General features: G+C 36.2%; 2 protein-coding genes across 5 annotated transcripts; one reads left to right on the forward strand and one right to left on the reverse strand.

The window, feature by feature from the left end:
• The first annotated feature begins 2,620 nt into the window (after positions 1–2,620).
• Positions 2,621–3,371, forward strand: LOC125498589 (uncharacterized). The gene is made up of 2 exons (XM_048646822.1): positions 2,621–2,733; positions 2,792–3,371. The coding sequence occupies exons 1-2, from the start codon at positions 2,621–2,623 to the stop codon at positions 3,369–3,371; spliced, it is 693 nt and encodes a 230-aa protein (XP_048502779.1).
• Positions 3,372–7,482: 4,111 nt separating this feature from the next.
• On the reverse strand, positions 7,483–42,199 carry LOC104896952 (hypothetical protein). Of its 4 annotated transcripts, none has more exons than XM_048646631.2 (7): positions 41,321–42,199; positions 39,948–40,028; positions 39,635–39,672; positions 38,098–38,177; positions 34,789–34,869; positions 15,674–15,782; positions 7,483–7,852 (listed from the first exon to the last, which is right to left on the reverse strand). In XM_048646631.2, the coding sequence occupies exons 1-7, from the start codon at positions 41,630–41,632 to the stop codon at positions 7,813–7,815; spliced, it is 741 nt and encodes a 246-aa protein (XP_048502588.1). In that variant the 5' UTR covers positions 41,633–42,199; the 3' UTR covers positions 7,483–7,812. The 4 variants fall into 4 exon arrangements, with proteins under 4 accessions (XP_048502588.1, XP_048502590.1, XP_010682046.2 ...); XM_048646633.2 differs by lacking the exon at positions 7,483–7,852 and adding an exon at positions 8,086–8,541 and having other exon boundaries at positions 39,948–40,038; positions 41,321–41,802; XM_010683744.4 differs by lacking the exon at positions 7,483–7,852 and adding an exon at positions 8,086–8,541 and having other exon boundaries at positions 41,321–41,784.
• Positions 42,200–50,862: the final 8,663 nt, after the last annotated feature.

A 50,862-nucleotide genomic window follows, 5' to 3' on the forward strand; every position in this document is an offset into this window, starting at 1 on the left:
TCATCTGCATAGCCATGATAAGGACAACTAGCACATAACTTCCTGAATCTAGCCCAGTACTCATAAAAGGTTTCATCACTCTTTTGCTCGATGTTGCTTATCTCCTTTTTCAACACCGAAGACATTGAAGTCGGAAAATATTGCTCGAGAAAAGCCTTTTTCAAATCAGCCCACGTAGAAATGCTACCCGGTGGAAGGTAGTATAGCCAATCATTTGCCGCACCTTTTAATGAGAATGGAAATGCCTTGAGTTTCACCTTTTCTTCCGACACGCCACTTGGTTTCATGCTGCTACACACCACATGGAACTCCGAAAGATGCTTATTCGGATCCTCACCATTTAGCCCATAGAATGTCGGAAGTAGAATGTATTAATCCGATTTCAGCTCAAAATTTTCCCCTTCATCTTCTTGTGGGAATGTAATGCATAAAGGTTGCTGATCAAGGTTAGGAGCTGTGAGCTCCTTCAATGTGCGTGGCTCGACTCTCGGAGGCATCTCTTTTCTATTTCGATAGCAAAAGGAAGCTCCTTAAAGTTTTCACGCCGTTCTCTTCTCAACCTGAAAAAGTTAATTCCAAATCTCGATCGTACTGCAAAGGATGTTGGTTAGTAGCACGAGTATTAACCATAAACTACAAAGCAATACAACCTAAGGAATAAAAATTCACTAATTACAAACAAGTAATGCGTTGCTCCCGGCAACGGCGCCAAAATTTGGTAGGCGTTTGTCGTGTACTCCTAACCAAATATAATTAACCTACTTTCATGCACACTAAGTAAGTATAATGGAAGCAGGGATCGTATCCACAGGGAGCAAATGAACTTGATTGGAAATTAGCAAATCAAGAACCCTAGTATGTACTAAGGCCAAAGCAACCGAATAGGGGGAATTTGGAACAATGTAAGTGATCTAAACTACTCACAATACTAAACACGAAGAGATTACAATATAAAAAGCCTTGGACTCGGTTAGCATCCACCCTAACCTACTTTGTGATCACGAAACCTTAACCCTCAACCTTTCCTATGGTCACCTATTGAGAAGTCGATACTTCTATCCTCCTAGATTCGTGGTCTAACACACGATCTGCGTGGTTTGAACCGCTCTTACTATGAATTAACTCAAATGAATCGCACTTAAGTTCAAACCAAAGTAGCATTAAAAACGAGGAACACAATAGGATCACTAATGTTATTAAAGCAACAACATTCAAGTAATAAGCTATGCTTCTCTAAGTGCACAAGATTAATGTTCAGCATTTAATCAAACACCTAGTATGCTACATGGAGCTAGGAACACAACAATCCGATTATGCACCTAAAACTAGCATTAGATGATTCACACAACATTACTAGTAACGTTCCTAGCAAGGATTATGCAAATATCATGGAAATACATACAAGAAGCATCACAATGACCATAAGAAGATAGAGAGTAAGAAGTTCTCACAAGTAGATTAGAGCTTCAATAACCAAATCCAAGATGGGAGTTTAAGCTAGCAAATCCATGAAATTCATTACAAATCTAATAAGGAAGAGTAGAAGAAACATATGGAACTCTCTTTCTCTCTCTACCTTTTTTTCCTAGTAAAGCTAAACTAAAACTGGCCTAACCCCCTTTCCCTCCAAGGGAGGAAAAGAAAGTAAAAAAGTGCAGCGGCAGGGGTCGCGACTCGCGACATATCTCGCGACTCGCGACAATAGGAAGGTCGCGACTCGCGACACTGATCGCGGGTCGCGACGAGCCGTCTGCCCCAAAACTAACCAAAACACCAAAAATTAAAAGGAGAGAATAAATAACTTGGCTTTTGAGGAAGCCATGAAGCTGTAGAACTGAAGTGATCAATCCTCGGGCGACGAATAACAATGAAGCTCGAACCACGGACCTCGAAACTCGGAAGATGCATCATAAAGGACAACGAGCAAGGGCTCCGGGATACAAAAAGTGATCGGAGGGCTAAGATCGGCCCTCGAGTGTGCCATCATGTAAACTACTTCCTAAACTCCTCAAATCACAACATCCTCCGGCAAAACCTCCTAACGTCAAATATCTCCTAAATCCCGACACTAAGCTCGTACCGACACCAAAAACGCCTCGAAATCCGCCTAAGATTGGCGGATAACTTGGACACATCATCTCTGCTACACGCAGAGACCAGGTATTCCTCATTGGAAAAACTCATCCTAGGTATAGTAATTGCTGTTTAAAAGCATAGACACTATTTTGAGACACATACTGTTATTGTTATGACTAACTACCCTGTTAAATCTGTCTTGCGACGTCCTAAGTTGACAGGACGCATGAGTAAGTAGGCGATAGCGCTCAGTGGATACGATATTCAGTTTCGCCCCAGAACAACCATTAAGTCACAGGCGTTGGAGGATTTTGTGGCGGACATCAGCCCAGAGCCAGAGAAGGTCGCAAATGACGAAGTCGCACAAATTAACCATGTAGACTGTGAACCTTGGATACTATTTGTTGACGGATCTTCTAATTTTTGTGGTGCAGGTGTAGGTGTTGTGCTAAAGTCGCCACAAGGGGGCAAGATAGTACGAGCCATTTGCTGTGAATTTAGAGCAACGAATAATGAGGCTGAGTATGAAGTACTTATAGCAGGAATGACGTTAGTAGAAGACATGGGAGCAAAGGCGTTAAAAGTCTTCAGTGACTCATTGCTAATAGTTAGCCAAATCAAAGGAGAATTCGCAGCGAAAGATTCTAAAATGGTTATGTACTTAGATATAGCTCAGCGAAAGAGTAAAATATTTAACCCGTTTGACATTTTACAGATACCAAGGGACCAGAATATGCAGGGCAGACGCACTGGCCAACCTTGGATCCTCCTCAAGGGACATTTCGTTCACTTCCGTCCCTATAGTCCATCTAGCAAATCCAGCAGTCGCTATGAATGGTGGAGAAACCGTCGCGACAACGATCGAATGCCTTCAAGACGACGGCGACAACGACCCCAATGCTGATCATGATGTCGCAAAGGACAAAGGCGAAGCCACGACAACGAATGACCTCGATGGTGAGGAGGTAATTGTCAGTTGGGCAAAACCGTTTGTTGACTATCTTACTAACGACATACTTCTAGCAGATAAGGCAGAGGCACGCAGAATCCGATTTAAAGCGTCGCGATACGTGCTCATTCAAGGAGTGTTGTTCAAAAAGTCTGCCGCAGGCCCCTACCTGCGTTGTTTGGAAAAAGATCAGTGGAAGCAAGTCTTAGAGGACCTGCATGAAGGGACGTGTGGGAACCACTCAGGAGGACGTAGCTTATCCAACAGAGCGTTGCGTATGGGTTACTATTGGCCTACAATGAAAAACGACGCAGTAAGGTACGTCACCAAGTGCGATAGCAGTTAACGACACGCATGAATGACGCATAAACCCTGTGAGATTTTACATCCTTCCTTAACACCTTGGCCTTTCATGAAATGGGGCATGGATACAGTTGGCAAATTACCTCCAGCCCCAGGTCAAAAAGTCTTTATGTTGGCACTAACTGATTACTTTTCAAAATGGATAGAAGCAGATTCTTTTCAACAGGTTCGCGACAAGGAAGTGATCTCTTTTATATATACTAACATAATTTGCAGGTTTGGTGTCCCATCCGAAATAATATGCGACAATGGGTCGCAATTTATTAGCAATAAAACGAAGCATTTTTGTGACAAATGGAACATAACATTGCTAACGTCAACGCTAAGGTATCCGCAAGTCAACGGACAGGCTGAGTCTAGAAACAAGACAATCATTAATACCCTGAAAAAAAGACTTACAGCCAAGAAGGTTAAGTGGGCAGAGGCACTGCCTTCCATCTTATGGGCTAATCGCCGTTCTCGTTAGTGTATGGGTGTGAAGTTGTTCTGCCATCAGAAGTGAACGTCCCGACTGCTAGATATGGTTTAATGAAGGAGCAGCAGAACTGCAACGAGCTTGTCAACGACTTAGATACCATTGAGGAGCTGCGCGACGCAGCGTTAGTACGTATGGCGGCTCAGCAACAAATAGTCGCAAGGAGTTTCAACAAAAACGTTCAAGCAAAATCCTTTGTTGAAGGCGATAGGGTCTTAAGGAAAGTGTTTCAAAACACACAAGAGGTTAACGCCGGCCAGTTAGGACCCAAATGGGAAGGACCATACCAAATTAGTAAAGTAGTAGGCAATGGAGCCTACCAATTGGTCCGACGTGACGGAAGCTTCGTACCACGTAGTTGGAACATTACTCATCTTAAGCAGTATTTCTTCTAGCTAAGTTATTTATTACGTTATCTATACAATATGTAAGAAATATATGACACTGCTATCATGTCAACATCGCTAGTTGTTAGCGACCTTAGTGTTATCTCATGTGTTTTGTTGTCTTTCAGGAAAGTCACTCCCATCTGTGTCAATAGCGTCGCAACGGTCTCAGGACACGACAAGTAGACGTTTCCTTTATTACGCAGTAAAATAAAAGTGACGTCGTCACTACCTACAGCCTTTCAGTTTTTCCTTGCTTCAATAAATGTATCACGACGGATGTCTTGCCATTAAGTGCCATGATTGTCTGCAATGTTCCACCTACTTTCCTAGCAGTCACATGTAAGTGTTTATATGTTTTTCACGTATGTTCTAAGTTGTTAAGTCCAAACGTTTCGTCTAAACGGCCTATGAAGGCTGACTACGTGCCTAGCCATGTCCTTACGACATCAGAATAACGACAGAAAATGCACGCATGTCACACGAATGAAAATCATAAAATTAACTCAAAAACATACAGTTGTCAAAAGTTATGGCCACTCCCATGAGTGACCCAAAGTAAAGTTTGATAATATTCTAAAAAGACTAAAGCAAAGGGGTATGATGAAAAGCAAATAAAGACTAAGCGTCCAGATTCTTGTTAGTCTCCTTCTCTGGTGACACCGCAGGCGGAGGAACGGTAGCTGAGGCTTCCTTCTCGGTCTTTGGGTCGGGCGGCAGGTCTGACCCAATGAAGTCAGTGCAGTAAGGAGCGTTCTCATCCATCTTTGGCGGAGAATCTGCCGTCGCAGACAAGTCATCCTCATCCATCAAATCCTTTATTGCTCCCATATATTGAAGGTAGAGGTCTATGTCTTTTTGCGGCATCCACGATGCCGTCTTCTTCATTAAGAACTGGTACATGAGCTTAGCCCTGATCCTAGTGGTCACCTCAGCCTCGAGCAAGTCCAACTCGTTATTTTGTGCGTCAACGCTCGCTTGGAGAGCATGGATCTCTCGACGCGACGATTTTTCTAACTTAGTTGCTTTCTCCCTTATTTGCTCGAGTTCCTCTCCATTATTTTTCAAAGTCTCCTCCATGTTTTTTATGGTCGACTTGTAAGACTCCACCTCAAATTCTTTGGACTTTATGTCCGATTCAGCTTTGTCAAACCTCTACTTCATGGTCTGATGACCTTTCAGTAGTGTCGACATCTCCCTCTTAGCCATAAGGAGATGCTGTGATGATTGTGCAAAAGAGAAAAGATACGTGTCAGTTCGTAATTATAAAATTGTTGTTAAATGACGTAACGACCATAGTTAGACCAAGCGACCTTACCTGGAAGAGAAGCTCTAAGCCATCCGACATCATGCGAGGGAGGGTGTGCTCCCTTATCCTCTCCTCAGCGTTAGGAAAGAGGAACCTGGCGGCCTCTGGCCAAATTGACCTTTCCAACGTCATAAAGTCGTTGGGGACAGTCACAGTGTATTATGGCCCACCCTTGTCAGGAGGGGCCAGGAACTCAGTTTTGCGCGTCTTTGGCGCAATCTCTTGTTCGTCGTCCAGATGGACGACGACTGTGGTGTCTTTCTTCGTCGACGTCGTCGACGCAGACACAGTGTTGGTAGAATATTCCCTCTTGTGTTTGCGCAACAACTCTGCTAACGCCTGGCTGTCCATACTTCCTCTAGGACGTGACTGCGATGAACCTGTCAGCAAACGTTAGTCGTTAAGATATTATGGTGTCGTTAGAACCTAAATTAGAGGGAAAAGGCAAATTTACCAAATGCCATAGATGAGCAGCTGTCTTGGTTAGCAAATAGGATTCGTCTGAATTGTCTGTCTTCTTCTGGCGTCTCTAAAAATTTATCACAGAGACTCTGAAACTCGTCGCGATGCGTTAGTAATTTTGGGTTCAGACTTGCAGAAGAAACGATGTAAGAGTGGTGTTAAGACACGATGCAAAGGAAAAAACGATTGAAATTAAACAAACCTTCTGTATTCCAGCCACCAATTAGGGATTTTCCAGCTTCCCCTAGAGACGAATTCTTCACGAAAACGTATATGTTCTTCCATCCTCTGTCGTTCGATTGAACTCCCCCGACCAAAGGCTCTAATCTTGCTTTGGCATGAAGGGCTATCCTATTCTTGGCCCTTACCCTAATTTCATAGTACATTAAGAGGTCGTGAAGAGTAAAGGCTTCTTCCCAAGACGTCGTCACTCTGTTGATGACGCTCAGAATTCTCCAAACTTGGGGCATTATCTGCCCTGGGCTGATCTGATAGATCTTCATCAAGTCTCTGGCTAAGGGGGAGAAAGGGAGCCTCAAACCTATCTTAAAAGGGTATTCGTAAAGCACCACTCAGGTGGTGGGGCATGTCTTCGGTAACTCAGAAGACTCTGCGTTTCTAACGACTGTGTCGACAGGCAAGTTTCCTAACTCTAGGAACCTCATCATATCTTCCTCAGTCATGGTCGACTGTTCGTCCTCATTTTCACTCCTTTTTTCTACGACCTTTTCCTTTCCTCTCGACTTTTCATGGTTTTTCACAAAAGTCCTAATGCTACGCCTACTAGGGGCCATGGACGCGATTGAAGAAGAAAGGAAAGTGCGAAACAACAAAAATTAACAAGCAAATAGGAAATTACCTAGCACTAGGGATCGGTTTTCCGGTGGAGAAACTTATGAAAGCTGTGGAAATACTTTTGCTTTAGAGAGAGAAAGATTAGGTGGAGTAAATTTTAATCGCACGCGGTATTTATACCCCCAAGAGTAATCACTACTCTAGGTTAATGGGTAGAACTTAACAGCTCTTTAAAGTTATCTTTTTGTGTTGTGACCTTTGGGTTGCCTTGTGGGTATTTTTTTATCTAGGTTTCATCGCAGTATTTTTTCCTTATCCGTCGCGAAAGATTTTTTAGCTAAGTATTTTAGTTATATTACAGGCATTTCATTTGATATGATTTTTTAACAATTGTCTCATGGTCTTTGTGTTACCCCGTTTCGGCAATTGGGGGCAAACTGTTAAGGCTGATTTTTGCAGGATGACATTGACGTGATGACATAGCGACTTTGTCGCTAAGATACGACGGGAAGTTGCGAAGATTAAGTCAATTAAAATCAGTAACCGATTGTCCAAGAAAGGAAGGTGTTTTACCCGGCGATAATTCAGCTAATGAAGCCGTTGGAGAAAATCAATTACATGAAGAAAGGAAGTAGATTTCGTCAGTTGAGCTTTGATGAGGAGAATCTTCTACAATCAAGGATCGGTTACCATTGTAATTGCTTAGGAAATTAATAGTGCATTTAATCAGAAAAAGCCAAAGAGAAAGATACGGCATATGATGTACAAAAGAGAAGGAAAAAGGATCATTATTCAACTAGACGACATTGGAAACTTGTACTTAGAAGAAAAAACTTAAGCTGTAACGACGGTCACTCATCTGAAACGACCATCCCTGATAGTAGATTGGTGAAGCCATCTCCACCCGCGGTTTTTACCCACCTTCATTGGGGTTTTCCGCGTCACAGTTTCTGTGTGTTCATCCTTTTATTCCCCTTTGCATTCATTCCTTGCATTATCATATTGATAATCTGGTTAAATCATCCCTAACTTTAATTCTGTCGGAAGAGGCAAATTTTAGCATAACACCAACCAAGTTAGAATTTATGCTTAAGATAAAATGCTAACCCCAAATAATATGTTATTTTTCTCTTATTAAATAACTGAAGTATCTTCTGAACTTAACAATTAGTTGGTAAGTGAAAATTTGAGAAACTAATAACAATGACCATTTCCAAACTATTAATCATTAATTTAAATAACTTAATATATCACCTAGTCAAACTGTACATTGAAATTATGGAAAAGCAATCATGATCTATGAAGTGAACAAAAGGAATACAATTTGATACAAGGGGGGCCTTTATCAATTATTTCTACATAAGACTCGTAGAATATTAAGATGTGTTCAAGTATCACATATGAGTACCCAAATTTGAGTGTATACCGCTACAATAGAGTGGAATCATTGCATTTCAAGGATCAGGCATACTAGAATTTTAATCATGCAAGCTAAGTCTTGAAGCTGCATATGCATGGCAAAATCTTTAGCCTTAAGGATATCATTTCCTTGTTCTACCTTGTCCTTGTTTCTATGATATGATTTCATAACCAATCTACATGTTTAGTAGATGCTTTAGGTTGCTCCTTTGGTTTTTGGTATCGGTTGTTTTCGTACTTGGCTTTGATAATGAGAGAGTAAAGCAAGTCAGCTTCAGCTGAGGTATCATATGGAGTATCCATTATACTGGAAACAAGCAAAATGAGTGAATATCAAAATCAGACATCAAAATGGCCAAAGATAACTAGAGCAAATTGCCTAATAAACATAACTAATGAAACAAATTATGGGATCTATATATACAAGCAAATTATGCACGTGATGCATGAGTGATTTTTTATATAAAAAAAAAAACATAAATTCTAACCTTTTCAGTATAAACAGAGGTTAAATTTAAAAAACGTAGAAAAATTATCTTATGGGTCAACCATATGTTTGCTTTCGTCATTTGGCAGACAGGAACAACCATTCTCTTAGTGTTGCCTCGTGTCTGTTAAAAAGTTAATCTAGAAAAATTTAACTTAAGATTACACAAATTAGGTAGCTAGAAAAATTTAGAATACAAAGTATATACGTACCTTACATCAACTTTGAATGTCCTAGAAAAATCTAACCAAGGATAAGCCTAGAAAAAACTAGAACAATATAGTAAGTGAAAGCAAGTTGGTAGAAACCAACATTATATTATAAATACTAGTTGTAAGTAATACTTGCAATATATATGAAAAAACCAATTGTAAGTCAACTACTCATTACTAAATTTCTTCTCCAGTAACATCATAAATGAAGCATCTCACATAAAATAAAATCATCCCCTACAACTTCCATAAAACAATTTTACATCAGTGGTTTTAGAGCCAAAAATTCCCATAACCTCACTATTTTAACCAAAATACATTTGACCCAAACATAACATAAATCATAATGGCACTCAACAATCCAAACTTTCCGAATTCCATTTTTCGGGGGTGAAAATTATGATTTTAAGAAAATTAAGATGAATACAATGTTAAGGTCATATGGTTTATGCAAATATGCCATCAATGGATATACGAAGTATGAGGATGAGACTAATTTAACCGCAACACAAAAGAAGCAACTCGATAAAGATCAAACCAAGTATGCTAATTAAGGTGTTCTATCTTATACAACATGCGGTTAATCATACAAGTCGGAATATTGAGAGCCAACATGACAAAGAAGACTTGGATGATCCTACAAGAAGAATTTCAAGGAGATAGCAAGGTGCATGAGAATTATAAATCTCTGGTCTTTAAGAAGAGAATTTGAAATTTTAAAAATTAAAGAAGGGGAATTAATGAAAGATTATTTTTCAAAGGTAACAAAAATTGTGATTAAATGAAATCAGATGAAGAAGAAAGTTTAGATGAATTTTTTTTGAAAAAAGATTTACTAAGGTTAATGGATAAATATGATGATATTGTTGCTATTATTGAAAAAACAAAAGATATATCAAAAATTACGATGGAGCAACTTATGTGATCTTTGGCGGGCCACGAATAAAGGAAAAATCGACGTAGCAATGAATAGGTAGTTGAAATTGCACTGGCAGCAAAATTTAAGAAGATGGCAAGAAGAATGATGAGGATGGAGAAAAAAGAAATCAGGCAAAGGTATGAATCAAAAACTTTCGTACAATATTTGCAAAAAGACAAACCATGATATTGCATACTGTCGTCATAAAAGGAAGCCACAATGTTGTCACTGCAAGATGTTTGGTCATGTAAGAAAGAATTGCAGGAAAAAAAATGAGATTGCCAATTTTGGCGAAGAAAATCAAAAACAAAAAACTTTATTATGAAATATACTCATAAAAAGAGCATTAGCAAGGAAGGTTGGTGACATGAGCACCAACAACAAAATAAAATTTGAAGAAATTTTTTTTTTAACAATGGTTGGTGACACGAGCATAAGTAAGATAGTTGGTAACATGCACTAGTGGAAAAAAGCCCATTCGATGCGGTCAAAATCGGACTTAGTAATTCGGTTTTGGTCCGCATCGAATGGGCTCGCAGCAGATCCAAAATATTTATAGATCTGGTTTCGCACACAACCGCAGCAGTAAACTCTGATTTTAATTTTTTTTAAAATAGGCACCACACCCGGCAGGTTACAGCACATTTTTGTGAACAAATTCAAAATCATGGTATCCCAATGTAAAAAAAACAAAAAAACACCACAACTTAATCTCATTATGAATAATAATACGAATGGCAACTAGCGAAATTTTGAATAAAAATACGAAATAAACAAAATTATAAACACAAAGAATATACAAAATTATAAATAATGTTTTCCACCGCTGGTGTTTTACCTCAAATTCTAATTGTCACAATGGTGGGAGAATTGTGGTTGCTTGGAATCCACTATCCTTTTCAGTTGATTTTGGCAGAATGACTAGTCAACTTGTGCATTGTGTTGTGATTCCTGTTAATAAAAGGAATTATGGATTCAAAAGCAGTTTTTTTTATGCTTTTAATGATGCCATTAGTAGGGAGAGCCTTTGGTTGGATCTGGTGGAGATTGCTAGTATGAACACTAATCCCTGGATGGTGGTTGGTGATTTCAATTGTGTTCTACATTCAAATGCAAGGATTGGTTCCTTGGTCTCTAGTAGAGAAAGTGAAGCTTTCAGAAAGGGTGTTTTTGATTGTGGATTGAGTGATCTCAAAGGAGTGGGGTAGTTCTTCACTTGGAGTAATAAGCAGCAGGGTGTGGATAGGGTGTTCTGTAAATAGGGTCCTTATAGGTGGATCTTGGTGTGACACCTTTCCTGATGCTGAAGTAAGATTTATCCCTGAAGGGAATTTTTTACCACACTCCTATGTCTATTAGGTTTCTTCAAGATGTACAAACTAGGAGGAGGCCTTTTAGATATTTCAGAGAATGGAAAGACTTGGAAGGTTATGACCAAGCTATTAATGGAATATGGAATGGTCATGTTGTTGGCTCCAAGATGTATTATGTTGTGTCTAAGTTGAAAGTAACAAAACAGGCTATTAAAAGGCTTGTTTATGGCTCTATGGACATTCAGTCTCAAGACGCAATGGCTTTGAAGGAATTGATGGATTGTCAGCAGCATCTTCAGGTATATATTCTCAATACTGGTATGAGGAATCAGGAACAGATTGCCGCAGATAATTACAAGAGAGTGCATAAGAAATATATTGAGTTTTTAAGACAAAGAGCTAGAGCAGCTTGGATTAAAGATGGAGATGATAATACTAGACTATTTCTTCAAGCTATCAAGCAGAGAAGGTTACAGAATAATGTGTATAGTATATGTGACAAAGAGGGGAAATGGGTTGATAATCCTGATCAGATTCATCAAGCTTTTCTGAATTATTACTTGCAATTGTTGGGCTCTGCCATGGTGAATAGAAAGTCTGTTGTCCAGGAAGTTGGATCTTGGCCCATGTGTAGATGTTGCTGATCATGATTGATCATGATGGTCTAACTGCTCCTGTTTCACCTAAAAAAGTGAAGAAAGCTTATTTCTCCATCCCAGGAGATAAATCACCTCGGAGTGAGATAACTGGGAGATGATTAGTGTTCACGTAACCCAAGCTATTACTTCTTTTTTTCATAGTGGAAAAAATATTGAGAGAGATTAATGCTAATGTTCTAGCCCTTATTCCTAAATGTAAGGTGCCTAATTCATTCATTGATTTTCGACCAATAGCCTGTTGTAATGTGATTTATAAAGTTATATCTAAAATTATGTGTATGAGATTGAATTGTATTCTGCCTAAGCTCATTTCTGACAATCAAGGGGCTTTCATTAAGGGTAGGATTGTTGTAAGTAATATAATGATATGCCAGGATTTACTAAGAGGTTATGGGAGGAAGTGCTGCAGGCCTAGTTGTATGATCAAGATGGATATGAGAAAAGCATATGACACTATTGACTGGTCCTTTGTGAGAGAGATGCTGGTATGTTTGAAGTTTCCTCTGAAATTCATTGATCTGGTGATGACTTGTGTTACTAACATAAGATGCTCTTTAATGATTAATGGTAATCTCTTTGGTTTCTTTGAGCCTAAGAGGGGGCTAAGACAAGGTGACCTTATCTCACCTCTGTTGTTTGTGATTTGTATGGAGTACATGTCCAGGATTATGAAGCTTGTGGGGATGAAGAGTGGTTTCAACTTCCATCATAGGTGCAAGTCCATTCAGCTTAATCATCTTGTTTTTGCTGATGATGTGTTGTTGTTCTGTAAAGGAGAGTTTGTGTCCACTTATCTGCTCCTGCAAGGTTTTAAACTTTTTTCAGACTCTTCTAGTTTGTGTGTGAATAAAAATAAAACTGCTGTTTATACAACTGGTATGATGGATGATGAGATCCAAAGAATCCTGGATGTGTCTGGATTCACTCTAGGCTCTCTTCCTTTCACATACTTAGGGATGCATATTTGCTCTACAAGGATTAGTAATGGAGAATGTCAAGTTATATATAATAAAATGGTTAGTAGGATTAGAATTTCGAGCTCTAGAAACCTTTCATATGCAGCTAGAGTCCAATTGGTTAATTCTGTCCTGATGAGTCTTCACATCTATTGGGGCCAGATTATTGTTATTCCTAAAGGTGTGATTAAGAAGATTGTGGGAGGTATGCAGATCTTTTTTGTGGAGTGGTGAATACTTTAGTTCAAAGCCAGGCAATGTTGATTGGAAGCAAACTTGTTTGCCTAAGAAGGTTGGAGGCCTTGGTTTCAGAAGAATTGACTGCTGGAATAAAGCAGCTCTGGTAAGCTTGTTTGGGCAATTGCAAAGAAAGAATACTCTCTTTGGATAGGGTGGATAAATGCAGTGTATATTCAGAATGATGACTGGTGGGAGTACAAGCTTCCTAGCAGTGCTAGTTGGTATTGGAAGTGTATTTGTGATATAAAGGAGCAAATGAAAACTAATATTTCTATCTCTGTTCTGATGGAGCTTCACACATACTAGATCAGGAATATCTATAATCTTATTGTGGGTGAAAATCCAAGAAGTTTATGGGATAAGTTTGTGTGGTGTAGACTAGCTATTCCAAAGCATAACTTTGTGTGTTGGATGGCTGTCCAGAATAGATTATACGCTAGAGACAGATTACTCAAATGGGGTGTACTTGATGATGCTCAATGCCCTATATGCCAGAGCTGTGATGAATCACACTATCATCTATTGTTTCAGTGTGTCTTCAGTGTTAGATTGATTCAGCTAGTGCTGAGCTGGCTCAAGATCCGATGGATTGATAAACCTTTGGTACACTGGTACAAATGGCTTGGGAGAAGAAGATGCTCACTGTTTCAAAGGACCGCATCAGACTGTCCTCCCAACTTTCCTTCCATTTTTATTGATGATTTTCGGATACGGTTTTACAAAAATCGAATCCATTACTCAGTGCCATATAAGGTTTTTTCCACTAGTGGTGTGTATCAACGGCTAGATCAAAAAAATTGGAAAGTTATATTAACAAGATAGAGGTTGATAACATGAGTGCCAACATGAGAACTCAAAAGCACATATCCTTTTATGGTTGGTGACAGTGCATCAACAAGATTTTCCTTTAAAGAATTTTGGAGTACAAAATTTTTCATATTAGGAGTGTTGAAAAGTTAATATAGAAAAATCTAGCTTAAGATTACATAAATTAGGTAACTAGAAAAATCTAGAATACAAAAGTATATATCTATCTAAAAATCTAACTTAAGTCAACTTTGAATGTCCTAGAAAAATCTACCTAAGGATAAGCCTAGAAAAAACTAGAGCAATATAGTAAGTGAAAGCAAGTCAGTAGAAATCGACATTCACATGCTATAAATACTAATTGTAAGTGATGCTTGCAATATATAGGAAGAAACCGAGCTTGTATTTAGAAGAAAGATAAAATACTATTGAGAGTAGTATATATAGAATACAGTAAAGAAATACTTAATATAATTTTTAATATATAAAAATAATTTTATAATATATAAACAAATTTTTCATATAAAATATTTTTTAATATAAAATATATTTTTTAGTATAAAATAATAATCGAGCTGTTCACGAGCTTTACGAGCCGAGCTTCAACGAGTCGAGCTTAAATTTGACCGAGCCGAGCCTGCTCGCGAGCTTGTCAGACTCATTAATACCCCTCATAGTAACTCACATTTTATGTTTAATAATAATACTAGCAATAATGTGGAGTAGTAATTTCATGGAAACTACGCAGGAATACAAATGCAATATTTTTTCCAAAAGAAAGTGAGTCAGGTACCCTATAAGGCTATAACCCGACCCGAAAAACCAAATACCCGATAATGGGTATCCGACTTTTCCTAATACCCTCATATTCGTGCACTCGAAAAATCAGGTATCCGAATATGAACACCCCTCGATGTTATAGAAGTGGTAGGCACTCGTTTATTCTATATATACTACTCTCAATAGTAGAAGCTTCTAGTTTACATTTTCAAAAATAATGTTTTAAACACGATGTGGATGAAGTTCGAGAATTCTCAGAGTGGATACTTAATATTCAAGATGACAAAGTGAGAAAGGCTAATGATGTAGATGGTGATGTATATCTTCTCACCCTCACCCATCTAGAGTTTCATGAAACTCAATCTTTGGTTCATTGATCAAGTATGAAGTTATGACGTGAAAATCTACTTTGGTAAGTCCTAAAAATGTTCCATAGTTTCCGAATATCCAATTAATTTTATGAATCTTCCTCTAAATACATGTTGACGACTCCTTTTTTTAAAACAATTTCAAAACTTAAACTTGTATAATGAGATAGTCAAATCCGTGCTCATCTCCGCGTGGGCAATAAAACTATTTCTATAATAATACTTCTTTATGTGTGTAATTAAATAATCTTTGTCGGTTATACCACTTGGATCCGTAAAATTCTACATAAACAACTCTCATTTCAATCATACTAACAAGTAACAAGAGTAACAACCATCATCTACAATTACTGATATGCTTTCTCTATCTGAAACACACACTCTCTACAAGGTACCTTCAGTTCTGATTCAACAATATGATTACAAATTATTAACGCTTTATAATCTTTACTAATAAATAATCAAACTGTTGGTGGGTAAAGGTTGGCAAGCGTGAATGTTGAGTTTTGCATCTTGAAAGAATGGAAGTCTTTACAATAGGATTTTCCAAAGAATTGGCAAAACAGCATTATTATATATTTCTGGAATTGGTAAATAATAACCACAAGTCACAACAAGTGAACATGTGCAGGTGAATGTTTGAAAGAAAAAAAAAAAAATTGTAAACATTGTCCAAATGCATGTCAATCGTTGCGTACCTATCAAGGAGCTCCTCCAGTATGATTCTCTGAGAAGACGTTACATAGTGAATGCAACTTCTTGGGCACTGCCCCACAGCTAACTGCACTTGGTAATCTTCGTCATGTCCTGCACTTGTACAACATCAATTATATAATTCTTTCACTAAAAGTGAAGAGCATCTCTTCAAGAAAGATGAATTTTAACCTTTGCCCTTCTTCAAACAAAACCTATTTCCCTCTTTCAAAATTTTTTTTGCTACTACCTCAAAAGTAAGTATGAATCCTATCAAAAACCTAACTAGAAGGCGAGATGGCCTTCGAAGGATATGGGACAAAAAGTAAGAGCCAAAAATGGAAGATAATTTGCTTTACATTGGTCAATGGAAAGTTTAAATACAACAGAGAGCTCAGCAAGGATATGATTAAGTCACTACTACATAATTGATCTATAACACTATATGGTAACACTTTTTGAGATTCAACTTTCAATAACAAATAGGTAGCACCGTATTAACACTTTATTGATACTAGTCGTATATGCACGCGATGCGTGCATCGACATATATTTTTTTAATCTAAAATTATTTTGGTAGTGATTTAAATTATTGAGTTTTTTTTGTAAATGTTATTATCTTTTTGAACTAAAGGTGACCGATTTTTACTTGTTAGAAAATTTTGGTCGAGATTTAATAATTCTTTGTCAACGGCTTTAGTATAGTTCTTTAAAGATTATAAATGTTAATAAATGATGCATATTGTTTGAAGTTTGTAAATACAAAGTATTATGTTGTCATGATATATCACAAACTTTTTTTAAAATTGAAGATTTTAATTAATTTCGTGAATTGACTGTGTCAATCTAGTCAAATTGTTAATGGTGATTTCATATTCCATTTTTGACTTATTTCATATGGCAAGTTACATTGATTCTCATTTTTAAATTTGATATAAAAACATATTTTAATTTATTAGAGGGTATTCTAGTCATTTCAAATGAGGACACCACACTTCCTCCCTTGCCTTCTATAATAGAGATATAACACTTATATGTAACACTTTTTGATAGGTAATACTTTGACGGTAACACTTTTTCATAGGTAACACTTTGACGCTAACACTTTTTGATATGTAACACTTCAAGGTAACACTTTTTGATAGGTAGCATTTTAGTTTTAGAGGGTAACACTTTTTTTATAAGAAATACATCTGGCATTTTACTTAAAGTACGTTTTAGGGTATTACATGGTTATTTAATATTTATACTAGCACTTATAGTCTTTTGAGGTACCTCTACAAAATATTAATTGTCCAAAACCATTTTTTTACAATTGCAATTGGGTTCGAAAATAATTTTACCCTCACTAATTAATTTACTTTAAAGGTTTTTAATTGTCTGTAAAAAATACAAATCCCAAAATCTCTTACATCGCCAATTGGAGTTTGGAGACAAGAGCTGCACAAGTTGCATAATAAGAGGTATGAGAGATGATGGTGTTAAATGAGAATTGAGAAAAATGGTTAGAACACTCGTTCTCTATCTCTCTTGTATCACCGAATTTATAATTATAGCTGCCTCGTTTAAGAAGTCTAAAGTACCTAAACAAAAACCCTTATCTCTATTATATAAGCTAACTCTTGAGGAATTTGATGTCCACCTAAAATATTTAACGTATTTTTATTTCGTATTTTAAAATCTAATGTTGATATACTACAACTATTATATTTTTTTTTAAATACTTGAAATACGCATTGTGTGCATTTGAATCTAGTTGATGAAAACACTAGCCCAAATACTTCTAACTATCCAAAATTCGGTCATTTGGGTTGGGGTGTCATACAATAAATTCGTTGCATTGAAAATAAATTACTTCCTCCGTAACAAAATAAATGAAACAATTCACTTCATTTCCTTTTGAGGTAAGTTTTTTAACCCATAATTTTAATTATACACTGAATTAGTAAAATTAAAACCTATTAACAATTAGGAAAATGATATACATAGCCCTTAGGGCTATGTATAAGGTGATTAAAATGAAAATAAAATATTAAATCAAGCATTTATTACTTCAATTGATGTGAAAATGTGTATTGAATTCTTAAATTGTTTCCATTTAAAGAAATGTATTTAATGCTTATATATAGCCCTAAGGGCTACATAAGTATATCATTACCCAAACAATTAAACTTAAAATCTATCAAAATTAATTACCAAGTACTAACACCACCAACCACCACCATACATTCTCTGTCTTCTCACTATCTATTTGTTTCTCTCTCCTCTTTCTAGTTCCTTCCACCGTCGGTAGTTTCCCCTCACTATCGTCGTCACTTTCACTGTCGGTCCACCTACTCTCTCACACCGCCACTCTTAACTCCAAGCTCGAAATTCGACAGCGAAGTGAGAGAAATCAACGAGGCTACTAGTATATCAGGTTCGACTTCAATTTTCAATTTCATGGGTTTGGGGTTCGATTTTCTAGGTTTGGACTTCGATACGTGGAATTGGGGTCCAAATTTTTAGGTTTGGGGTTCGAATTCATGGGTTTGGGTTGAAACTTTAGGATTTGGGGTTTGCAAATCTGGGTTAGGAGTTCGAATTTTCATGGCTTTGAGGTTCAAAAATCTGGGTTTGTATTTTGATTTCGTGTATTTGGTGTTTGATATTGTGGGTTTGGCTTTGATTTCGTGGCGGGTTGTTCGTTTTTGGAGAAGTTGTACGATTTCTAGGTGGTGGTTGTTCGATTTTTTGGGTTGTTGATGTTCAAATTTCTGGGTTGTTGTTTGGTTTCATGGAATGTTGTTCAATTTCATGGATTATTTGATTTTTTAGGTTTATTATGAAGGTGGTGGTCAATGTGGTAGTGGTGGAGGTGGTGGTGCCACGGTGGTCGCAGCGGTGAATCTGGCGGAAAATAAACTAAAAATGCAAGAAACGGGGGTTGATTCTATGGCTTATGAAATCATTCAATCAATGAAGGGCACAAAACAAACATGAGTAAGAATAGTTTCAGAAATCGGTTAACAATGAATGAATAGTTGAAGATTGTGAACAACTGGTCCACTATTGGCAATGACAAAGGAAAAATGCATAACATTGAGGTGTAATTCTCGAAAGGTTGATATTCAATTTGTGAATTAGTGTCTAATTAACTTGGTAAATTCTTTGTAGTTTGTTGTAGTTTTAGTTTTATACATTTCAGCACAAAATTCCTGCCATTTTTAAAGATAGTGCAAGTATTTTTCAAACACCAATAGTAAGTCTAGTGAAGATACATCATCCAAGCTCGAAAATGGAATATGTAGAGCAGGATTTGCAAGGAAAACTCAAATTGAGGCCGCTAGGAAAATACATGCATATGGCGAGATGATGGAAGATGGAGAAGAGATATACGACAATTAGATCTAGTTTTAGATTATCATGACTATGTTGCTTGTTGGATGATTTAGATTTTATATTGAGCATAATATTATTTTTCATTAGTTTATCTAAGAAAATAGCATGAATAAGTGTATAAAGTCATATCATTATTATACTTCCTCCGTTTCAAAATAGATGGGACATTGTCTATTTATGGGTGTTTCAAAATAGATGATACATTGTTTTTTTTTTCCTTATTTAGTAACTTTTGCCTTACAATTTTACCATTTTACCCTTACTAACTTGTGTTATGTACATTAATCTACATCTAATAATCTGATTAATCCTAACCTAAAACTAATGATTCCCACCATTTTTTATGACCCACCAACTACCCCAATTGAATTCCCACCCCACCTCTTCATCTAACCTAGGGTTCTTCATCATCATTCATCTCCCTCATAACTGCTCATCTCCCTCATAACTGCTCATCTCCCTCTCCCTCATAACTGCTCATCTCTCTATAAGTTTTTCAGATCTACTCTCTCTCCTGAAACACCAACTCTTCAAATCTTCTTTCTCTCTCTCTCCTCATCTTCGTTTTTCTTTCTGTTCTTCGCAATTTTGCTTGAAAATCATTTTCTCTCTCCTTAAAAATGGTTTGTGATATCAATTTGGAACCTTTGATTGATGCACATTTTGAAACTACGGATGAGGGAGAGGCGATGTTCATAATTGACGTCATTCGATCAATTGAAAATGGTTCTCCTTGGCCCCGTAGACTTTACGATTCAGGGGCTGCTTCAAAGTGTATGGGTCCAACTGCTTGCAAAGCTTTGGGTGTTGTTCTTGAGGAAATCAAGGACATGAAGGAACCTTGGTTTCCTGATGATTTACCAAGTGAGTCCTCTGAAGAAGAAGAAATTATAGATCTGGTGAGTTCCGAGGAAGATGTGAAAGAAAAAGTGGTTTTCAAAACTCCCACTTTACCCCCACTCTCTGTCTCAAAAAAACCTAATTCTGAACGCGTTACTGTTTGTGCTCTTCCTTGTATGGGTTCTGAGATGAATTACTATTCATACAACCGAAAAGGAAAGGCTAAGGTGGGTTCTTTTAAAGAAAGTGGTGGTAGTGGGAGTAAATCGGTCATGAAATCTGGTTCAAAGAGGGAGGGGATAGTGATTGGTGGTACAGATTTGAACAAAAATTACAGTAAGGGAGGTTTGACTACTGTCCCGTTGTTATCCTTATTTACTTGCGTTTTTTTGCATGTTAATATTTGCTGTTGTTGGTTTGTGTTCTTCTGTTTTAATGGTTATGTATATTTGGCTTGTGTTGGTGATCTTGAATCTGATTGGTGATGTTGAATGTTTCTGTTGGTGATGTTCAATGTTTGGCTTGCTGTTGGATAAGCTTGGATTGTGTTTGATGCTTGTGTTCTTGGGAGCTGTTGGTTGTGTTGGCTGATTATTGGTTATGTTGAGCTTGACCTAGAGTTTAAGGGTGATGTCAAATTGATGAATGATGACTTTTGAATATAGAAAGCACTTTTGTTGTGGGATTGGTTTGTTGTTGTATATTGAGTCCCCCTGTTTTTAAAATCACTCCCTAATCCATATGATGAAGGACTCACCAAAAACTGGAAGTGAGTCAATGATTTGCTCGGCATTGTGCCTTGAGCTGTTAATGATTTGAACTCCTTCATAAGTTAAAAGTCTCCCTGATGGATTGTAGAAGGTCAAATGATGTCTTTATATGAGTAATTGTGATTGTGGTTATTTGCTAATTCATAAGTATGCCTCGGTCCCTAAAATTAAAAAAAACAATAATGGTGTAAATAAGAAACATAACTGTAAATAGAATAAGCATAATCATTGATATAAACTGCATTTACAAACCCACATTCCTCCACTACATGTACATAATTTATGTTTGGTGTGCAGTTTAACAAAAGTTCCTACTTCAATGGCATTGTTATGTATTTACCAAATAAAACATGTTCTTTGCAAAAACTATTTTCTTCCCGAAATTCACCCACTTTTAATGTACTTCCAAAAAACTGTTATCTTCACAAAAAAATGCACACATACCATTCATTTTAGTCTTCATCAATGACCCCCTCATTGTCAAAGTACTCAAGTTGTTCACTTTCATTTGGTAACTTCTCATTCAAATAGTGCACAGCTTCATCCACAATAACTTGATCACATTTGACAGTTTTTGGGAGAAGACCCAACCTTTCTAATCTTGCCTTCCCATGATGAGGGTTCTTGTAATTATTACCTCCTCTAACCTGTAGAATCTCAACCATAATCCACTGTAATTGTAACCATGTGTATTTCATAACACTAGGATCAAATCTGTCATATGCATCTTGCACATTTGTTATGAGCTCATCTATGTTCTTAGGAAATGTTTGATACATTAAAGCTTGTATGGCTCTAAAAAAACCTAAATCAAGAACATTTAAATCTGGGGACTGAGGTGGCTGTTGAATGAGCATGATGTTGAACCCATTTTGAGTTGCTGCTGCCTTGAATGCCTCATCATTTCCTTGTATGTGAGGCCTAGCATTGTCCTGTTGGATGAATATATCCTTGGACATACCAGCAGGCCACTTACTCATTATAGATGGCAGTACATTCTGTATAATCATGTCTCTGATGACCTTCTGAGTGATCCTCTCAACAGCCTTTGTTTCAATAGTGCCCTTATCTCTGTTTTTGGTAGTGTATTTTGCTGCCACCTCTCTTACAAAAGGAAAGATGCCAAACTTGCCATCATGAATGAGATTACCTTGAGCATCATACATTGGTTTTGATACTACCCCCATAAACTTAGCTTTAATTTTGAATCTCTTTGATTGGCAACATCTATATGGATCATCTTCTCTTGGCAATAAATAAAATCTCCTTGTATCCGGGTTCAAATAGAACCATTTCTCATCAATGTGTATGATGTTCTCCATGTGTATAAACTCTGCTTGTACAGTGGGTGTGCCAGGTAGAATGTGGGATAGCACCCACTTCATCCTCTCCAATTTGTGAGTCTCTGTCAAACTTGGATGGTTACTACTTGTATGGCTTCTGAGCTTCCCCTTCTTCAGCAGTCTATAAATTGTTGAAGGAGACACTTTAAGTGCCCCAGCAAAGCATCTAACTGAAGTGCGTAAATTCAGTGGCACTGATTGGAGAAACTCCTCACTATATTCCATTGATTTCCTCCCCACAGTTCCCTTTTTCCTTGACCTGACATCAATGACATCACCCGTAACTCTTTGATTGCATGCTCTGTTCCATAATCTCTCTATTGTGTGTCTTGAAACACCATACTTCTCTGCTGTCTTCTTCAATGCACCATATGGTAATATTCCGTTCTCTTCCATAATTAACAATTCATCTACAGCTTTCCTTCTCTTTTCATGCTTCATCTCAGGTTTAATTTTTCTGTTTTGGTCTTGTGCAGCAGATTCTGGTTCAGAGGAGATTTGACTGTTGAAGTTGGGGCACAATCTCATCAAGTAGTTGTAGATAGTACTCATCCAAGTCCTCTTCATCAACAACAGCATTGTACATTTCTTGTGCTGCATCTATTTTGTCCAGATGCAGCAAATGATGAAGAGATTAACAAACTGAATTTTTTTGCCTTAGATTTTGGTTGCTTAATATAGTGCTGCGTGTGTGCAATGAATGTGTAGGAGAGAATGTTCTCCTTAATTATGTAAGCAGTTTGGTTGGTAGGAACACTAATTTTTTTGGGGAATGTTTGTAACCCTTAAATAGGGAAAACAAAAATCTGGTGGTAAACTTAACTTAAATTTTAAGTGGTTTCAAATTTGAGAGGGAACCCAAAATTTTCTGTTTTGGTTGTAAAGGTTTAATGTGTAAAAGGTTAATGTACTTCCAAAAATATGGAGGGAAAAAAAAAAAGTGGTCCCCTTTGTTCCAAAAAGCTGGCGGCAAAACACATGTGGTCCCCAACCTTTTATTTTCTCCCTCCTTTTCACATGGGACCACTAGATTTAATCTACCTCCCTTAAACATACTTATGAAATTTTGCCTAGGAGTCCGTTTTAATCACAATATCCCATCTATTTTGAAACGGAGGAAGTAATATAATTGCCGATTTATATATCAATTTTGTATTTTCATATTAGTATTTTTATTTTCAATATAGATATATATCTTGATGATGAAAAGTGTTACTTAATTACCCACAAGGTGCTACAAGAGATGTCAAAAAGTGTTACCTAATACGCAGGACATGCTACATTAGGTGATAAAAAGTGATACGCAATGTTGATTAAAGTGTTACTACATATTAATGGTAACACTATAAAATGTTACTAATGTTATAAAAAGTGTTACATAAAAGTTTTTTGTAACACTTTAAAAGTGTACATATGTATTAATAGTGTTATATAAATCAATTTAAGGTAACATTGTTTGAAGTGTTATTATAGGTTTTCAAAAGTGTTACCTAAAAGCATAGGTAACACGGGCCGTTGTAACACCTAAAAAAGTGTTACCTATTATCTAATGTAATACTTCTAGCACTTAAAGTAACAATTTTTCGGTGTTACTTAATGTCAATTATGTAGTAGTGAGTATTGAGTTTTCCTAAAATTATATCTCATGACCCAATTACTGTTAAAGAAAGTGGGTCAAGTGTTTTTCTTCTTTTGTCAACACATAAGAGACACGGAGAATCTCATTTCAATAGAAACCGCTTCATATGTATAAATAAGTACATGTACCCAAGTGCATGTAGAATATGGTGCACCTTCTTCTAAACTACGTTGTTTTATTATTTTTGAAGTCTACGGCCACGTTTGACAAATAGATCGAATATAGAGTTTAGTTTTTAGAATTTAGAGTTTGCTGTTAGAGTTTTAACTTTTAATTAATCAGATTTGACTGCTGATTTGACAACTTTTGTTTATAAATGTGTTTGGTAAGAATTAAGTGAATGCTAAAAGCTTCTTGTCATTTGTTTGTTTAAAATGACATTTATAGACATTTTAATACACATGGGTAGTGTTATTACTAGAGGCATAAAAGTCATTGAACATATTTTTACCTAATCCTCTAAAGAAAAAGCTCATATTATGTCCTTTTTTATTTTTAGAGTTTTTATCCCAAAACTCTTTCTAAAACTCTCTTTTAGTAAATACCTCTTTTAGAGCTTTTGATTAGTCAAAACTCTAAAAGTGGTCCAAAACTCTCTTTTTACTCCAAAACTCTAATTGTCAAACACCCCTTATAATTTTGAAAAAATTGTTATTATTAGTTTCCTTAAAATTTGAAACTAAAGATTCCTTTTTCAAACATAAATTTAAAAGGTATATGCTTCTTTTACCTTCGCCATGTTTGGTAGTTGGTTATAAATGGTGGTAATGAGTACAAATTTGTGTGTATATTTGTGAAAAATATCATTGTTCATTCCCATAGTAATATTAATTTATCCAAAAGTGTCTACTTTTCTTCTAGAATTTTCATTCCCATCCAATACCACCTTGTAGGTGGTAATTAGTGGTAATGAAAATTGTTTCCCCTTGGAGACAAAAACACAAGTTCAGGGGTGAGATTGCTCAATAGAGAAAAAATGCATCCCCATGGAGATTTTAAGGGTGCTTCCCTAATAAAATTACACTTAGATTTCATTCTCATTACCGCAATTTACTAACGACTATCAAACGAGCCGTAAGTGTAGATGTTCATTTACTATATGTTCTTTTCATTATAACCTATGTTTTATTATAAATATATATTTACACGTTCTTTAATTTTAAGTACTCTGTTCTTTCTTAAAGTAGAAAAGTTGGTGAGACAAGTTCGTGTTCTTTTATATAAGTGGTATGTTCTTTTTAAGTGCAAAATGAGCATTGTATATCCTAGCACATAATCCACGCTTTGCTTTGTATGAGGGTGCAATGATCATCTTCAAACCTTGTAATCCTAAAGCATCTATAAGAAGACAAAAACTTCACCGAGAGCTAACATTTGGGTCAAGTAGAAAACCTCCCTCCGCATAGCAAGCCTCATATTACAAGAAGAGTGCTTGAGAGAGTAGGTAGAATTCAAATATTTGATCATGAATACACTACAAAGTGGATTTAAAGACTTTTTACAAGAAAAACTGGAAATTCTAATCAACAATCCACTAATCCAAGGATTCCTTTTCGAATTCGATGATGGTGAGACATAATGGGTTAACCTAAGATATGAAGGAGCACGGAAGAATCGATCCAAAATAGGACTCAAACCAGGGGCCTCATATTTAGGAGCCCCCAATTATTTTTTCAAAAGTAAGTAATATACTTTAAAACAAAAAAGTCACGCACCTTCTTGAATTCTTATTCCTTACTTTCCTGATATTCCGCCTAAAAGATCTCTAACTTGCTCTCTTTCTCTTTATGTCCTTACCTTCTTTCTCTCTAACTCTCTCCACTTCCTCTTTCTCCCTCCGTCCTTATTAGGTTATTATTCTAATTTTATTTTGCTTAGTTTCTCAAGGATTTGTGAAATATTTGAAACAAAAAACGCACTAGGAATTCGAGCCCAAAATAACTCATAGAACTTGCTTCTAAAATGTTTTTTGGTTTCCTCCAAAGTCCAAAGTCCAAAGTCGAGGATTTAGCCTTTGTAAATAGGAAGAGTTGAGGGCTTAAAGTTCTGATTCCTTCTAGGGAACCCACGTGTTGAAGCCTAGTTTTGATGATGACAAAGGAACAAAGATGCAAACTAAGTACTGGACTAACGAGTTATTTAAGTGAGTGAATTTCAAGGTATCATTGAAAGGAACAAAGAGAATACTAAGTCGAGGAAGAAATCAAGTTTGGATTTTGAAGACTAAGTGAAGATGTTTCTCTATTTTATACTGGCGCAGCATTGGAGCAAGAAGAATAAAGCGAGGCTTTTAATTTCTAGTTCCATTGTAAAGAAACGAGTAAAGATGGTAAGGAATTGTGGCAATTTTTGTTTGAGAATGATAGTTTGTTCCTTGGTAAGTAACAGACGAATTGACACTAAACTTATGAGTTAAAGGAACTAAAAATTAAAAGGAACTAGACTTAGGTTGAAGCATTACAACGGTACATTGATGGCAGTTGAGAAAATTATGCCTAGAATGTAGGTAACCGTTTTATTTAAGGAAAAATCTGATTTTATGGAAAATCTTTTTAAGGAAAAGATTTTATTTTTCAAAAGATAATAAAAATATTATTCGGTTTTTACGGAAATAATTTAAAGATAATATTTTTATTAAAATGATTTAATTTCAGATTTAATAATTAATATGTTTTTAATTAACCTGATTTTCGAGTAATGCTTAAAGTGGTTGCTATAATTGAGGAGCAGTAACTAAAAACACTCCCACGTCTAACAGTAATCATGGGAACATGGGGTGTGTGAGGAACGTGTTCCTTGGGGTAAGGAATATCATGGGATAATAGTTTTTCACACATACATGTTTTAATTCCCACGTTTGAAATTACTACCACTATAAATATTAATGTCTAATTAAAGTTCCAAATTGTGTCTGACTAAGTTATTTAGTGCGTTTAACTAATTAAAGTGTCTGTGCCTTCATCCTCTCATAATAGCCATTTGTTCTTTGCTTTCTTACTCTAATTCCACTAAGCTTATTTCGATCAATTGTATTTTGGTTTTTGGGGTAAGGGACTTTGAGTGAAGTTCTGTAAGAGAGAAGCTTTGAGTAAAGCTAGAGTGAGAAAACTTCGAGTGAAGTTGAGAGGAACTGCTGTTAAGGGAACAGTGGCTCAGGAACTTGAGTTTAGGAACTCAAGGTGTGGCTCGAGTTAGAATTAGGTTGTAACAAAGTTGTTTGGCCTAATTAGTGAAAGAGTTGAGTTTAAAATCCCTAGTGGTCGAGGTTGTTTCTTCTTGTTGGGCCCAAGAAGTTTTTCCTCGTAAAAATCCCTTGTGTTCCTTTAGCTTGTTTATTCGTTTAAGTTTTAATTTCCGCAAAAAGTTACGTTTATTTCTACACCTACAATTCACCCCCCTCTTGTAGTGTTCCTAGGGAAATAACAATTGGTATCAGAGCAGCAACTCACGTAAGATAGGAAACCCTATTGAGAAAAAGATCCAAGGAACAATGAATACCACCGAGAAACTTGAAGAAGGTTCTCACTCAAAGGCCTCCTATGTTCAATGGGAAGTACTACAACTATTGGAAGAACCGCATGGAGATATTCATAAGGCTGAAAACTATCAGGTATGGAGAGTCATTGAAGTTGGTGATTTCGAAGTCACAACTACAAATGACAAAAATGAGGTAACTCTAAACCCTCTCTGATTATGACAAACTGATTTTAAAAAATGGAAGTAAATGCCATGGCTATTAAATATTGCATTGTGGACTTGGACCCCATGAACATAATAGGATCATGGATGCAAATCCGCAAAGCAAATATGGGATTTACTAGAAGTAACCCACGAAGGAACTAATGAAGTTAAAAGATCAAAATTGATTTACTTATGAATCAATATGAACTGTTCTGCATGAAACTAAGAAAGCATCCGAGACATGTTTACTCGTTTTACTAACATTATTAATGAGTTGGCTTCTCTTGGAAAGTTTATTTCATCTGAGGAACAGGTTCAAAGGTTCTTAGGAGTCTTCCTAAGGACAGATGGATGGCTAAAGTCACTCTTTCAAGAAACAAAAGCTTCACTAAGTTCAATTAGAACAGCTGGCAGGGTCACTTATGACTCATGAGCTTCACCTTGATACTGAATATGGTGAAAGCTCCAAATCAAAATCAATTGCTCTCAAAGCAGATGATGAAGATGATTCGACTCGAAGAAGAAGAAGCAGCCCTCATGGTTCGAAAATTTCGAAAGATGTACAGGAACATGAAGAAGGAAACTTCAAAGGTAAAACAAAAATTTTCTAACAAAGCTGCTTGTCATAAATGTGGAGTACAGATCACTTCATCAAGGAATGTCCTCTTTGGGAAAATGAAAAACCAAAGAAAGGAACAAGGAACGCTTTGCTGAAAGGAACAAAGAATCAAAGCACCTTTCTCTAAGGCAAATGTGCGCAAAGCTATGATAGCTGCTTGGGGAGATTCAGAGACGGAAGAGAAGAGGAACAACAAACTGAAAAACAGCAAACTTTGCCTCATGGCAAACATGAGAAAAAGAAGATGAAGAAAATGTGAGGTAAGTCAACATGGACTTGAGTCAGACTAGATTGAAAACTAGGCCTGAAATATATGATCTTCTTTATGATGCAATTCTTGAATGTAGAGATGAACGTAAAAACGTGAACAAACGGAACAAGCCTTAAAGTCTGCAAGAACACATAGAATGGCTTAAGAAAATGAGAACAGATGTTGAAACTAGATTCTTTGATTTGTTTGAAAAACTTAAAAATCAAAGAATATTATGAAAGTTTGAAAAATGAAAATTATCTAATTAATTTAGAGATTTCACACTTGAAGGAATTTGTCCCTGTTCTGAGTTCCTTTGATATAAGATCAACCCCTTTGAAAGGATACAGATCTGAGATTGAAAATTGAATAAAGAAAAAATTTTTTAAAGGAACAGATCTGTAATCTTAAAAAGGAACTGGTTGTCGCAAGGAACAGAGGCAAAATCATGTGTTCCTAAGTGGATTGAGAAACCACAAAAAAGGAAAGAAGGTCTTGGTTTTGAAAACTACAAGAAAAGGAACAAGACAAAGAAATATGTTGATCTACCTAGTGATAAATTTGTATGTATTGTGGAAGGTAGGTCATTACATAAATCAATGTCAACTAAAATCTAAATGATTGGAAAAATGTGAAATAAGTAAAAAAATGGGTTGTCAAAACAATCCTAGTCAAGAACAGGAACCCACAAAAGGGGTTCCTACAACTAACAACTAGTTGATTTTTGCAGGTTGGAGTGAGGGGGAACAACACATGGTATCTGATAGTGGTTGTTCCAAGCACATGACAGGAGACAAAACTAAGTTTCTCTCACTCACAACCTATGAAGGTGGAAGTGTAACATTTTGATAAATAAGAAAGGTAACATAGTTGCATGGGTAAGGTGGTAAGTCACCATCACACTCCATTGAAAATGTATTTTTAGTTGAAGGTCAAAACATAATCTATTAGTATTTCTCAATTCTGTGAAAGGAAATTGTAAAATTTGATAAGAAAAATGCTTGATCATAACATTAAAACTAAGAAGGTTATCTTGGAAGGAACAAGGAAAGGGAAACACATATTGTGGATCTTGACCTTGTTCCTAAATCAATTTAACTTGTCTAGTGTTATTGAAGATGATTCACTTCTTTGGCACAAGCGTCTAGGACATGCTAGCTTTTCATTACTTGAAAACTTAGATCAAAAGATCTTGTTTTAGGATTACCATCATAAAATTTCATATTGATCAAGTTTGTATGCATGTCACGAGAAAGCAAGTAAGATCCTCTTTCAAATCTAAAATTGTAAGACCACTAAACCATTATAATTAATTCATATGGACTTATGTGGACCATGAGAATTCAAAGAGAAGTGGAAAGAGGTATGTATTGTATTGTAGATGACTACTCTAGGTTACTTGGGTTATTTTCTCTCTAGTAAAGATGAAACTTATGATGAGTTCCTTGTCTTTGCTAAAAGAGTTCAAACTTAAGTGGTACATAAAATAATGCAATTAGATCAGATCATGGCAAAGAATTCGAAAATTATAAATTTGATGACTTAAGCAGAGATAATGGCCTAGATCATAATTTTTCTGCCCCTAGAACACCACAACAAAATGGTGTTGTAGAAAGGAAAAATAGAACTTTGGAGGAAATGTCTAGAACCATGTTAATTGCTAGTGAACTTCCAAGGAACTTTTGGGCTGAAGCTGTTAATACTGCTTGTCACATAATTAATCGTGCCATGATGAGACCTATCATTAAAAAACTCCTTATGAACTTTACTTTGGAAAGAAACCAAATATCACTATTTTAGAACATTTGGTGCAAATGTTATGTGCATAATAATGGAAAAGATAATCTTGGAAAATTTGATGCAAGGAGTGATGAAGCAATATTTTAGGATACTCTCACATAGTAAAGCTTATAGAGTAAATAAAAGAACTATGTGTGTTGAAGAAAGTATTCACAGTAATCTTTGATGAATCTGACAAAATAATCCAAGCATACAGGTTGATGACTATGAGATTGGGTTGTACGACCAATGAGAAAAATGCAGATTCAAAGAAGAAGAAGAAGTAAAGAGGAAAGGAACGAGGAAATTGAAAAATCATAACAATGATGTTCCTGTTCCTCAAGGAGAAGATGTTCCTGTTCCTCAAATGAAGGAACTGAGTCACCGAGGCTAACAGAGGAACAACTGATCAAGTTCTCATCACTCAAGGAACTCAGAGGAACAACATGTTCCTATAAGAGAGTTTCAACCAAAACCTTGGAGACAACAAAAGTCACATCCATGGAACTCATAATCAGGACATATCCAAAGGTACGCAAACTAGATCTCAGTTAAGGAATTTTGTGCATTTCATGCGTTCCTATCAATGATGGAACCAAGAAATCATGAAGAAGCCTTAACTGACTCTGATTGGATACTGTCATGCAAGCTGAATTAAATGAGTTTGAAAGAAACAAGGTATGGCATCTAGTTCCTTCATCTAAACAACAAAAAGTAATTGGCTTAAAATGGGTGTTTAGAAACAAACTAGATGAATATGGAACCATTGTAGAAACAAAGCTAGACTTGTAGTAAAAGGTTATAATCAACAAGAAGGAATGACTATGAAGAAACCTTTGCTCCTGTAGCTAGATTAGAAGCCATTATAATTCTAATTCCATTTGCTGCTTACATGGGATTTAAATTATATCAAATGGATGTTAAGTGTGCATTTTAAATGTCTATCTAAACGAAGATGTATATGTTGAACAACCCCCTGGTTTGAAAAAATAATCTCCCAAATCATGTCTACAAGCTTGAAAGCTCTTTATGGGTTAAAACAAGCCCTAGATCATGGTATGAGAGATTTTAATTTAAAAGAGGAAAGGTGATAAAACCTTGTTCCTAAAATCTAAAGGAACTGACATTTTGCTTGTTCAAATATATTGATGACATCATATTCGGAGCTACAATGAAACATTTGCAAAGAATTCTCAAATCTCATGAAATGAATTTGAAATGAGTATGATGGGTGAGTTAAATTTCTTTCTTGGTACAAATAAACAAACTGAAAAGGAATAATTGTTCACCAACAAAAATACATAAAGGAACTATTAAAGAAATATGGCCTCGAAAATTCAAAGATAAATCACACTCCTATGGGAACTTCAACTAGATTAGATGAAGACTCCATAGGAACAAGTGTTGATCAAACAAAATATAGAGGAATGATTGGTTCACTTTTGTATCTAACTGCTAGTCGTCCAGACATAGCTTTCAGTGTTGGTTTGTGTGCTAGATTTCAAGCAAATCCAAAGGAGTCTCATCACTGCTGTGAAGAGAATTCTTAGATATCTTAAAGGAACAGATGATCTTGGACTCTACTATCCAAGAAGTGATACATTCGAGCTAAAAGGATATGCAGATGCAGATTATGCTGGAGATCTTGTAATAGGAAAAGTACCTCAGGTATGGCACAATTCCTTGTCATAGTTTAGTTTCTTGGAGTACCAAGAAACAAAACACAGTTGCTTTATCCACTGCTGAAGCAGAATATGTAGTGCTGCTGCATGTTGCTCTCAAATGCTTTGGATAAACAACAACTTAGTGACTATGGAATAAACTTTAATTGTGTTCCTATTTATTGTGATATACAAGTGCATTAGTATTTCAAAGATCCAGTGCATCATTCTAGAGTAAGCATATACATATTAGACATCACTTTTAAAGAAAATGTGAAAAAGGTTTGATTAAACTTGAGTTTTGTCAAACTGAAATCAAGATTGCTGATATACTAACTAAGCCTTTCAAAGAGATAGATATAAAAATTAAGGCTTGAGTTAGGTTAAAAAATTAAGTAGTTGTTCCTTCAATTCCCCCATGTTTGAATCATTTGCTTACTTTGTGATAATAATATTGTGTTTAATTGCCTAAGACCATTGCAAATTAAGATGTTAAAACATAAACATGAATTCAAAGAATAAAACAACTCACAAATGTCACATAATACTCCCTTATGTTCCTAAGGTTAAAAAACATGCATATATGAAGAACTTGATTGTAGCATAAGTTGTTCCTATAGCACAAGTTCCTTAAGCTTATTTTCTTTCCAAAAATTAAAAATCATAAAAATAAAAGATCAAAAATCCCAAAAATATAGGAATCAGATTTAATAAATCATGATTCTCTTTTATCTGTTTTCGTTTATTTTTTTCCTTTTATTTTTATTTATTTTTCCGCGTGTAACTTCTCATCTACTGTTACATGCACTATCCTCTTTCTTTCATCCCAAAACGTATTCCTCAGTCACTTCATCTTGACCATTGTTTATCTTTTTCACACCTCTTCACATAACATAAAATCCCAAATTCACTTCACAAAATGGCAAAAACCTCACGCAATTCACCTTTTCAAAACACAAATTCTCCCAAAACCTCGAAATGGAAAACTCTCATCTCCATCCAAAACCCTAGAAAACGAACAAATTCAAGAAACAACCATGGTGGAAGAAGAACAAAAATTAGAATCACCAAGAAGAAGTGTGAGAAGGCGAAAGTTGATTGGGGAGGATGATGAAGAAGAATCCCCGGAACAAGCTAAGGGGGAAGAAAAAGTTACCCCTGTTCCTTCTAAAGGAATTGTTACTTCTTCCTCCAAGAAACGAGTAGAAAGAAGTGAATCAAGGTATGTTTTAGGTTTTTGTGTCGAATTAGAGTGGGTAAGAGAGGTAAAATTAAATGAATTAACCGATATTCTAAAGGAACAGGGTATGAAATACCTGTTTGAATACGCATTTAACAATGCCTTAGTTCCTTTAGCCATGGATGAATTTTGTGCAAATATCACCAACACTGATGGAATTTGTACTACTGAAGTAAGGGGGAAGAAAATAAAATTTTCTAAAGAAACGTTGGCAAAAATTTGGAAGTTCCTTGCAAAGAAACCTCATAATTTTCCCCAAGACAAGATTGTTGAATCTTTTGGGGGAACTTCTGGCCAAAACAAAATCAACCATAACCTTCTCTCTCCTGTCCACAAAATTCTGTTTAACTTAGTTTGGAGAGCACTTATTCCTCGAACTGAAAAGAGGAATGAAGTGGGTCTCTTGGATATGTGTTACATGTTTTGCCTTGACCATCACATCCAAATAAACTTTCCTTCTCTCTTTATCCAACATCTCACTCATTGCATTGAAAATAATTGTGTTGTTGGTTATGGAGCTTTAATTACTTCTCTACTTCATCATTTTAAAGTGAAAACAACCGAATGACCTACTTTGGAAATCAAGCAAGAAAATATTCTCAATGAGAAAACATTGCATGGTTTGGATCTCTCTGTGCAATAGGGAGTGTTAACTCAAGGGAGAACTGCTCCCAGTTCCTCTAGCAAGAGGAAACTGCCTAGGGCAGTAGAAGAGGAACTGGCTGAAGTCATTTTTGAGGAACAAGTTCCGGCCCCCACAGAACCAAAGGAACAGCAACCAAAGAGGCGCAAAACAATAGCTAAAAAGCCTACCCCTCCTGTTCCTAAAAGAGTTAAGCAGAGCTCTAGATTGAAAATTGCTCAAACTGCCTCTATTTCTTCCAACAAGGACTCTCCATTAGTCCTATATGATGCGGAGGAACATGAACATCACTCTCCTAAGGAAGAAACTCCTCCACCCTCACCAAAAATCTCCGTTCCCCACACTATACTCTCTTCCATCTTTCCCTCATCCTTCTCTGTTCCTTCTAGTTTTGAATAGTTAAAGGATGAGATGACTGGTCCCAATCCCTTCTCCACCACCTCTACTGATCTTTCACCACCACCACCTTTTCTTCCTCCTATTTATACCACCAATTCTCCATCTGTTTCTACTCCAGGAACAGCTGGTCCTTCACAAGAAGCCATCCCAGTTCCTCCACCAAAACCACAAACTGCCTCTGGTTCTAAGGGAGAGGAACACGTTCCTTCAGATGATTGTGGCTAGGTAAATGAAGTTTGTCTTCATGCACACCACATGATCGATTAAGTTTTATAATCACCTTCACTGGACTTTAGATGCCAAAACTTATAAGATGATGGGTTTAATGAAAGTTCTTAGTAATACGGTGATTGATCAATAGAAGAAGATGTAGACAATGGCCCAAGCCATTGAAAGTTTGAAGCAGCGACTTGGTGAGCACCATGGAGAGGTGATGAAGAAGTTGGAGGATGTAGTTGAAGAAGAAGTTGTTCAGGAACACCATTCCCCTTCCCTTCCTAGTACTTAGTTCTTGTTTCTCTTCAAGGAACAAGTCTACTTAGCTTTGTTTTTGTTTTTCTTTCTTTGTCTCTTTTTGTACTTTAAGGAACAAGTGCTATAAATACATGACTTTTGCTATTTTTGTTTTCGTTTGTGATTTTTGTGCATAATTTCTTACTTGGAATGGCTAGTATTATGTGATTGATGTTTCATCCATTCTTGAGTATGAAAATTCGAATTGGATTGGATCGGATTCAAACTCTAATCGGTTTGAATTTGGATTGGAAAATTGAAATCCAAATTTTGTTCTGATCGGATTGGATTAGGCCCTTATCTAAACTGTATACCGAACTTTGACTCCTAATAATAAGGATAAGGTAAGTAGATTCGCAAACCTTGTGAAGTTGCACGTGCGGTTCCCAATGAAGAAAAGGTAAAAGCATGAGGGGCTTGTTTCACACATGAATACGGACATCCTGCAAATACATAAAAGTGATTAGACAAGGGAACTTAAATCAATTTTCATTAATGTATGCTGATAATCGAAATCAAAAGAGAATAAAGCAATAAAAATGAATATAAATGTACTACATCAGCTGGATTCTATTTAACTCCAGACACCATCATATCCCCTCAACAGAGTGGAGAAAAAAAAGTCTGAGTTTGGAGAAATGATGGCAATGCTGAGAAACAGGCAGAACTTCAGTGAGGAGATTAGCAAGTTGCTCAATACTAAACACGTGAACGAGAGTGATCATACTAGCTTGAACTCTGTCTCTAACAAAGTGACGACCAATTTCTACAATGCTGAGTCTTCTCATGCACAACAGTATTGACAACACCAGAAAGTGCGGCTTTGTATCACACTCGAGACCAGTGGAATCAAGATTCTTCAAACCAATATCATTGAGATGTCAAGTTAGCCAAGTAACCTCATGATATGCCATGTTTATATGGCATTCTTGACACTTTTTCACTACTTACTAATGGGATTTGACACAAGTTTTGTAATGTTATTGATCTTTTTCTCTACTATGTTGTAATTTGCTCTTTTTAATCATTTGAGCTCATTTGTGTTGGAGAAAGTTCAAGTTAGAAAGTTAGCATGTCGAAGAAACTCTTTGAAGAGTTATCATAGTGAAGCAAGGAAGTGGAATGCGCGCTTCATGAATAGTTTTGGTATGAGTAAGTCATTTTCAAGAAGGGAGATGAGAAGCTAAGGCCAGGTCTCCGCGGTCGCTGGAGATTTCATTTCGGCCGCGACGAATTATGGCAGAAAAGAGCCGAGAGCTCCTCCGCGACTTCACCGCGGGCGCGGACCCCCTCCGCGGTCGCGGTGCTTTCCTCCGCGGTCGCGGAGCCCTGCAACGAGAAATTTGGCTTTTCGTCTTCCCCTATTTTTCTGATAAAAACAATAGTTCGTCCTTTGGTTTTGGATAGTTTTTCATCTGGTTTTTAGAGAGAATAAAAATAGAAATTGTAATCTTTTATATTATGGAGAGCTAATCTTCCATCTTGGTGTATCAATCGAATCAACCATTTTAATCAACTTGTGAGTTCAATTCTTCTTTTAATTTGCTTGAATGTTGATGATTCTTCATGTTCTTCATGTTTGATTGTTTTTGTGCTTAAGTTAACTTGATCAATTAACTTCTTGCTTATTGCAATCTCTACTATCTAGATAATTGTCTGCTTTGAGATTATCTAGGGTTTGTAGTTTATGCCCAATTATTGCACGCTCGTGGATGATTGAGTATAAGAAGAATCATCATAAAATTTCGCATTCGACCGCTTGTGTGAATGCTAGATTACCCTATTGAAATCTCCCTAGTTGTTATCTAATTGCTTAATTGAATCTAGAACGCTTGGACTAGGTTGTTATGCCATTAAGGGTAAGATTAGAGCGCTCGCTTAGTCTTACCACTACATTAGGGGAGATTGAATCTTATGATTCACAATAGGGCGTTCAAGTAACTTAGGTGTTGAATTGTTCAATGATCAAGGGTTGAATTGGTTATGAAGATTGATTGCCAAGATCTCGTTTATTATTTGATTTTCCTTGTTTTTACTTTGTTTGTTTAATTTTCATTCCTCAAACCCCCCCACCATTGTTACCATAGCACACGTCTAGTCAAGCCAAACCTACCTTCTCCGTGGATTCGAACCTTACTTCCTTATACTACGTTTGTGTAGGGTAGTATTGATTTATTTGCGCGTTAGCCGATACGACTTAGGCTTATTTGCACTATTGTTTGGAGAAATGATGGCAATGCTGAGAAACAGGCAGAACTTCAGTGAGGAGATTAGCAAGTTGCTCAATACTAAACACGTGAACGAGAGTGATCATACTAGCTTGAACTCTGTCTCTAACAAAGTGACGACCAATTTCTACAATGCTGAGTCTTCTCATGCACAACAGTATTGACAACACCAGAAAGTGCGGCTTTGTATCACACTCGAGACCAGTGGAATCAAGATTCTTCAAACCAATATCATTGAGATGTCAAATTAGCCAAGTAACCTCAAAAATGGTGAAAGCAATGGCCTTATATTCTACCTTAGCAGAAGAACTGGCCACCAGGTGTTCTTTCGCTAATGTGAATTAGGGGAGTCATTTGGAAGGATACAGTCGCAAGTATTTTGATTTCCTTGTGACAGGGAAACCACAGAGTCACTGTTACAATAGCCAGTTAAGATTGTGTCAGTGACTCAGTGTAGCTAAAACGTAAATTTCCTTGACCAAGGAAACATCGAAGTACCTCATGACTCGTTGGCTGCCTCGTGTGTATACCTCTTGTAGGATTTTGCGTGAACTAAGCCAAGAGTTGGACAGTGAAGTGGATATCAGGTCTACTTGGTTGGAGATGGGAGTGGATCACCTAGACTGAGTTGGTGTAGCTTAATGTGATTTTTAATTGGAAGCTAGAGAGGTTTATATCTCGCATGCAAAACTCGTGATGGAATCAAGAACATACTTCTTTTATAAAATGAAAATGTCAGGAGAATGCTCTATGCCAAACTCATTGGTAAGCATTTGAAGTGTGTTTAACTCCCTTGTTGATGTTGCACTTTAGATCAATGTAATTTATTGTTTATCTCTGGTGAAGAGATCAAATCCTATATCTGTTTTGTTTATGATATCCAATCGGACCCACCCTTGACACACAAGCAGAAGCACGCGCACCCACGCACACACAGACACACATGCAAGTGCAACACACACCCACCCACACACAGGCACACATGCAAGTGCACACGCACACACGCATGCAAGCGCACATACACGTATATGCACACAGGCACTACTGAATATGTTAAAATTTCAGACAGATTAGAAGTACTTCATCTGGTAGTTAACTACTAAATTACTGAAGACATGAATAGGCTGCCAAAATGGGGCCTACAACGCAATCCTAGATGTGTACTGTCTTTAAAAGTGAAGAGGCAGCAGAAAGTGCTATTTGCTTGTGTATCATGAAGCTTGGTCCAGATTATCAAATCAAAAGACTGAAAGAGAATCCCAATTATATATAAGCTGGTTCTGGATACCATATATAATCTGCTCTTTAAGTTGTAGGTACACAACAGATATTCCAGAAGACAGTAAATGATGCCTAGGTTGCGGGTTACGATCTTTTATTTAAATAATGACCAATTAAGTTGAACTCTGAGTCAGATTACCAACATAAAGAATTTATGCATACCTTTTCCAGCACACAAAACTTCATTGACAAAGATATCAAATGCCTCACATTCTGGATTGTCAAAAGGATCTAAACATTCGCTGCAAATACACTTGCAAACAATTAGCACGGGATACAAATTTTAGGAAATCAAACAAACAAGCAAAATGCAAGATTCAAAAGCTACTCAAAATGAGCTTAGAAAGATGAAAATCAATACTATATTGCAGCACAAATATGAAAGAAAAACAGCTACATTAATATGAAATATTAAGCAGAAAATGATGAGATTAATCACTAAACCTGTATAAATTTAGTGAAATGAATTCTAGGATTCATATTTACATTCAATAGCTAAAGATCTTAAGAGAAATAGGAAGAACTCCAATATAACTTTTTACACTTGAAATGTGTTACAGGATTCATATTTATATTTAACAAGTAAAGATCTTAAACGGTAGGAAGAACTCCAAATAAGACTTTTTGCACTTGAAATGTAATCTTGGATTCATATCTAGATTCAATATTCAAAGTCCTCAATGTGGTCAGTTTGAGGCCGCAAACTGTATACGAGTTATTCCTTATCATTAGGCTATCAGACATTTCATTTCAAAGGGCATCGACAGTAAAATACTGGTCATACAAAGCTATCAAAAATAAGAACGATTTTCCTACATAATGCTAAAAAGAGTCCCCATTTGGAGATCGCTCCAAACTTACCACGAATCGTAATTCTGTCCATTCTAGAGTTGACAATTTTTCTGTTTTGACCTTGGCCTAGAGTTGAACTATTAATTTAGTTTGCAATTTGTCAATTAAAGCCACCTAGTCCTATAACTAATTTATGTAATAAACCACTAACTTATATCTAACAAAATTACTAAGCTTTATTCCAACCCCCCCCCCCCCCTCCCACACACACCCACCCACCCACACACCCCCAAACCCATTTCCCAGGTTCACACCTTGTCCATGAAAATTATAAGTTATAACCACTAACAGAAGTAGCAGCTTCACCAAGCCAAGACCGCTACCTCAGTTGGCCATTTTTTCCTAAACTGAAAAAGTATAATGTCCTGTGGTAGGTATTTTGTTCAATAAGTTTAAGACCAATGCAAAAAGTAACTTTTTTGCTAAGCATGTATATACAAAATTCATTCCAAAAGTAAAAGGAGATATTGCTTTCAAGTACTTCAAATTACTCCCAGAAAACTTTAAAATCATGTAAATAGTCCACTTTATTTTGATAGGAAGAGAAAGAGTGCAAGAAGTTCGCGATAGTGTACAATTTTAAACAGGTTCAGTATAAATTATTAAGCATGAAAATTTGACATGCTTGACCTGTTGAGATTGCAAAACCAGAACACAACTGATAAAATTCTGACCGTTTAATAAGAAGATGCAAGCCGATACAGAAAAGATATCATGAAAACTTAAGCATTACATGGGGAATGGGAGCAAGTTGAAGCAACAATACAATGTCACAAACCAATATGCAATATCCATTTGATACATACAGAACTAAATCCACATATAAGAACTAATAAGAGAATATTACCTTTCAATTATCTCTGACCTGCTAATGTTGGAGAGAATCTGCATCATCATTAAGATTTAGTATTCAAGAGTACAAATATGTATTTGAACTAGATTAATGCTCCGAGTAAGTCAACACCAAAATCCATAAACCTGAATCCGTTAGAATTTTCTCACTAGACATATAAGGTGCAAAACTATGAATTCATAGGGAAAGGAAAAAAGGAAGCAATATCTATTAGTCCTACAACCAATGTTTAAAAGAACTTAACACTTCTGTTACTGTTTTTTCGTGTCTATTCATAAGCAAACTTCATCAAATAGCTTCACGTTACCTCATACGCTTGAATCACACGACGAATCATCAAATCAGTATTGTGTTGATTGTTCCTCACATCAGGATGAAATTCCTTCACCTGTCCACAACTGAAAGCTCCTCAAATTATTCAAATCAGTTATCTTTTTATAGTCAAAGGTGATATATTTTGACACTTAATATCTCTAATCCAGATAACATATTAAACGGCATTCCTAAGTAAGACTATATGCTACGTGGCGCTCTCCTCAAGCTTCCAGTGCAAATGCAAGGTATCAAACACATAACCTTTGACATGAAAAATGAGAGTTTAACCATCAATAGACTACGAATTTATTGTCTAATGTTGCAAATAGAATCGAATTTTTTCCTTGAATAATGCAAAAGTGGGTTTTAATTCCAGAAATATGTCAAAAAAAAATATTCCGTGCATACCGTCCACGTGGGACGGCACGCGAGAAACTGTTTTTTCTTTTTGTTTTTGCACACGTAAACCGCTACTTTAAGTAGCGGTTTATACACATAAACCGCTATCTCAAGTAGCGGTTTATATATATAAACCGCTACCCTGAGTAGTGGTTTACTTGGCCAAAATGTTGCAAGCACATATCAAACTCTGGAGTTGGGGATTTCAGTAAACCACTACTTGAAGTAGCAGTTTATAAAAAAAAATAAAAAAAATTAACCGCTACTTCAAGTAGCGGTTTTACGACAAAAAAAAAAATCTCGCGTGCCGTCTTACGTGGACGGTAGGCAGGAAATTTTTTTTTTTTTTTTTTGGGCATATTTTTGGAATTAAAACCACTTTTGCATTGGTCAAGGAAAATATACAAATAGATTATGATATAGTCTTATAACAATTACTTCTTAAACTTAAATATAGTCTAATGTTCCAAATAAACTAGTAATACCTAGTTCATTGAAAAAAGATAACACCATTTGATTACTCCTTCAGTTCATTGATGCTCCTATTTGGAATCTTGACACTATTTAGAATATGTAGAATCTTCTAAATTTCACCTAATATATAAGAAAAAACATAATCAGATAAGTTGTCAGTTAATTCATCTTAATGAGTATCTTATTAATATAAAAATTTATAATTTATTACTAATACGTAACTATACATATTAATCGTCAAAGATGTGCATTGACTAATATTCAAGTCAAATAAACTATGAACCGATGGAGTATTCAAATTTACTAATCAACATAATAAACAACGCCAATTTACCTAAAAAACTATCCAGAAGGTGATGAGTTAAGATCAAAATCACTTGACATTTCGGTAATCTAGCTAACCAATCATAATATTACAGTATCACCGATTTGGGATGAATATATAGATAGCTAATACTGCAACTAAAAATAAAGGGTGATGAAATGGCTTACTTTGGCTCTGAAAGCAGCCTTGAGTTGGGCAGCAGAGCAATCGGGTTCGAGTCCGAGGACGGAGTATGCAGCAGCCATGGTGGTGAGAGAATGATCGTCCCGCATGTCTGTGCCCCGGCAATTTAGTCTAAATGAAGATGAGGAGGAAAGAGATAAAGATTTGAATTGATGAGGTGAGAGAATTGGCGCGTAATTAGTAAATATAAGGTAGTTATGGTAATGATTTATTGAGGTAGATTTTAGGAAAGGGGAGCTAGGAGTTGCTGTTGCTGTTGCTGTTGCAGTTGCAGCTGCTCTCATGATTGAAGCCATCAAGACTTCAGAGGAAACCGTGTTCAACGAGATTTTTTGTTTTTGCTTTTGGGAGTAGAGTGAGCTCAGCCACAATAGGCTTGGATTCCATTTTGGTAAACAAAAATCGGTTCCTATTTAAATAGACCAAACTATCATACTTTCTATTAAAGACGACTCTAATTTTTTTTTATCTTCAAAAGCCAAGACTTAGTTTTACACTCCCTCCTTTAATTTCTATTTTGTTCTCCCTATTTGAAATCAAGAAAAAAAAAATATATATTAATTGTTTAATTAGATGTCACATTTGGTGTCAAAATAATAATATTTAGATTCTACATTTGAGAAAAGAGAGAAAATAATAAATAAAAAAAAAACGATTTTCCCCATACAACTCCGACAAATCACGAAATTCACCATATACCCTCGAATTGTCAGAAATTCACCATATACCCCTGAGTTTCCCAAAACGTTCACCAACTACCCTTTTTCTAACAGATCTTAACTCGCCATTTACATTATTTACAATTTTGTCACAATTAACCTAATTAACCCCTCCCACCCCCCTAACCCCCTAATCCTAATACCTAATTAACCTAACTCTGTAACCCTAATGTCCAACTCTAACCACCACCACCACACCCACACCACATGTGCCCCCACCACCATTTACCGTGCAGCCCCCACACCATTTACGGCGCAACCTCCACCCTTTCCCTCACCCCCTTCCCCTACCCCTCGTAGGCTCCCTGTCAGCCCCCACCCCCCGCAGGCCCCCTGTCAGCCCCCACCCCCCGCAGGCCCCTACCACCCTTTGCTCTCCCCACTTACCTCCATCGCCCTCCCCCTCTCCTCTCCTCGCCCGAAATTCACCACTCCCCCTTCACCAATAACCACCATTGTTGAGGGCTTAAGCTTCGGATTTTTTTGTTGCAAATTTTTGTGCATTTTTTATACCGTTTATGGCTCGATGCTTTTGAATTTTCCAGTTTCAGCTTGTTTGAATGTGGGGGTTTGTTCGGTTTTCACAAAGATGATTAAGGATGGTAAAATGAAGGTTCAAGTTGTGGTGGCGTGGGTTACGGGGAGGGGGGAAGGTGGTTCTACGGGGGAGGGGGAGAGGGGATGCGAGGGAGGGGGGAGGGTGGGTTGTGGGGAAGGGGAAGGATGTAAGGGGATGGGGGATGGTGGGGACTGGGCTGGGGAATGGGTTAGGGGGTGGTAGGGGGAGGGTAGGGTGGTGGGTTTGGTAGGGTTAGGGGTTAGGATTAGGGTTAGAGTTTTAAGGTTTAGGGGTTTACGGGTTAGGGTTTTAGGATTTGGGGGTTCAGCAAAATTATAAAATAGTGCTAATAGCAAGTTAACGTCCGTTAAAAAAAGGACATTTGGTGAACGGTTTCGGAAACTCAGGGAGTGAATATCTTAAACATTGAGGTTATATGGTGAATTTCGTGATTTGTGAGGGGTATTTGGTGAAGTAGCCGTAAAAAATCAAATTTCATACTTGAAAAGAGAGAGAAAATATAAATATATCGTATTAGACTTTCAGGAATAGAAAGAAAAGAAAAGAAAAGTTGTATTAATGACATTATACTCTTTGTCGTACTCTCTTTTTTCTTATAAAGAGAGAAAAACTTAGACCGAAAACCCCTAGTACGTGTGGGGCGCTAGTCTAAAACATCATTACGGATGATTAAAGAAAAGTCATAACAGTATGGAGGAAACAAAAAATATAAAGAAGAATGGGAGTGAGTCTGAAAACCATGAAATTTGCAGCTTTGTTGGTTCTTTCGGTAGCAGTGGACCACCTTGAAATGGGCCAATTTGGGAAAGTCAGTACCTGCATCACAAACAATTATTAATTTCCTTAGGAATCTTCCTAACATAGCTGATGGAGTTTATTACAGAGCTAGAGATTGTCGCCTTCAATACAAACCTTGATGAAGCCCCCAAGCTTCTGCTTGGAGAATAATAACAGAACTGCCTAAGGACTCAGACCCAGCCATGACGGCATCACCACTAGCATTCTAACAACATACCAAACGAGGCATTACCATTTGGAAACTTCGAGCCATCAAAGTTTAATTTATGGAAATATATGGGAGGGGGTCCAAATACATTTTGGGTGACCCCTCCTCTTGGCATAATTTGAAGTTTTGTTAGTAACAGAAACAACATGATTGGGGAAAGTTTCGTCCACCTTGACTTTTTTGCCAATTAGAAAAGAACGGACCAACAGCAGAGCTACCTTAACAGGAGGAGGTGAAGATGAGTTTGTTGCAGAAAAACCAAACAGACCACCAAACAAAAGTAAACTTGGTTAAATTCGTTAGAGGGGCAATAGAGTGACAGGCTTCAAGGACAGAACGAAACGAAAAATCAATCTGAGGTAGACAAGCTGGAAGGGGAGGCCAGTCAAGGCTAGCCTGGAGTTGAGCAAAAATGTCCAAAACATAAGGATAAACAAAACATAAATGTGCTGCATATCCGAGGCATTACAACAAACAACACACTATTGAGGGAGGAAAATGTGACTATTTTCAAGACGATCCTTGGTAGGAAGGCTTTCATTACAAGCCCTGCACATGAAGTTCTTACCCTTAGGAGTAACATTGATTGACATAATCCATTTATATTCCACATATTGGGCACTAATTGTAACAACCCGACAATTCTCTATTTTCTAAAATACCTTTTCAATATAAAACTTAGAAAATTATCAAAGTATTATCGTCCGTGTGATAACTTGTCGGCTTATTCATCAGAATTTTGCAGCAAAAACATAATAAATAAACTTTAAAAATAAAACTTAGTCAACCAAAAAGTCAACTCTAAAAGTCAAACCAATGAAGTCACAGTCAACCTCAAAAGTTAAAGTCAACCATGAAAAGTGTAAAGTCAAATATAATAAATAGTCAACACAAGCTCTCCAATCCGAACCCATGACGCATCATCTTCAAACATGCATGTAATTGACGATGCACTATTGATCCCTAGAGACTGCTCACCAAATGGGTCATCACGTGATCAATAAGGCATAGCCATGATCGACATATACACACAAAGCACGTAATCACCATAGCTGAGTACTACATAGTAAATAAATAAACAATCCTAACATGACACTGATAAATAATAAAGAAAGATAAATAATAGTAAACCAACATTTCAGACTACTTCTATTGGACTAAAATTCACAACTAATAGATTAATTGATTTAGCTGGAATAGTCAATACAACCAGTTGTCTAAACCAAAACCAGTCTTCAATCTAGAAGACGAAATACGGACGCGACTTCGTATTCCTCTGACCTACGACATCGAGAAACCTTTAAAATAAAAATAGGACACGGTGATCAATCTGGTCCCAAAAAAAGTCATGGGATAGTACCATGTACTCCAACTCATACTTGTCCAACACTTCAGACGTGCACAAGTCTAAAGCTATTGATATTCACGTTCCACTTTATATGAATAATAATTTATTCACTTGTAATGACTCACAAGTAGGACAAATAATATAATCAACAACCAATCATAAACTTTCATTTTTATCTTAGGATTAGATAAGATGATAAACAACAACTTAACAACCCAAGATTAATTCCAACTTTAATTCATGACCTTCCTTTTATTCGTTGAACCAAGTCAACAACCAACCGACCTTTCATAGGTATAATAATCCACTTAACAAATAAGGTCATCGGTCCTCATAAAAGTAATTAAATAATTCGAAGGAAACAACATGATTCAATCATGATCCAACCAACATATATATTAATCCCTCATATGAATTAATAAAATAAAGTTCCCAAATTCCATAGGCTTGCATCGATCTTCCATACAAAAATAATATAATATCATAACCAACAGGATTCATACAACGACATAAAACATGCAAATCCAACTTAATAGAAATCACATATGAACTAATAATAGTTCCATATACATGATACTACATAAATATCGACCTTAGGACAACATGATACTAATCCATTCAATACTTAGGCATGTGCGTACCTTGTATAGACTAATCGAGAGGCCACTTTCACAACCTTAAAAGTCGCCTAAAGAGAATTTTCCGCCTAAAACAACAAATATAAATCCACAATCAATCCTTTATAATTTATAGCCATAATAAAATACTTTAAACTCTTCTTAAAAGTGTTTGAAAACCTTTCCCGTCATTAAAACTTAGTTATTACAACATCCTAGTATAGTATTACTACACTAGTTGTCAAAAACCCGTAAAACTCGTGTTTAAATCATAAAAACTCCAACATCAACATCCTTCTTAAATTTCTAGCAACATATTATATACTAAAACTCTTTTTAAACATACTTAAAATCATAAGAATACTCAATTTCATAAACTATAATATACTACTATGATTTTGCAACTCATAAAACCCTAAAAATCCATGCTTTTGATAATTAAAATCCCAATTCAAACATAATAAGTAAATCTGAATTTTAATTTTTACATTACATAAATTATATAATCTTATATTCATAATTAAATAATCAGACTATAACTTTTAAACATAATCATATTAAAACAAACTCTTAAAAATACAAACTTTGTATCAAAATAACTTGAGGAGGAAAAAATAACAAAAGCAAAGAAGCGAAGGGAGGACCAACAACGGTCGGCGGTGGAAGATGTGGCTGCTGCCGTCGACGGGAAGGAGGATAAGGGTCGAAGAAAACCAATAGAGGGAGGAAGAAAATCAGAAGAGTGGAAGAATAGTTGGGCCGAAAATATGAGGGAAGAAGGAAAGTGGGAGAAAATAAGTGTGTTTAATGTGTGGGGATTTGTGTAAATAAGTATATTTATAGGTTCCCCCATTAGGGGTCCAATAAGGAGTTGGGCTTTGACGGGTTAGTTAAATGAGAGTGTTCATAGGAATAGTTATAAGGTTTGGGCTTCTCTAACCAAATATTAAATTTTTTTTACTTTAACTCCACTACTTTAGTTATAAAATAATTTTTCAAAGCATGCCTAAATAAAATATTTGATTACTTAAAATCATTAAATCATTCTTTTGACTTTCAAATAGTCAATCTTTTCAGAAATAAATTATATAAATATTAAAGCATACTAAAATATATATAAATATACATTAAAATATATTTATAAAATTCATAAATTTACGGGGATTACATTAATGTTAAGATGATTGCTAACAAGAGATACACTAGATTTAACCGAGTATTTACCATCAGTTGTATGACCCAACATAAGTTTATCTGGTTGGGCAGAGGAGGGGTTACAAAGAGAGCGTTTGAGAACAATATGGGGGAACAAAGGAAAGGAGACGTTGTTGATTCCAATAGAGCCATTTTGAAATATACAATCACCAACCTTGTTCTTTTCAGAGCTTATGATTAGAGAGATGATATCTCTGTAGTCTGAATCCCATCTAAGTCTCTCATCGGACTATGATTTTTATTAAAAACTTTGAAGCCGCCACCTTAATAATATTTGAATAGGGAAAAATTTATTTAATAAATTATTTTAAAATCAATTGAATGAAATATCATTTAAGACGGTAAAGCTTCATATAGATAAGCATTTTCTGAAAATTGGTCTTTCGTGACAAGAGATAGGGCTCGGGGTTTAGATTAAGAGGTGTGAATGTCTAGAACTCATCTCCTTTTTCGTTAAGATTATAAAATAACTCGTTCCTCAGGATTTAGGGAGAACGATTCTCAAGAATAAAGAAATAACATTATTATACTGCGATTGAGGTAACAAATACTACTAGTACATGCAATTCCCTTCAAAAATGTTTCTGAAATATGAGTACTCAATGAGATATTAATGTTCATGCATATGACTATTTAATCATTTGTTGCGGGATGATTATTATTACAATTTATTGATTTTATAAATACTTTTTATGAATTCTATGAGCTAGATGAACTTTCATGAGTTGTTATTCATGAAAGCATGATATAATTTTGCTACCATAATTATTGAGGTATAGGTTGAGTTGATTGATGTACTAATTATCACCTATGAATATTAAAATTTAAGAAACATGATAAAATAAAGTGAAAGAACTGGTTTGTTGAGCCGATTGACAGTTGTGTACGTATCGAGCTGTTTAATGTGGGCATCGATGGGTTTTAAAATATATACCGCAGAAACTGGCAAATACGGGTCGATCCACAAGAAGAGGAGTTTCATAGATTTATGCTCAATTATTAAATTAACTACATCAAGAGAGGAAGTTGATTGAATAATTAATAACTAAACTAGAATAAACTATAACACAAAAGGATGTAAGTTTATCAAATAATTAAAAACCTATGGCAATCGGTCGGTCCACAATGCTTATACCAATTTAATCACTACGATATAGTTCAACAATACTTGGATTCAAGTTCGAATAATTAGAGTATTTTGTTAATCCTACGGTCGGGCCTTAACAACTCTCAGATCAACATATGCAAGTACGGTTACTCAACATAATCAGACCTACCTATTGTAATAAGCCTCTAATGAATATGATCTTTCGATTCTAACTCCTGTTAGCTAAACATAACTCATGATATTACGTAATTATATGAATTGAATAAGCGTAACAAATCAATAGGAATTACACTAATTCAATCCAAATATCGAAGAACTTTAAACCACAATAAAAAAAAGGTACAAACATGGCTTCCCACTCTAAGCCATAGAGAAAGACTATTCACTCATGATAATGATAACACAATAAACATAATGCAAAAAGAATTCATCAAATTAAACAAAGTAAAGAAGAATACCGAATGTTTGAAGAACAATAACAAACGAAATCAACGATCTTTATAATCTTTAAGGGCAAGAGTTAATACAAAGCCATAGAGGAAAATCTAAGTGTTTAGACCTAAAAACACGGAATATAAGATGGTCTAATAAAAAATACTAAAAACCTATTTATAGTTTTTACAAACCGGCTAAAAAAGGGGAAAATTACCCTTCCTTAAAAACCACCTGGTCGAGCGACGATGTTCTCAAACTACGACAAAGGAGAAATTCTACCCGGTCAACTGATGAGTTTTAAAATATACCGCAAGTGCACGGTGTCTGTTTAGCAGAACCTGGCAAATACGGTTCGATCCATAGGGAGATGAGTTCTACAGATTTGTGCTCAATTATCTAACTACTTCAAGAGAGGAAATGATTGAAGAATTAATAACTAAACTACAATAAACTATAACACAGAAAGATCGGAATTTATCAAATAATTAAAAGCCTAGGGCAATTGATCGATCCACCATGCTTATACCAATTTAATCATACGATATAGTTCAACAATACTTGGATTGAGGTTTGAATAAATAGGGTATTTCGTTAGTCCTTGGTCAGACATTAACAGCTCTTAGATTAACATATGCTAGTACGATCGCTCAACATAATCAAATCTACATATTGTAACTAGCCTCTATTGAATACAATCTTTCGATTCTAATTCTTATTAGCTAAACATAACTCATGATATTGCGCAATTACATGAATTAAACAAGCATAACAAATCAACAGGAATTATTCTAATTCAATCCAAATATCAAAGAGCATCAAACCACAATTTAAAAAAGTATAAACATGGCTTCCCTCTCTAAGTCCTAGGAATAGACTACTCGCTCATGATAATAATAAACTCAATAAACATAATCAAAGTAAAAGAATTCATTAAACTAAACTAAGTAAAGAAGAATACCGAATGATTGAAGAACAATGAAAAGGAAATCAACGATCTTTATAATCTTCAAAACCAAGAGTTAACACAAAGGTAGAGACAAAAACTAAGTATTTAGCCCTAAAACCGTTTATGCTTTTTACAAAACCGGCTGAAAAACCCGAAAAGACCCGTCTCGAAAAACTGCCCTATCGACCGGGCGGTTCCGCCCGGTCGAACGACGGTGATTAGGAAATTACGACAAAGAAGCAAATCCACCCGGTCAACTGGGCGAGCCCGCCCGGTCGAGCGTTCAAGCGATTTTGGCTCCTTTCTTGCCCGGTTGACCGAGCTAACATGCCTTGCATCTTGTGAAAATTTCATTTCGCCCGGTCGATCGGGTGGAAAAACTGCGATTTTGTGTCAACGTGCGAAGGCTGTGTCTCTCAAACCAGAAGTCGGATTGGGGCGTGTGACCTATCATTGGAAAGCCCTTGAAGTCTAGTTTCCAACCCAACTAGAATTTCTTGATTATCAATTTTTTATCAAAAGTTATGGTCAAACTAGTGAATAGGTGTCAGTTTTGACACTTCTTTCACTAACTCTTTGCTTCATTCTAACTCGAAATTGTCCCAAACAGATGCATTGTGATCCTTGTGTGCAAGATATCTTCATGTTCAATGTTTAATAGGCTTGATCTTAGGTAATCATAATCAATTTGCATGAAAGTAACCTGAAAATGATCAAAACACGCAAACGGGGAGTAGTAGAGCACAACTTACGTAATTCATGTCATTATGCACCTAAATGCTCTAAAAGGAGTTCTAAATGCAATCAAAATGCATCTAAAAACTATATATAAATGTGACATATCAAACTCCCCCAATTTAAAACTTTGCTTGTCCTCAAGCAAACAAGACATGAACATGAATATGATTGCTTCACCCCTTTATATATGAAAACAGAGATCAAAACCTTTTATAAAGCTTATTAAATCATTCAAGCAGGCACAATTCAAGTTCAAATGTTCAGATTACTCTATTCATCAATCGCCCAAATAAGCAATCAAATGCGGTTGCCTTATATGACATGCAAATCTCGAAAAGGCACTCACTGGGGTGTCACTCCTCTCTACATTTTTGTGGCAGGCAAAAGATGTGCCCGATCACTCACCATCCTAACCATAACAACCCTTCCCACTCACATTCTCATGTGTTTAGAAAGGTAATAATGCCACTCATCCTAACCATGTCGACTCAAGTAGCGAACGTACTCTTTAACCTTGACAAACTGACTCCACATCAATCCAATAAACAATGTAAGCACAAGTTCAAGAGGACTTTTTTAGGTTTGTAATGGGGCTTAGGTAAGGGTAGAGAATATGTATAGGAAATGTGGTGGAATAACCCAAGAATGGGGGAGCAAAAGTCACTAGAAGCACAACCAAAACATAGCCAATAACAATGTTCCAACACTATGAATCAATAAAATCTTCGATTAACCCATCCTTGAAGCGATGTAATGAATTTTTCTTTGCAAGCAATTGTGGAGGAAAGAATTTTTAACCCTTTGTTTATTTTTT

This window comes from Beta vulgaris, chromosome 6 (assembly GCF_026745355.1).
Source record: "Beta vulgaris subsp. vulgaris cultivar EL10 chromosome 6, EL10.2, whole genome shotgun sequence".
NCBI lineage: Eukaryota > Viridiplantae > Streptophyta > Magnoliopsida > Caryophyllales > Amaranthaceae > Beta > Beta vulgaris.

Coding starts and splice junctions, on each gene's coding strand:
- LOC104896952 (XM_010683744.4), bottom strand. CDS start 41,632: ATGGCTTCAATCATGAGAGCAGCTGCAACTGCAACAGCAACAGCAACA. Junction 40,029..41,320: donor AGGCTGCTTTCAGAGCCAAA/GTAAGCCATTTC, acceptor AGTTGTGGACAG/GTGAAGGAATTTCATCCTGA. Junction 38,178..39,634: donor AGGTCAGAGATAATTGAAAG/GTAATATTCTCT, acceptor GTGTATTTGCAG/CGAATGTTTAGATCCTTTTG.
- LOC125498589 (XM_048646822.1), top strand. CDS start 2,621: ATGACGTTAGTAGAAGACATGGGAGCAAAGGCGTTAAAAGTCTTCAGT. Junction 2,734..2,791: donor AAAGATTCTAAAATGGTTAT/GTACTTAGATAT, acceptor GACATTTTACAG/ATACCAAGGGACCAGAATAT.